Consider the following 72,089-nt stretch of genomic DNA (forward strand, 5'->3'; position numbering starts at 1 on the left):
TTTTTTCTATCTTTACAGAGATTTCCAGACTTCGGAATACAGAGACCAACCACTTCTGGTCTGAACGTAAGAATATAAAAATATTAACTAAAACTCCAACTAAACTAACTTTGGATTAATAATCAAGTGCCTAACTCCAAGATTGGCCGTTAATTAACAAAAAGCCGTATGTAGTACAGAGAGCTGCTAAAACTACGATAATTATCATTATCGTAGTTTTAGCATAATATATCGTAGTTTTAGCATAATGATAATTATCGTAGCGTAAAACTACGATAATTATCATTATCGTAGTTTAAAATTATCAAGAGGATTAAACCTCTGGCCTTGAAGGCAACCAGCAAACGAGTAAAACTACTATGGCAAGCGGCCTGCTTCTAATAACTCCTTCCTCTGTCTTGCTTGGCAAAAAACCACAACTTAAGTACTTGGCGTTAGCAAGACAAATTTGCATAAATAAGTTAAAGCTTTAAATTCTGGCCGGAAGTAGAAAATAAGAAGTGATAGTAAAGATTTAAAATAAAATAAACGTTAGTAAAACTTAGGATCCTTACAAAAATCTTGTCGTCAGTTGCAGCCGAACATAAAGTTCAAAATATTTACTCCCTTTCTAGCCTTACATAAAAGTCGATCAATGGGCTTATAACACGCGATTTCAGAGTCAAGGGCAAAACGAAGGATTTTGGAATTCCTGTCAGCTTGTAAGATGTGACCATTTAAGGAAATGTGTCGGACTCTAACAATATAGACGTGTTTTTGTTATAAACAACCCAGTAATAGAGTTAAGAGTATTAAAACTGAACTTGTGATTACCCGGAAAATCCTGAATTTGCAACATTAAATTGCTTATACTGGACTCGTTATTGTCAATGTTTGGACAACTACACCAAAGTAGAATGTCATCAACAAGTAAACCAATTATGAAATCACGAGTAATAACAAATTCCATGAGTATAATACAAAGGTGCTGGCACTAAATAGAATGAAAATTTTTTGCGACAACTACATCCCACCATCTCGGCTAAATTTCTTCTTCCTTTCATAGATGCGTGATGTTTTAAATTTGCATCGTACTTCTTTAATTTCAAGAGTTCATTTCATAGCAGAATTTTGTGCAACTGTCCAACTGTTCCTATACCTACGGGTTCTTCATGGCACTGTTGCTTTGTGGGCTTTTCTGCCTTGTACTTGAAGCTTCCTTGGCCTTGATTTGAGTGGTTTTGACGTCTGCTAAGTACTTGTTCTTCTCTCTGAATCCTTGAACATCGTTTGGAGCCTTTCATGCTCTCTTTGACCTCTCCACCTCGTCTGTAGATTTTCTTTTGGAAATTATATCAAATGTTGGATTTTTGCTCTATTTACTTCCCTGGCCAACATTTTTATTTCTCTAGACGGTTTCTTTAGACATAGTTGTAACTACTGCGGCCACCGTTTAGATAATTTGTTACATAATGGCAAATGAATTGTAAATATATCTCTATGAACGGGCTCTGTAATATTTTCCTGTGATCGAGAAGGGAATCATTTGGTCAGTAACCAACAGTTGACCGTTTACGGAAAAAAATACATTTGAACTCCGAAGTCAAATAGAAATTTACTTAAAATGAATCTGGAACTAGTTTCACGGATGCCCTTCGAATAAATCCTAATTAACCACTTTTAGAAATGGCAAAGTAGCCCAAAATATAAAGGCCAAACTAAATATCCCCGATAAAAAAGTCTAGGACCAAACAGCCGATGACAAAATAACCCATAAATTTAGCGTAAGTCCAAGCCTTCAGAATTTGGTTCTGTGAATAAATTTTAGATTTTTTAGTATCTAAATATATGCCGGCGATATAAAAACGTGCCACGACCTCTCTGCATAAATCAGAAGTTATATGTTGCATGAAAATACATCATAAAGAAAACTTACGTGGACAACACACGACTTTCTAATACGGCCTATTAAATTTTACACATACTTTGCTGTACTACACTTTCCTCGATTTGCTGGAATTAATTTAAATGTTTCCTTGAGGCAAGTTAACAATCAAAACTATTAAATACACTGTTCCACTTTTCTCGAAAGGTGGTCAAAGGTCTTGGCATTTTTTATTTATAATAAACAGAGTAAATTTCACTGGGATAAAAATACAGATACTGCGAGACTGCATAAAAATCTAGACATTTCAGAAGTTTTGAAAACATTTTCCTGATTTCTTAGAATTTTCAATTCAGCCCTGATTTACTACTTGATGAATAGAGTTATTAGCTTTGACTAAAATGATAGAATGCAAAGACAGCTAATATTACTTATTGCAAATGTGTTAAGAACTTTACTCCATTTACAGAAAAAATCACCTAATTTATTAAGTAAAAAAAAACGTTTCAACTTAAAAGAGTGAAGTGATATAAGTTACACATCACGTTTTGGACATATCCTATTTTTACAAAATACCGTTCTAATGAGATAGCTGTTTAAGATTCTGATAAAACGGTTTATTAAATTTTCAAGGAGCCTTAAAATGTATATTTTATTATTCAGTGACAGAGTAAAATATACAGTCACACTTTTAAATTTCTCTTTTTTTTTTTAATTTTGATAAATATTTATGAAAGAGATTTTTATATTTTTATATACATATTTTTGTCTTGAAAAACATCGTAAAGTATTACATCAACGAATGTGAAATGTGTTTATACTCTAACTATAAAATTCTAAAAGAGCTTTGTAAATTTTTATTTCGCGGTTACAGGTATAATTCCGGATTTATGTACTTCTGCACCGAAAATTTTCGTATAGCAGTAACATATTAAGAAAAGGACATTAAAATATTAATTAATTATTATTATACATAAAAGGCTGCAACAAACCAAAGGGGCTTGTTTCTGAAGTTTCCAATTTTTACAACAACTCTAGCTTTTTGCATTGTTAAAGAATTCTTGGAATGAAAGAGATCAATAAATATTGTTGGATCAATATTGTTAAAATAAAGATATATTTTCTTTCTGGAGTGAACTGCTTTCAGAAAGTGTTTTAATTTGCTAATTTAAAGCTTTATAGAAAAGCGATTTGATAATTAGAAACTGTGTTAGGTGGTGAGAGAGAGCCGTAAAACGGCGATTGCTGTGCATAATGCATGGACTGAAAAGTAAAATAATTTTCGTATATTTTTTCTTGATACCAACAGCGATTGTGGTTTTCGTGCCAACGAATGCTTTGGCTCCCAGCGTTTTTAACTATCTTGGATTGAAGGCAAGTTGTATGCTTATATTGTTTTATATGGCAATGTTTTATGTATTTATTTATGCAAATAGAAGTAATAAAACTTATACATATAATTTTAAACACAATGAAAATAGGAATTTTGATGCAACACACAATATTCTGGATATATCAATGTTGCCAACTAAGAAACGTATTAGACGAGAAAACGATATTCTTCTTAGTAACATTTCTACGGAATGTGATGTATATTATCAAGATAGAAAAATCTCACAAGAAATTTCTGCTGTTAAGGAAAATGAAGACAATTTTGGTAAAATACTCCGCGGGAACGAAATGAAAACTGATGAAAGTGCAAAAGTAATTAATGTCGATTCAAATGATAGCATTAGAAGCTTTTTGATAGAAACAAGAGAAACACTTGTAGGCCGATATCCAGAAATTTCGGATGAAAAGCAATCTCGTATCCAATGTAGGATTCCATTGGGGTATAAGGAGATAAGCATGAGCCCAATCTGCATTACTAAAATGAACCAGCAAGATGACATTAATTTAATAGATCTATGGACAGAATGTGATACAACTCTTTTCTCTGCAAACAGTGAAATTCCTCCAAACAGCAAGATTGGATGTTCTGAAAAAAGCGTATTAACAACGATTAAAGAAGACATTACACGTGAAATCTACAATGATCTACCGGACTTTAATGAAAATGTTATCAATGGCGAAGGATTGAAAAGTAATTCATTTCTTGGATCTGACTATACTGAATCGCAAGAAGTCGCTGATATAGATGCTGAAAACTGTGAAGTACCAAATAATCAAGACGCACAAAATGAAACATCCACTGAGAGTGAATCTGATAGCACAGGCGAGAATTCCCTTGAGAAATGTGAGAAGAGCATCAACACAAATAGTGGAGATACACACAATCAAATTTCTAGTAATTTAGCCGATCTATCGACAGATAACGTTAGAATGGATTCCTGTGACACTAGTCATTTTACGACTAATAGTGGAATTGACCCTTTTCGAAGTGGCACAGTAACAATGGAAGAAAACGTCAATCACGTAATTTCCAATATATTGCCAAATTCTGGCGATAATGTCCTTAACAATGAAAAACATGAATACACTGAACGAAACTTAAACGAAAACGACGAACAAAATAAGACGGATCTTTCTGTCGACAAATATCTGGAACAACGAGAAACTCACCTAGCGACAATGAAACGTAAAGGAAATGTGGCAAATGATTATTATGTTTCTTCTCAGAACAGAAGAAATAATGTCATTTTTAAAGCACTAGAAGGACACGAACCTGTACTTATTTCTCTGTATATCACTGGCATTTGTGCTGGATACTGCATTGGAAGCTTGTTGAAGAAATGAAATGACATTTAAACTACCATTTTTATGTACATAAAATACGTCTCATTAATACATTCAAAGAAAAAGAAAACCAAATTAAAGAAAATAAACTTTTTAAAACATACGTATTGACGGAAAGTTTTAACTTTTAATGTAGTTTTCTCAAATATATTAGAATTGTTTTCTCAAAATTAGAAAGAGTTCGGAATAAATGCATTTATTAATACTTGTTCGAGAATGTTATTTACGTATTTGTGTACCTTGCTCAATAGAACATAAAATTACATTTCATTTAAATTTGTCTTTCATAAAAAAGTAGATGCATATAAGGTTTACACTATTTCTCATTAAATTCACAACTTTCTTCTCATTTTACAGAAAGAAACGTTTTGGTCAAGAATAAGTATAAAATATGTGAAATACAAAGTTAGAAATATATGAGGAAAAATGGCTAATATTTTAAGTGCTAATTTAAATAGAATTATGTTATGTTTAGGAAAACGGATTTCAAACTTAGCGGATCTTATTTTCAAATTTCAAACGGATTCAAATTTAAATTTATTTTAATTTTTAAGTTAAACTTATTTAACCCTATTACTCGTATTAAGATTTAAGCGAAGTTTCGATAAATGTGTGCATTAAATACTTAGAAGGTTTTAAATAAACTATTTATTAGAGCTTAAGAAAATGTACAGATTGCGGCTTCAAATTTAATTCTCCGCCATTTGTATGATTTAAATAAAAGAAATATAAATTAAGAAATTTAAATGGAGACATAGTTTGAGACTACACTATAACATTAGCAAAGGCAATGCAAATATGCGTACATTTCGTGCCATTATTTTCAAAAGCACTCGTGTTTTATTATCTGATATTACTTTATCCTGTTCTCCACAACTACATTAAATGATGGAAAAAAATACCGTGTTCATCCAAGACCTTTTTCGCGAATGGTGATCATAGTGGTCCTGTCCAGGCATATTCTTCTCTGCCGTTCCATGTCTGATCCGCACCGATTTTTCGCTATATTTCAGTGTTTCGTGGAGCTATGGAACTATTCTTGATAAAATGTTGTCTTATTCTTCTTCTTCCTACTAACCCTTCTTATCAGAATAAGATCAAATGCATGAGTTCATTCGCCTTCATAACTTCCAATACGAAATTATGTCTCTTCAGCAGATCTTCACGCACCAATGCAGCACCATTAAGGGGACCTTATGCAGTAGCTTGATGGTTTTTTACATTTGACGCAAGTTGGAGATATTTTAGTACTACGGAAATACCTCAGGCAAAGAAAATACCCCGAAAACAACCGAGTAAGAGCTGTTTTGTCCTACCTCTCACAAATGAAACCAAGAACAGTACCAAGACCTGCACTACGATACTGTATAGTAATACTACAAAACTGTGGGAACTTGTCTAGAAGCATTTTTAACGCTAGAACAGCCGAATTTCAGACTAACCGAAAACCGCCATTAGGGGTCAATTTGACCCTCATAAGAAATGTAAGTAGAAACACAGCAAATGATTGAAATGATGCTGAAATGACCACGTAAAAGAGTTTTTAGAGGTTTTTATTTATTTTATATACTTTAGAATTTTTTTTCGTGCAATTAGCGCGAATTAGCACTTATCTTTCAATGTAAGATTACAAAAACAAAAACAAAATCTTTGAAAAACAAACAAAAGATACAAATGCAAAAAGAGGAAAATAGAACATATGCAAAAAATTACAAAAAAACATAAATTGGGAACAAACACGCAATGTTTTCCAAAGTTTGTTATACGTTACCGCAGGTGATACAATATGAACGCTTGACAGTGACAGCAACACATTTACCACAAATTGGTTTCTGGCATCCCTTACAGCTGACAACAGTCTTGTTTTGTCCCTTGCAACTTTAAAATGCACATTTCTTTCCTTTAAGTGTCTGTATTTGAGCAATTGGGGGGCATCTGTTGCGTAGTGCACCAACTCGTAGTTCTTCCACGAGTGCAAGAATAAATTCTCGACGTGAAATAGAGGTGCCCAAGGATTCTTTGAATATAATCCAAGCACTGAGTTCAGCAATGTCAAGGACTTTGTAAAAAACATGTACAGGCCAGTAGTAGGCAGAGTAATTCGTGCGGCGGAAGTGACATCACAGAAAAAGGGGCGTGGCCTAGACAGCCGCCATATTGGATCACGTGACTGCCATCCACCATTTTGAACCACGTGGTTTTCGTCCGCCATTTTGGAACACGTGGTCTTTCATCCTCCATCTTGAATGACTCCCGCCATGTTGGATTATTTTTTAATCTAATTTTCTTTCTAATTACTTGTTATATTAATTAATGTTTTATTTAATTTAAATTATTTACTGAATTATCTTCGAACAGCCGCAATTTTGAATCACGTGGTCTTATTTTTCTTGCTGGAGAGCGCAGATTCAAAAATCACCAGCCAGGCCCGAACCCGCTATGTCGGGATCTGCAGCCACGCACTTTAACCGCTGAGCCACGGTTTACTTAGCAACGAGGTATAAAAATGGGTACTTGTAAAAAAATGACAAAGCGTTCAACGTGTGTTTCACATCCCTTTTTATTTATTTTTTTCTTTTTCTATGTGTTAATTTATTTTTGTTCATTTGGAGTTTTAATTTTTCTTAATGAATATTTTTAAATTCGAAAATTAATTATTTATTTTCAATACATTTTTCTAAGTGGGTGATTTCATTTCTAATGGGAAGAATGTTTCAAAATCATTTTATTATTTGCAGCGAATGAGTTAAAAACGGTATTTTTTATAACATTATTGGATTTTCTTAAATACATGTTGCTGCTGGCGCCATCTAGTGTACATAACATCTACTAAAGTTAACAGGATGGTTAAAAAAATGAAGATGTAATATATATTTTCTTTCCACGGGAAATCGAACCCGCTGTCCCCGCAAAAATGAATAAAAAGGAATTGAGGGGGACCGCATCCAGTACATTAGGCGATACCCCACAATTCCTTGGTTGAAATGGTTCTTAATTATGTATATAAGGTTTGAAACGCCATCTTTGTTTGAACGCCATTTTACACTTAATCCGCCATTTTGAAAGATTTGCTTTGGGGAGGATGACATCACCCATATCATGTTTGTGCATGACTTTGTTCGAAAATGGCGTCTGCCTTTTCACTCCTCCTTTGGGTAGACATCCGCATAGGCGAACGAATACGTTTCTGTGGACCAATCAGAAAGCTTAAAAATGATATCATGGTCTCTTAGCCTAGTAGAGTAATGGAAATTCACTCGTGTTGTATGCTGCATAAACTTACCTACATTTCTCTGTCTTTGAAATTTTAAGCTGGAATTTACATGCATATAACTTCACTAGATAATATTTTCTGTAACTTTAAACCAATATACACAATGCTCATTCTGTATAGTTTAACTGGAATACTACATTTCTTTCTTTTTTACTACTAAGTTGGAGATACTCCGAACTTTTCCTTCTAGTGTATTGTACTAACTATTAATGACTGTATTAACTTTTTGGCCAACTATACAAAACTTTGTTGATTCCCTTTTACACGTCTTACTTTATTCAAAGGATTAACCAAACTATGTCTGACAAATGTAATTTTTACACTTTCCATTTACACATTTACCCTTATATTTAACTTATAAAACATATTCATGCTGTGTTTCTGATTCCTTTTTCCCATAATAAATACAGACTTACACATGTTTCTTTATTGTAAGACCTACTGACTTTAAATAAATCTTATAAGGAGCAATAAATTTTCATGGTATGAATTTACTCAAACCAATGCATGGAACATTTCTACCCAGTTAAGTTTAGATACATACCAATAGTACTTCATTTCTTCTTATTTTACTCTACAGACATTTATACATATATATTCAGAATACTCCCTTTTATTCAGTAAGATTCATTTATACTACTAACACAAATTTTGCTAACTCTTTGAAATATTTTACAAAAATATCTTGTATTTTCTTGCACACATCCTACTTAAATCACCAAACATACACTGAACCTTAATTTTTCCTTCATGTGAAAACGTCATTCGGATTCTTAATATGATTCCACCATTTACCGCAGAACTTTATAAACACTACTCTATTTGAACTTATCACAGCCTTACTCTCTTAACAAGGTACAGAAGATTGAATTATATTTTAACTACAGAGAAGAATATCCACATTGTAACATATTATTTTAAATTTGAATTATAGTCACATTTTGTGAAGGAGAACTTAAAGTCTATAATACACATGGAATTAATATTCAGCCATGGAAATGAAACTTTATCGCCTTTTTCCCAATTTGGAATATAAAAATTTGTTAACTTGGAATATTTTTTAACTTAACTGAAAAATACCCATATTTCACATTGTCAATAATTTATTTAGCACTGAACTCTTACAGCCTTTCGAGAACGAAATTTAATTTATCATACCTGACAAATGACTCCTACATAGTTATGATACATTACACGAAATATTGAGTAGAATTCCAAATAATGATCTAACATAGTAATTAAAATAAAAGACCTAACACAAATAATTTTAAGATAGAAATTTTAAACTGACATTGCTTAATAATGAACTTTTACAGCTTTTTTGACATTTAACTTCTCATAGATAGTAAATAAAATTACACACAAATAATTATACAAAATAGGTAATAATGACAGAAAGTCCATATAATGATCTACTATAGTCACCAACTTTAAAAAATTTTAACGCATTTTTTATATGTCATAAGAAAGACCACACTTTTTTGAAAAGCATTACTTTAATTAAACATTGGAACCACACAGTCCTGCGCACATTTATGACAATTTTATTTATCATGAGCATGACACATAATAAGTAAATAAAATTTTCCCAAAGTACGAAGCACATTTCTCTTTTAACTGACTGTACTCTTAAGAAAAATGCAGTATGGAATGCTTAGAACACTCAGCGCCACAGTACCTCAATTCCCCACGCATTGACCAAAATATACATGTACGTTAAAATCAGTTAAACAAATTCAAATGCAAGTATTCAAACAGGAATACTTCACAAATTACATGAAAGATAGCTACACAATGAACTTAAGTGATAAATACAGAAAAGCATGTAAGGACCAAGAAAAAGATGTATTCGAGGAGAACTTTTTAAGATAAACTTGCTCTATTTTTACCCATGGGTTACATTTTGCATTTCAGATTAAGGAAACATTCAAGATAATTCCTGTATAACTAAGGATTTTATTCGCACTTGTTAGTAATGTAATTTATTAGAACAGTCGCAGACATATAGCACAAGTATGCCATTTCCGCGGAAAACAATTTTCCCAAGCCGGACTTTAACAGTGAAATATAAAATGGAATAAGAAAATGTCATATTTTCAACAAAATTAGTATTTGTGTATGCAAAAACATGAACTTAGTATTTGAGTATGCAAAAACATGAACAAGAAACGAAAATTTTTTCTGAAAATGTTCCGAATGGAATAAGTCAGTATCATCAAAAAGGCTTTTTCAACGTCTCCACAAAACGCTACCTTAAACTTACGAAAATTTAACATAATGTCTAGTATATTTGGATTTAGATTAGTTCCCGATTCAAGGAAGTCATTTAACGAATTCGTGTCCTCTGTCCTTGAGCTAGCATCGTATACAATTCTTACCTTAGTAGTTTCACTAGGTCGTATCACTGCTCGGTGAAGCATAAAATATCCCAAGTTTGTATCATTATTTGGACATTCCTCCACAATTCCTTCTAATATCTGGTTCCCAATTATATTTTTATATTCCTGAAATATCTCCGGAGTTTTACTTAGTTTATCGTGAAGGTTTGCGAATCGTTTCTTAGCTACCTCAAAATTATTTCCTAGATTATTCGGACTGTATTTCCAGATTAAATTTGCTTCATATCTTCCGTTTTTAAACTGCAAATTTCTTTCAAACTGGTCTACTATTTCGCAGTCAATATCGGAATAATCATCAGAATTATTAATTCCCATATTTTCTAATTCCCAAAAACCTCTTAAATCTTTCAACACAACAGTGTTTGTCATTACCGCTAAATTTTCAGAACAATTTTTGTTTGTTTTATTTTTCTCGATTCCTGCGGCAACCCAACCAAACTCAGAACTGACTACGTACAACCCTTCAGATATTTTAATTCTTTCAGAATAAACTACATTCCAGAATTCATCCCCTCCAATTAATATCTCAACATCTATGTTATTTTTTCTTGCGCAATCGGCGATCTGCAACCCCATATGCTCCATGAAGTCTGCAATTTGTTTACTAGGCACACTGATGGACGCCGAGGAAATAACATCCGAGATCAAACATTCAATTTTTATTTTATTATTTTGTTTTCAATTCTGAATTTCGATTTCAACGACCGGATAGGAATGATTCATTGCCTTCGTCGCACCAATGGTTCTGAATTTGGTTTTAATTTCTTTTGTTTTGGAATGTTTTCAATAGGAAAACGTAACCAGTGTTGCCCATGCCACCACAAATCATTCTTAATTAGTGACTGAGCACTAATTCCTCGAGTTAGTAAATCGGAAGGATTTTGTTTCCTTTCGCAATGGTTCCACAATTTTTTGTTGCATATACTCTGTATTTCTGTAACACGATTGGCGATAAATGGTTTCCAATTATTTGGCGAACCTTTAATCCAAGTAATGGCGATTTCGGAATCACTCCAAAAATAAACATCCTCAATTAAATCACCAAACAATTTTTTCAAATATTTATACATTCGAGCAGCCATGAGTGCTCCCATTAACTCTAAACGAGGAAGCGTGATTGCTCTTAAAGGTGCAACTCTCCATTTCGACATGATAAAGGAAGTTTTAATTTTAGAATCACTCGTACAATATCTGAAATATGAGATGGCCCCTTGAATGAATCACAGTAGAATAATTTGTATCTAAAAATATTGATGTTAAATAAAAGTCATAGAATGCATCATTATATATCAATAGGAACTCATGTTAAATACACCCATCCTCATGAGAAGAGTTCCTGGTAATAATTAACAACTATAATTATCACAATTACAATAAAATGCATAAAATGATGAAAGCAAAATTTTATTTTAAATTAATTTGAATTACACTTGCTGAATTATTTAAAAAAGGTGTATGATTATTATTGAAAGATGAACTCTCCACCGAGTTCAGGTGGGGAGTGTTCTGTAATTTAAAGAAAAAGGCTAGAGGGCGCTGTTGCTCGCTTAGTTGTAAGAGAATAAAATTTGTTCTTCGCACTTAAACTATAAAATTAAATTCAACAGCAATATCACACAAAAAAAAAAAATCAATAAAAAAAAATAAGCCTCACGTTCTTTAAGCCGATGCACCATTGAAATCGAAACACTTGGATCGAACACCTAAAATCTTCACAAAGCCTTAATCTTTGCAGGAAGGACCTCATCCCAGTCAGAACCGGAACACCAGATTTCTTGCATTTTACAAAACATTAAATGATACCTATCAGCAAGGTCAGGAGAATCAAACCTAAAAATACAAAATACAAACATTAGTTAAGTTCCATATTATATAACAATTGTATAGGCCTTTTTAAGGTACCAGTAGGTGTTTTAATTATGCAAGATCTTATTTTACCATCTCTGCCTGGCATTAATTCCAAAATTTTACCTATTGTCCAAAGATTTCTGGGATGTTAATTGATTAGCAGGGCAGAGATAGTAATCGTCTACCAACCAGAAATTGAGAGGGCATTAGTGGAGAAGGTTCATTGGGATCGGTAAACACGTAGGTAATTGGTCTACAATTAATCATTGCCTGGATTTCAAGCTCTTTCACAGTAAGGGATGCTCGACCAATAATTTTGCATAAGCTGGATTTTATAGTTCGTACCATACGCTCCCAAAACCCTCCCCACCATGGACCCCTCTCAATAATAAATTTCTTTGATAATCATGTAATTAATTTCATAATTCAATACTGTAGTACATTTACTCATGCTAAAATCTTCCATTTGGTTGGCTCTACATTTAGACGCAAGTTGATAAATCAGAGTGATTTTGTGTTTTAAAGCTAAAGATTCAGAAATATTACAACTTCAGAAATAATAGAACTCAAAAGAAAAAAAGATTAAAACGACAAGAGAATATACTGCAAGCAAGCGAACGTGATAAATGACTTTTTTGGACTGATTTTCATGAATTCATAGATCGGGTGTAAAATTTTAATGCACTGTATATGAGCTATTTTTCAAATGTATTACGATCACTGTTTTCCAACTTTACATAGACTTTAAGTAAACATTTCATGTTAATTTACCGTTTTTCCTGAGATTTATCTACGTATTAACTAAATTTTTGCATTTTGTTTATAATTATAATACCAAAAGGACACAAGAGAACATTTGTTTCTTGAAAACGCCCATATTTTTACCCAACTGTTATTTCTTTCATATCTTTCAAGTAACCTATTAAACACATAGTCATCTTGTATTGACCAGATAGCCGTTGGTCTTGCCAATGTCTGAGTCACAAAGCTAGAGAATTTAAGTAATATTTTACCAGTACGGAGAACTTCTTACGGCGTTTTTGATGAAAATTGGCCGAATTTAGTAGTTCATTACTGATCTAGGAATCTTTAACTATTTCTATTAAAAACAAGCACACTCAGAAATTATCTTTAAGATTTTTCCATACAGATATATTTGTCTAATTTCCATGCCATTACATTTCCAATAAAATATGATTCATTGCCAGATAGTTAAATGTTCGTTATCACATACGCTCATTACATATGATTTAACAAAAGTACAAACAAATTGGAAGTTAAATTAATATTTCCTGAAATAGTGTAAATTTTCATTCCGGAAAGTTTACATGAGTATTTTCATTTTGAAACCTCTAATGTTTTCTTTTCCTGCATTCAAAGTAAATTTTGAGTATAAAATTTTCAGTTGTCACGGAAGTTATTTGTGGGTGGCTGTGATGTGTTCGTGTTTTCATAAACCGTTTTTGTGAAGTACATTATAGGTAACCTTTAGAACACTTTGAATATTACCATTTTTTACATTACTACCACTGCAATCATTGAATTTTCAAATATTTTCCTATTTATGGTTTACAATGCCTCGTAAAGTCTTGGGAGCAAATTTTTACTAAATGATTTAATCATTGTGTTACACGTTTGGAAGATTTAACTTCAACAACACTATCACGCTAAACCAGAAGTTAAGAAACGAAATGTAATTTTTATCTTAGTATTCTATGGGGATAGATTAATTTTCTCTGACATTGACGTATTCGTAAGTAGATAATAGAGACTTTTAACCCAGCTCATACAGACTTGGAATATTTTCTCTAAGTCACCACGATCACTGACTTGCATTGTCCTAGACTTTTTCTCGTGAAGTCTATTTTCTTTCATAAAAGTTTATATACTAATTTCATTAGAAACATGTCTAAGAAAATACCTCATCTTCATAAGAAACATCAGCGCTTTGATTGAAATTAATAATAAAATAAGAATCATTGTTTTGTAAATATATTTCTTTTTCTATACTCAAAGGTTTCTTCTTTATCATATTCGAAATGAACAATTAACTGTACATAACTAATATATTGTATTGATGAACCAGAGTTATATTTTAACTTATTGCATTACATTTCAAGTGAATGTGTTTTATTTCCGCTTTTTCCAAAGAATTTCGTAGACACATATGTTCAGTAGAGAATATTTTCCTAACTTAAAAGTATTATTACCAAAATAGAAAAATATGCAAAAGTTTCCTAAAAATTTGTATATTTGTTTTTTTACAAACATGGACACGAATGCCCACATTTAATTACTTAATGTGTACTTCCCTAGGTCAGAACTAAAATTTCGAACAAAAATTTTTTAAATAATGTCATATTCCATAAAATTTATGTCTTTGTGATGCCATTGTCTTTTCGCAAACGTTTTGAGAGTAGACGTTTAGACAATTCGAAACTGTTTTCTCTTTGCTATTGGAAACTATTTTATCTTTGCTGTTGGTATATGCCAATGAATTCTCGATACTTTTTTCTCTTGGTTTATCTTCAGCTTATGAGTTATTTAAATACTTAAAAATATATTTGTAGATCTTTAATGTTGACACTTGTGATAGATTTTTTGGACGTTTCTGGAAAATGTATTTTATTCACGTGAATGAAACTGATGTTTTCTTGAAATTTTATTATTCAGAGTATTAGTCAATTATGATAGCATGCCGGATTTGTTCTCTTTATTCAACATTCATATCAACTTCGGTATTCCAAATCCCTCACGCAAAATGTAATTTTTCTGTCAGTAATAGGAAGACGAATGGAATGAATGCAGGTTATGCAGACAGAAGGTAAAAATCTGGAAGTAAAAGAAATTCTCCAAATCTAGACAATTTAGTACAATGTGCAAATATTCATCCTATTCGAAGCTTAATTTTTGAATTACATAGAATATAAAATGTAAATTTAATAAAAGGAGATGTAATGAAGATCAAGTATTCTGCAAAATCTGGATGGTAATTATACAAAATTAGTCATAAAGCAGGTTTTCATAAAAAGTAGTTCCAGCGGAGAAAACACGCCGGCAGTCACCAGAAGCTCTAAGTGAGCATCTGATCTTTGCTCTTACAAAAGCTAAGTAGAATTGTAAATTCTACGTAAGAGCGAAGATCAAATGCCCACTTAGAGATTCAGGAGATTGCTGGCGTGTAGTATTCCAGTTAAACTATATAGAATGAGCATTGTGTATATTGGTTTAAATTTACAGAAAATATTATCTAGTGAAGTTATATGCATGTAAATTCCAGCTTAAAATTTCAAAGACAGAGAAATGTAGGTAAGTTTATGCAGCATACAACACGAGTGAATTTCCATTACTCTACTAGGCTAAGAGACCCTGATATCATTTTTCAGCTTTCTGATTGGTCCACAGAAACGTATTCGTTCGCCTATGCGGATGTCTACCCAAAGGAGGAGTGAAAAGGCAGACGCCATTTTCGAACAAAGTCATGCACAAACATGATATGGGTGATGTCATCCTCCCCAAAGCAAATCTTTCAAAATGGCGGATTCAGAGTAAGATGGCGTTCAAACAAAGATGGCGTTTCAAACCTTATATACATAATTTAGAACCATTTCAACCAAGGAATTGTGGGGTATCGCCTAAAGTACTGGATGCGGTCCCCCTCAATTCCTTTTTATTCATTTTTGCGGGGACAGCGGGTTCGATTTCCCGTGGAAAGAAAATATATATTACTTCTCCATTTTTTTAACCATCCTGTTAACTTTAGTAGATGTTATGTACACTAGATGGCGCCAGCAGCAACATGTATTTAAGAAAATCCAATAATGTTTTAAAAAATACCGTTTTTAACTCATTCGCTGCAAATAATAAAATGATTTTGAAACATTCTTCCCATTAGAAATGAAATCACCCAATTAGAAAAATGTATTGAAAATAAATAATTAATTTTCGAATTTAAAAATATTCATTAAGAAAAATTAAAACTCCAAATGTACAAAAATAAATTAACATATAGAAAGAGAAAAAAATAAATAAAAAGGGATGTGAAACACACGTTGAACACTTTGTCATTTTTTTTACAAGTACCCATTTTTATACCTCGTTGCTAAGTAAACCGTGGCTCAGCGGTTAAAGTGCGTGGCTGCAGATCTCGACATAGCGGGTTCGGGCCTGGCTGGTGATTTTTGAATCTGCGCTCTCCAGCAAAAAAAATAAGACCACGTAATTCAAAATGGCGGCTATTCGAAGATAATTCAATAAATAGTTTAAATTAAATAAAACATTAATTAATTTAACAAGTAATTAGAAAGAAAATTAGATTAAAATATAATCCAACATGGCGGGAGTCATTCAAGATGGAGGATGAAAGACCACGTGTTCCAAAATAGCGGACGTCGACCCGTGATTCAAAATGGTGGATGGCAGTCACGTGATCCAATATGGCGGCTGTTTAGGACACGCCCCTGTTCTGTGACGTCACTTCCGCCGCACGAATTACTCTGCCTACTACTCAGGCCACCTGCGACTTCAACTACTTGTACTATATTTCCTCAGCATCTGATCTGCGACATCAATGCCACATTTTGTACTGTTGTAGTAAGTGACAGTGTTCGGTTTTTCTTTATGCTGTCGTCAACAAACACATTACTGTGCGTCGTGCTCAGAATCACGACATTCGTTTTGCTCTTGCACCTATATACTGTGAGTGTTTTGTCTCCATTTTTCAGTGCAAAAGCTGAATATCGTGCTGAAGAAGTTTCACGAGCAATGGGGGTAATTCTCGCTTATTCAGAAGCATCGTCCCCACAATTGTGGTTTATTTCGCAGAAAGTTCATCTGCAAGTTTCACAGAAGTAAAAAAATTGTCAGTTGTGACATTGAGTCCGGAGTTTAGATGTGGTTGCAGTAATTTGAGAACTACACTTTCTCCAAGTTGTAAATTAGTTGGTCGTTCTTCATCCTTGCCCAGATAAGGATAACCATTCAAAACATATTTGGATTTTACATCAGTTGCTAGCCAGAATTTGATGCCAAACTCGTCCTGTTTATTCGCCATATACTGAATAAATCTACATCTTGGTTTACAAGGCAACAATTGTTCATCAACGGTTATTTCTGATCCAGGAGTATAGCATAAATAACAGTTTTCCATTAGCTTGAACCAGGTTACAGAAGCGAGAGCAAATTTGTTAGTGGCGAGACGATCAGCTCTGGTGCTTCGGACATCTGAGAATCTGAGATACCGAATTATTTCACGGAACTGATTGCGTGACATTGTTTCTTTGAACACAGGTGGTCCTCAATTCTTGTTCCACAAATCATCTGCACAAAGTTTTGAATGGCCTAGTGCTCCTAGTGTCGTTTTTCTTATGAGGGTCAAAATGACCCAAGTTGGCTGTTTTAGGTATATCTGCGATTATTTGTTTAAATAATTAACGTAGAAATATGAAAACTTGGCATTGTATACTTGAAAACATTTTAGAAAAAGTAAAAAAAATATCAGCTTCGAAGCTCAGCTGTATGTTAAAAAGAAAACGCGTAAAATTGGAAAAAAAAGGTCAAAATGACTCCAACGGCGCTTCTGGTGTTAATTAAAGCATGTCTTTTAAAGCATAATTCAAGGCATGACAAAGCTTCAGCATAAACCTGATTCTTAGAAGCCTCTCCGTTTCTAGTCTAGCAGCTATATTATTATATTACAGATTTACATGAGATGATAACCATTGTAGATGGAGGAATGTGGAATGGAAAAAAGTCTTGAGTTTTCGACAACTCTAATACTTCTCTAACCAAGTAGGTATTAGATTACACTTTGGCAGTCCGCATTTCACTAGATATATGTCGATCTAAAACAAAGCCATATAAATAAAGCCCTATAAATAGCATTCAAAAGCCATATCAATAGCTATTATTTCACATCTGAAAACGAAAGACAAATTGTTATTTACGCCCTTGAGAGATATCACGTTCCCGCGAAAGTTTAGGAACATCACCGCTACCAGGCTGTTCATATTCATTATTACTGCCATCTCTATATCTCACAACAGCCTCAACAGGTATTTTATTAGCAATTTTCCAGTCATAAGTATTCAAGATGTAATCAGAATTAATAATCCTGTATGAAAAAACTCACTAGACTATGAGTCCATAAGAGTTGCGATAAGTTTTACAGAATTAAATTCGACACAAGGTGGCCATACTTCGAATTCTTTATCGTTTCTCAGGGGACTGTTCCTTTTAATCTTTGATTTCTTCTCCTATCATTCAAAATGTTAAGCGTATGATGTTCATAACGAAAATTAGAGAGCTTGCTAAAATATATTGTAAAATTAAAGATACTTCTCAGCTTCAAGCATTGTAAATCGGATTGGTAGAGAAAAGGTTCAGCTGTAGTAGTCTTGGGAAGTCGCTTAACAAGGCGTGCTGCAGTCAGTTGTAACGTTTCCAATTTTAAAAAATTGGAAAATTCTTTAAAAATTTATATCTGAGGCTACATGTAGGATTTGAAAAATTCATATTAGGATAATTCATATTAGAGAATCGGTCTAATAGATTTAAGAGGATTAAAACTGAGTGTTGATCACCAGCAAAATCCTGAATATTCAACATTAATTCGTTGATACTGAATTCGATATTGTCAATGTTCGGACCACTGCACCAAAGTTGCATATCGTCAGCAAGTAAGCCAATTATGAAATCACAAGTAATAACAAATTCCAGTCCGGAAATGTATGATGCAATGTTGCTGGGACTAAATACAATGAAAATTTTGTTTCGACAACTAGATTCCGCCATCTGCTCTGAATTTCTTCCTCCTTTCATAGACGCGTGATGTTTTAAATTTTCATCGCACTTCTTCAATTTCAAGAGTTCACTTCATACCAGATTTTCGTGCAACTGTCCAGCTGTGTCAATACCTACGGGTTCTTCATGGCACTATAGCTTTGTGAGGTTTTCACCTTTGGTTGACCTTCCACTTAAGAAATTTAAATGGAGACATAGTTTGAAACTACAATATCACACTCGTTATTTTACGACTAATGGTGGAAATGACTCTTTTCGAAGTGACACAGTAACAATGGAAGAAAACGCCACTCACATAGTTTCCAATATATTGCCTGATTCTGGCGATAATTTCCTTAAGAAAGACAAACATGAATACACTGAACCAAAAGTTAAATGATGACGAAGGACAAAATAAGACGGATCTTTCTGTCGACAAATATCTGCAACAACCAGAAACTGACCTATCGACAACGAAATGTAAAGGGAATGTTCCAAATGATTATTAAGTTACCTCTCTGAACAGAAGAAATAATGTTATTTTTAAAGCAAAAGAAAGACATGCACCTCTAGTTCTTTTTCTGTATATCACTGGCATTTGAATTTTAGGATTTAGAAAATAGGTCTCATTACTGGCATTATTTTCAAATAAATCAAACTGCCACTCATGTTTTATTATCTGAGAATCATTCATTCTCTTCTCCACAACTACATTCCATGTTGGAAAAAATATCGTGTTCATCCTACAACTTTTTCGCGAATGCTGATCCTACTGGTCCTGTCCAGGCATATTCTTCTTTCCCGCCGATTTTCGCTATCTTTCTGTGTTGTGTGGAGCTATGGAACTATTCTTGGGAAACTATTGCGTTATTCTTCTTCTTTCTACTAATCCCTCTTATGTGAACAAGTTCAAATCCCTGAGTTCATTTGCCTTCATAACTTCCAACACAAATTTATGTCTCTTGAGCAGATCTTCACGCACCAATGCAGTACCACTAAAGGGACCTTAGGCAGTAGCTTGCTGATTTTCTACATTTGACGCATCAGGCTAAGAAAATACCTTGAAAACAACCAAGTAAGAGCTATTTTATCCTACCTCTCGCAGGTGAAACCAAGAGCAGTACCAGGACCTGCATTACTATACCATGAGTCTGTCGGAACTTGTCCGGAAGAATTCTTAATTAAAGTATGTCCTTTAAAGCATAGTTCAAGGCATGTCAAACCTTCAGCATAAACCTGGGGCTTGAAAGCCCCTCCGTTTCTAGTCTAAGAGCTATATTGTTATATTACAGATTTACATGAGATGAAAACCACTGTAGATGGAGGAATATGGAATGCGACAAAATCTTGACTTTTCGATACCTCTAAATCATTTCAACTCTCTAATACTTTTCCAACTATGTAGGTATTAGATTACACTTCGGCTGTCTACATTTCCCTAGATAACTGTCGGTCTAAAACACAATCCAGACCCATATTAACAGCTATCAATTCACATCTGAAAACGAAACAGAATTTGTTATTTCCGCCCTTGAGAGATATTACCTGTCCGCGAAAATTTAATAAAATAACCGTTACTAGTCTGTTCATGTTCATTTTTACTGCGATCTGTATACATCCTAACAGCCTCAAAATGTATTCTATTAGCGATTGCAGTTTTAAGTATTCAAGACGTTATTAGGGTTTATTAGTTACGAACCCTGTCTGAAGAAACACACTAGGCAATGAGTCTGTAAGAGATGTGAGAGGTGTTAAAGAATTAAATTCAACCGAAGACTGTCATACATCCAATTTTTTAGAATTTCTCAGGGCACTGTTCTTTTTCATCTTTGATTTCTTCTCCTATCATTCAAAATGTTTGGAGTATGATGTTCTTCACAAAAACTAACGTTTCCAATTTTTGAAAAGTTTTATTCCTGCCTACGTGTAGGATTTGATAACCATATTAGACAATCGGTCTTATAAGACTGATACGTTCTCCTTAGGCTATCAGGACTTGTGTTCCTCTTTACTTGCTTTGGAAACATTAACTGCCTGACTCGGAACAGGGAGCTTACTAAAGGTATGTTCAATAAATTGTGAAGTAGACAATACACACAGGAAGGGTATCGGAAATCCTTTATTTTTTCTATCTTTACAGACATTTCCGGACTTCGGAATACAGAGACCAACCACTTGTGGTCTGAACGTAAGAATATAAAAATATTAACTAAAACTCTAACTAAACTAACTTTGGATTAATAAACAAGTGCCTAACTCCAAGATTGCCCGTTAATTAACAAAAAGCCGTATGTACCCTGCTAAAAATGCCCCGTAGAAACCCATAAAATTTTTTACGGGGAATTGGCCTACGGGTACCCGTACAGCTCTGTGGGTACCCGTAGGCCAAATCCCCGTAAAAACCCACAGACAGAAACCCGTACAACTGTACGGGTACCCGTAGGCCAAATCCCCGTAAAAACCCATAGAAAGAAACCCGTAAGGTTGTGCGGGTACCCGTAGGCCAAATCCCCGTAAAAACCCATAGAAAGAAACCCGTAAGGTTGTGCGGGTACCCGTAGGCCAAATCCCCGTAAAAACCCATAGAAAGAAACCCGTACGGTTGTACGGGTACCCGTAGGCCAAATCCCCGTAAAAACCCATAGAAAGAAACCCGTACGGTTGTACGGGTACCCGTAGGCCAAATACCCGTAAGAACCCATAAAAAGAAACCTGTACATTTCTATGGGTTTTTACGGGTACCCATAGGCCGAATACCCGTAAAAACCCATAGAAAGAAACCTGCACGGCTGTATAGGTACCTGTAGGCGAAATACCCTTGTACCTGTAAACGGAAACCCGTACGACTATGGTTACGAGTAGGCCAAATCTCTGTAGAACTGTAGGCACTATAAACAAAATCCCAGTAAAAAACCCATAGCCAAAAATCAAAACTTTATATGCATATCCATTGGCCAAATTTCCATTAAAAAAATGGATATTCCGTAGGGTATGCCTTGTAAAAACCAGTAAACAAAAGCATGTACACCTATACAGGCACCCATACGCCAAATCCTGTAAAAACCACTACACAAAAATCCACAGACCAATAAAGGTACCTCTTGGAAAAATCGCTGCACAAAACCCATAAACAGAACCAATAGCATTATACCATAGTGGAGTATCCATACATAGAATCGTACATAGAATGGGTATCCATATACAGAATCCCTATAAAAAACAATACACAAAAATAGAACTGTAAATCAAATTTCCATAAAAACATAAACCAGCAGAAGTACATAATTAGCACTGATGAAATGTACAGAACTAAATTGCGGAGAAAGCATGTAAAGTAATTTTAAATAAAACTCAATGCGAATAAATAAAAATTTTAAAATATCTAGAAGCCTACGAGCCCGTCCTTCTTAATGCACGTCAATATCTATAAACATATTACAAAATATTTGTATAAATTCTCTTTACAAAATTTTAAACTACCTTTATATAATTCTGAAATAAAATGAATAGAAAGATAATAACCAAAGTCATCTTTACAAAATTTTAAACTACCTTTATATAATTCTGAAAATAAAATGAATAGAAAGATAATAACCAAAGTCATGATTCACAACCATCGAATGATATATGTACATATATATATATATATATGTAAGAAAAATAAGGAATATGCAAAAGATTAAATTAGCAGCGTAAAATTAATTTTCCTTCTCTATTCTAAAAACAGTAATCTTTCTGCACTGCATCATTTGGAGATTAATTCATGTCATATGACTCTTACATAATTTGATGTTGTAAAAGAAACTAAAACTCAAACAGCCAATACAGTATTTTTACAGTATTAACTATCAAAGACGAGTAAAAATGCATCGAGAACCAAAATTAACTCGGTCTGAATTAAGATTTCACATTTAACGTAACGCATTTGCTTTTTACGCTTTGTATTAGCTGGATTGCAGTCTGTCTGCTCCTTGTTTCTTACTACACATTTATCAAAAATGTTAATTTTTGGAATAGGCATAAATAATGTGCCAACTTGTTTGTGGCTGCAACATATTTGCTGAAAGAAAAGTTTAATTAAATCTACCTCGACTGCCAAATTTCTTATTCTTTGTGGACTGGAGTTTCAACATCTCTAAGCCATCAAAATTCTTGCTGTTCATTACGGATTCAGCTGCTTGTATTCGACTACAGAATCTATTACATATATATATAATATCATTTCATTTGATGGTTGCGAATCATTACTTTGACTGTATATATATTATTGATTTCATTATAAATATATACATATAGTACTGTACCTCACTGCATATATTTGTATTTCAGTTCTTTAATTGGGAAATTAAACAATTGTATTTAATCACATCAGCTTGTTTAACAATTTGATACCTAATGAGAAATGTATTGCCAAAGGATGGTACTTTCTAGCATCTGCTTAAATAAATTACCTACAATGCACTAAACCAAATTAAAAAACAAAACTAGAAGAAACCCAAATTTTCAGGAAGAGAAACATCATTAGCAAGCAAGCAAAAAGAATACGGGACTTGCAAATTAGAAACTTAACATAGAGTTCAAATTTAGCATACTTGCTATCCCCTTAAAGCTCGCTTACCAATGATAGTAACACCCTGCAGCTTATTATGACACACATACACATAGATGTTTTGCGTGGAAGAAAGGATGAATCCAAGAATATAATGTAGTAAAGAAATAATAATATACAAACACTGTGTCGACCCCTTATTACAATACTTTGAATGTTACCTGTATCTCTCAAAAGATAAATGAAACATGAAGATAACATATAATAAACTTAATAGTACCCAAAATACAATAAATTATATTGTAACAAAATGAATTTTAAAAAATTTACAAGTTTCAACAAATACCAATTCTCAACGCACAGTTCGGGAATTAAGAAAATATCTCATAGCGTATAATGTTTTATTCCGTATCTCACTTTTAGTGCTATATAATCTTCCACAGATTTTATATAAATAAAATCTATGATATAATGGGTATTTATAGTATATGTAGTTCTTGATGTAAAAAAGATAAACTTTCGTACTGTAAAAATTCCATCTATGTGAATAAGTATGAATATACTCATATACACATAATTATACTAAATAACTAATTTAATGAAACTAAATTCCTATAGAAAAATGGGGAAAGTGTAGAATCGCCCACTGCTTGGCGTGTTTTTAAGAATTGCACATACTCGGTATCCACGTACACATCGACCTATTTTCACTTAAAAAAAATCTCAGAATTGCACAAAAATGCCATTGTGCACTCCTTTGACTTTATTCATGTACACATCAACCTATTTTCACTTTAAAAGTCAAAAGAAAATTGACAAAAATCCAATTCCTTTTACTTTTGTACAAAGTGCCAAATAAATATGTGGGCGATTCTGCACTTTACCCGAAAAAATATATAAAAATACTATTTCTCTATATATATTAATAATTTATTATTACACAAGGTTTTTCATATATCATCTCAAGGGAGCATAAATTTAATTAAAGCGATGCATTATTGGAATAAATTTGAGTCAGTGTTTTAGGTGCAAGTTATTTAGATTTCTATTGTAGAAAGAATACTTGAAATAATGTATAGAAATATTATTTTGAACCATAAAAATTCTCAATAGTAAAATTTAAAGTACTGAAAAGTTAGCTATTGTTTTTGACAGTAGATTATATAATATAAAAATACCTCATGCTGAGCATTTTCTGAAATTACAATGTTAAATGAAATTGATATAGTGCAGTATTTAGCAATAATAACTTTTTGTAAACAAATGTGGCTATATTCGCTTAATTGTAATGACAGTAATTTTAACTGCATTTGTATAAGGCTGTACAGAAGATTTATTTATATGGGTTTTCATCCGCAGAGAACAACCGGATTCCCTGTGGAAGTGATTTATAAAATAATGTTTAAATATTACTATAACTATATTTGAAAGCAATGCTATAACAGTGCCCTTATAAGACTCATGATCCGAAAAGCTTTGGTTTTAAATGTCTCGTAAAAACTTTCAATTACTTCTGAAAAATTCATACCCACGTATAAATTACTACACCGAAGTCAATTGATTATACAGCAAAACGTTCCTAAAACAATCAACTCCACAATTCGAGATAATGCCAGTTTCCTGTAGCCTGACAAAACTATGAATGGTTTTTTAAGTCCTGTTATTTAATTATTGTCCTGACAAATGTGCCATTGTCAGAGGTGGTCATTTAAGAAAATAACCACTATATGAGGTTTCAACTAAATGTAATTTTTTTTCAAATAAATAATTCACTTTTTATACTCCCAAGACTAGTACATTTAATATTACATAAATCTTATTCACAAATCTATTTCTATTTCAAAAGCAATTTATGAAAAACACATTTGAAATTTTCTTCATCAAACTAATAATAATGAAAATTAAAGTATGCATAAAAATGATTATATGTGTTTTAACAAAATAGCACAAAATATTTAATGTAAAAATGTGGTTCTAGTCTCATACTTGTAAAGAAAAATAGACCAAAAAGAAAAAACAATGTAAGCTACTATGATCATCTAAATTTTCACATAATTTTAGAAGTGGAAAAAAGATTCCTTAAGCTTGTATGTCTTGTCTACCCCATTCAATAAGTAATAAACACATTAAATACTTCAATGTTTATTTCATTAATAAAACTTACCTTTTTTGCTCGCGAAATATAATTAGTACATTTTTTAAAACATAAAAAAAAACATTCTTTTTGCTCGGCCACATCACATTAGTCGAAAAATTCAAAATTGAATCATGCAAGATCACTTTTAAGTAAGGTATGCTCAAATTTATTAGTACATAATATTCAAATGATAAAGCATCTACATGAACAAGCTTTAAAAAAGTATTTCTAAACTGTAATCAAAAAAATAAATTTTCCAAAATACAGTTTCAGTAGAATGCAAAAACTACATTTCTGCATCTGCACACTGAAACAAATTATCAAGTCTGAAATTATCAATTTTCAGTCTTTAAACACATTGTTTTTCAGGATAAAAGTAAAGATGGAAAATCAATTTCACGCTCAGAAACTCCATTTCACAACTAGTCAGTTATCAGCAACGTTCTCTCAAACATTAGACACGATTACACGTGCATGGCTTTAGTGGTATATTCATAGTCAGTGCTGATATTTTATTATTTATTACTAATTTCTAAACAGTAAAACATAGTAGAATTTGTAATACAGTAAATCCTAGTAAATAATATATTGCATTACTACAACCACGAAGAAAATAACACCACCATCACACAACAATAACTAGAGCGGCGCCATATTGCTTGTTTGGGAAACTTCTGAGAGTGGGAGAGGGAGGGGGAATTTTTTTCTCACGTCAGCGTTAACAGGGAGAAAAGTTTTGCGATTGTGAATGAACTTGTTCGCGTGAAAGAGATGTTGGTTGATACCGGTGTTTATTTTTAATATCAGAAATGTAAGTGCTTATGTGTGTGTATTCAGAGAACCAACTCGTAGGAAAAACCACCTCCCTAAGACGACCGCCTCTGAAAAAACCAGTATTTCTGAAAACATAAGTATACTTTGGTATTGAATATTCCCTCTGTAAGGCGACCATTCACAAAGAAAATTCTGCAAGTGTGTCTGGTCGTCTTAGAGAGATTCATTCCGTAGATGCAATCTCCCTAAGACGACCACCTCTAAAAGATAAACGTATCTCTGAGAACGTATCTATTGGTATTGAGCATCACCTCTCTAAGGCGACCACTTGCAAAGATGAATTTTTATTTGCGGATGGTCGCCTTGGAGAGACCTCGTTGTGTGTGGTGTATATGATTACTGTTATTGTTTCCGAAAAAAAAAATAAATAAAAAAAATAGCATATTTAGTAAAAACCCTCTCTAAAACGACCACCTGCGTTTACAGGTTACTGTGGTGGTCTTAAAGAGATCATATTTTCATTCTGTTAATTTTATTGTTTACAAGAAGTATATTAACGTCAGATAAAAAAATAGCACAAACCCATATAAACCAACAGGAGATTTATTATTATATTGATACCAGTAAGAAAACCAGCAAGAGTCAATATAAACCTATACAAACCAGTACAAAGTTCTGCCATTGAATGTTGGTTGTATGGGTGTCAATTGATACCAGTAAGAAAAACCCACAGAGATCAACAGAAACCAGTAAAAGTCAATAGAGACCATCAAAAATTCTATAGGTACCAGTAGAAAGTTTTACTGGTTTCTATGGGTCATTTTGAAACCAGTAAAAAAAACCCACAGAGACCAACAGAAACCAGTAAAAGTCAATAAAAACCCATAAAATCTTATGGGTACCCATAAAAAGTTTTACTGGTTTCTATGGGGCATTTTTAGTAGGGTAGTACAGAGAGCTGCTAAAACTACGATACGTTTAAAATTATCAAGAGGATTAAACCTCTGGCCTTGAAGGCAACCAGCAAACGAGTAAAACTACTATGGCAAGCGGTCTGCTTCTAATAACTCCTTCCTCTCTCTTCCTTGGCAAAAAACTATCTGGCCGCCATGTTGGATCACGTGATCGTCGTCCGCCATTTTGGAACACGTGGTCTTTCATCCTCCATCTTGAATGACTCCCGCCATGTTGGATTCTTTTTTAATGTAATTTTCTTTCTAATTACTTGTTATATTAATTAATGTTTTATTTAATTTAAATTATTTACTGAATTATCTTCGAACAGCCGCCATTTTGAATCACGTGGTCTTATTTTTCTTGCTGGAGAGCGCAGATTCAAAAATCACCAGCCAGGCCCGAACCCGCTATGTCGAGATCTGCAGCCACGCACTTTAACCGCTGAGCCACGGTTTACTTAGCAACGAGGTATAAAAATGGGTACTTGTAAAAAAATGACAAAGCGTTCAACGTGTGTTTCACATCCCTTTTTATTTATTTTTTTCTTTTTCTATGTGTTAATTTATTTTTGTTCATTTGGAGTTTTAATTTTTCTTAATGAATATTTTTAAATTCAAAAATTAATTATTTATTTTCAATACATTTTTCTAAGTGGGTGATTTCATTTCTAATGGGAAGAATGTTTCAAAATCATTTTATTATTTGCAGCGAATGAGTTAAAAACGGTATTTTTTAAAACATTATTGGATTTTCTTAAATACATGTTGCTGCTGGCGCCATCTAGTGTACATAACATCTACTAAAGTTAACAGGATGGTTAAAAAAATGAAGATGTAATATATATTTTCTTTCCACGGGAAATCGAACCCGCTGTCCCCGCAAAAATGAATAAAAAGGAATTGAGGGGGACCGCATCCAGTACATTAGGCGATACCCCACAATTACTTGGTTGAAATGGTTCTTAATTATGTATATAAGGTTTGAAACGCCATCTTTGTTTGAACGCCATTTTACTCTGAATCCGCCATTTTGAAAGATTTGCTTTGGGGAGGATGACATCACCCATATCATGTTTGTGCATGACTTTGTTCGAAAATGGCGTCTGCCTTTTCACTCCTCCTTTGGGTAGACATCCGCATAGGCGAACGAGTACGTTTCTGTGGACCAATCAGAAAGCTTAAAAATGATATCATGGTCTCTTAGCCTAGTAGAGTAATGGAAATTCACTCGTGTTGTATGCTGCATAAACTTACCTACATTTCTCTGTCTTTGAAATTTTAAGCTGGAATTTACATGCATATAACTTCACTAGATAATATTTTCTGTAACTTTAAACCAATATACACAATGCTCATTCTATATAGTTTAACTGGAATACTACATTTCTTTCTTTTTTACTACTAAGTTGGAGATACTCCGAACTTTTCCTTCTAGTGTATTGTACTAACTATTAATGACTGTATTAACTTTTTGGCCAACTATACAAAACTTTGTTGATTCCCTTTTACACGTCTTACTTTTATTCAAAGGATTAACCAAACTATGTCTGACAAATGTAATTTTTACACTTTCCATTTACACATTTACCCTTATTTTTAACTTATAAAACATATTCATGCTGTGTTTCTGATTCCTTTTTCCCATAATAAATACAGACTTACACATGTTTCTTTATTGTAAGACCTACTGACTTTAAATAAATCTTATAAGGAGCAATAAATTTTCATGGTATGAATTTACTCAAACCAATGCATGGAACATTTCTACCCAGTTAAGTTTAGATACATACCAATAGTACTTCATTTCTTCTTATTTTACTCTACAGACATTTATACATATATATTCAGAATACTCCCTTTTATTCAGTAAGATTCATTTATACTACTAACACAAATTTTGCTAACTCTTTGAAATATTTTACAAAAATATCTTGTATTTTCTTGCACACATCCTAATTAAATCACCAAACATACACTGAACCTTAATTTTTCCTTCATGTGAAAACGTCATTCGGATTCTTAATATGATTCCACCATTTACCGCAGAACTTTATAAACACTACTCTATTTGAACTTATCACAGCCTTACTCTCTTAACAAGGTACAGAAGATTGAATTATATTTTAACTACAGAGAAGAATATCCACATTGTAACATATTATTTTAAATTTGAATTATAGTCACATTTTGTGAAGGAGAACTTAAAGTCTATAATACACATGGAATTAATATTCAGCCATGGAAATGAAACTTTATCGCCTTTTTCCCAATTTGGAATATAAAAATTTGTTAACTTGGAATATTTTTTAACTTAACTGAAAAATACCCATATTTCACATTGTCAATAATTTATTTAGCACTGAACTCTTACAGCCTTTCGAGAACGAAATTTAATTTATCATACCTGACAAATGACTCCTACATAGTTATGATACATTACACGAAATATTGAGTAGAATTCCAAATAATGATCTAACATAGTAATTAAAATAAAAGACCTAACACAAATAATTTTAAGATAGAAATTTTAAACTGACATTGCTTAATAATGAACTTTTACAGCTTTTTTGACATTTAACTTCTCATAGATAGTAAATAAAATTACACACAAATAATTATACAAAATAGGTAATAATGACAGAAAGTCCATATAATGATCTACTATAGTCACCAACTTTAAAAAATTTTAACGCATTTTTTATATGTCATAAGAAAGACCACACTTTTTTGAAAAGCATTACTTTAATTAAACATTGGAACCACACAGTCCTGCGCACATTTATGACAATTTTATTTATCATGAGCATGACACATAATAAGTAAATAAAATTTTCCCAAAGTACGAAGCACATTTCTCTTTTAACTGACTGTACTCTTAAGAAAAATGCAGTATGGAATGCTTAGAACACTCAGCGCCACAGTACCTCAATTCCCCACGCATTGACCAAAATATACATGTACGTTAAAATCAGTTAAACAAATTCAAATGCAAGTATTCAAACAGGAATACTTCACAAATTACATGAAAGATAGCTACACAATGAACTTAAGTGATAAATACAGAAAAGCATGTAAGGACCAAGAAAAAGATGTATTCGAGGAGAACTTTTTAAGATAAACTTGCTCTATTTTTACCCATGGGTTACATTTTGCATTTCAGATTAAGGAAACATTCAAGATAATTCCTGTATAACTAAGGATTTTATTCGCACTTGTTAGTAATGTAATTTATTAGAACAGTCGCAGACATATAGCACAAGTATGCCATTTCCGCGGAAAACAATTTTCCCAAGCCGGACTTTAACAGTGAAATATAAAATGGAATAAGAAAATGTCATATTTTCAACAAAATTAGTATTTGTGTATGCAAAAACATGAACTTAGTATTTGAGTATGCAAAAACATGAACAAGAAACGAAATTTTTTTCTGAAAATGTTCCCAATGGAATAAGTCAGTATCATCAAAAAGGCTTTTTGACGTCTCCACAAAACGCTATCTTAAACTTACGAAATTTTAACATAATGTCTAGTATATTTGGATTTAGATTAGGTCCCGATTCAAGGCAGTCATTTAACGAATTCGCGTCCTCTGTCCTTGAGCTAGCATCGTACACAATTCTTACCTTAGTAGTTTCACTAGGCGGAAGTGACGCCACAGAAAAGGGGCGTGGCCTAGACAGCCGCCATATTGGATCACGTGACTGCCATCCACCATTTTGAACCACGTGGTTTTCGTCCGCCATTTTGGAACACGTGGTCTTTCATCCTCCATCTTGAATGACTCCCGCCATGTTGGATTATTTTTTAATCTAATTTTCTTTCTAATTACTTGTTAAATTAATTAATGTTTTATTTAATTTAAATTATTTATTGAATTATCTTCGAATAGCCGCCATTTTGAATCACCTGGTCTTATTTTTCTTGCTGGAGAGCGCAGATTCAAAAATCACCAGCCAGGCCCGAACCCGCTATGTCGGGATCTGCAGCCACGCACTTTAACCGCTGAGCCACGGTTTACTTAGCAAAGAGGTATAAAAATGGGTACTTGTAAAAAAATGACAAAGCGTTCAACGTGTGTTTCACATCCCTTTTTATTTATTTTTTTCTTTTTCTATGTGTTAATTTATTTTTGTTCATTTGGAGTTTTAATTTTTCTTAATGAATATTTTTAAATTCAAAAATTAATCATTTATTTTCAATACATTTTTCTAAGTGGGTGATTTCATTTCTAATGGGAAGAATGTTTCAAAATCATTTTATTATTTGCAGCGAATGAGTTAAAAACGGTATTTTTTAAAACATTATTGGATTTTCTTAAATACATGTTGCTGCTGGCGCCATCTAGTGTACATAACATCTACTAAAGTTAACAGGATGGTTAAAAAAATGAAGATGTAATATATATTTTCTTTCCACGGGAAATCTAACCCGCTGTCCCCGCAAAAATGAATAAAAGGGAATTGAGGGGGACCGCATCCAGTACTTTAGGCGATACCCCACAATTCCTTGGTTGAAATGGTTCTTAATTATGTATATAAGGTTTGAAACGCCATCTTTGTTTGAACGCCATCTTACTCTGAATCCGCCATTTTGAAAGATTTGCTTTGGGGAGGATGACATCACCCATATCATGTTTGTGCATGACTTTGTTCGAAAATGGCGTCTGCCTTTTCACTCCTCCTTTGGGTAGACATCCGCATAGGCGAACGAATACGTTTCTGTGGACCAATCAGAAAGCTGAAAAATGATATCATGGTCTCTTAGCCTAGTAGAGTAATGGAAATTCACTCGTGTTGTATGCTGCATAAACTTACCTACATTTCTCTGTCTTTGAAATTTTAAGCTGGAATTTACATGCATATAACTTCACTAGATAATATTTTCTGTAACTTTAAACCAATATACACAATGCTCATTCTATATAGTTTAACTGGAATACTACATTTCTTTCTTTTTTACTACTAAGTTGGAGATACTCCGAACTTTTCCTTCTAGTGTATTGTACTAACTATTAATGACTGTATTAACTTTTTGGCCAACTATACAAAACTTTGTTGATTCCCTTTTACACGTCTTACTTTTATTCAAAGGATTAACCAAACTATGTCTGACAAATGTAATTTTTACACTTTCCATTTACACATTTACCCTTATTTTTAACTTATAAAACATATTCATGCTGTGTTTCTGATTCCTTTTTCCCATAATAAATACAGACTTACACATGTTTCTTTATTGTAAGACCTACTGACTTTAAATAAATCTTATAAGGAGCAATAAATTTTCATGGTATGAATTTACTCAAACCAATGCATGGAACATTTCTACCCAGTTAAGTTTAGATACATACCAATAGTACTTCATTTCTTCTTATTTTACTCTACAGACATTTATACATATATATTCAGAATACTCCCTTTTATTCAGTAAGATTCATTTATACTACTAACACAAATTTTGCTAACTCTTTGAAATATTTTACAAAAATATCTTGTATTTTCTTGCACACATCCTAATTAAATCACCAAACATACACTGAACCTTAATTTTTCCTTCATGTGAAAACGTCATTCGGATTCTTAATATGATTCCACCATTTACCGCAGAACTTTATAAACACTACTCTATTTGAACTTATCACAGCCTTACTCTCTTAACAAGGTACAGAAGATTGAATTATATTTTAACTACAGAGAAGAATATCCACATTGTAACATATTATTTTAAATTTGAATTATAGTCACATTTTGTGAAGGAGAACTTAAAGTCTATAATACACATGGAATTAATATTCAGCCATGGAAATGAAACTTTATCGCCTTTTTCCCAATTTGGAATATAAAAATTTGTTAACTTGGAATATTTTTTAACTTAACTGAAAAATACCCATATTTCACATTGTCAATAATTTATTTAGCACTGAACTCTTACAGCCTTTCGAGAACGAAATTTAATTTATCATACCTGACAAATGACTCCTACATAGTTATGATACATTACACGAAATATTGAGTAGAATTCCAAATAATGATCTAACATAGTAATTAAAATAAAAGACCTAACACAAATAATTTTAAGATAGAAATTTTAAACTGACATTGCTTAATAATGAACTTTTACAGCTTTTTTGACATTTAACTTCTCATAGATAGTAAATAAAATTACACACAAATAATTATACAAAATAGGTAATAATGACAGAAAGTCCATATAATGATCTACTATAGTCACCAACTTTAAAAAATTTTAACGCATTTTTTATATGTCATAAGAAAGACCACACTTTTTTGAAAAGCATTACTTTAATTAAACATTGGAACCACACAGTCCTGCGCACATTTATGACAATTTTATTTATCATGAGCATGACACATAATAAGTAAATAAAATTTTCCCAAAGTACGAAGCACATTTCTCTTTTAACTGACTGTACTCTTAAGAAAAATGCAGTATGGAATGCTTAGAACACTCAGCGCCACAGTACCTCAATTCCCCACGCATTGACCAAAATATACATGTACGTTAAAATCAGTTAAACAAATTCAAATGCAAGTATTCAAACAGGAATACTTCACAAATTACATGAAAGATAGCTACACAATGAACTTAAGTGATAAATACAGAAAAGCATGTAAGGACCAAGAAAAAGATGTATTCGAGGAGAACTTTTTAAGATAAACTTGCTCTATTTTTACCCATGGGTTACATTTTGCATTTCAGATTAAGGAAACATTCAAGATAATTCCTGTATAACTAAGGATTTTATTCGCACTTGTTAGTAATGTAATTTATTAGAACAGTCGCAGACATATAGCACAAGTATGCCATTTCCGCGGAAAACAATTTTCCCAAGCCGGACTTTAACAGTGAAATATAAAATGGAATAAGAAAATGTCATATTTTCAACAAAATTAGTATTTGTGTATGCAAAAACATGAACTTAGTATTTGAGTATGCAAAAACATGAACAAGAAACGAAATTTTTTTCTGAAAATGTTCCCAATGGAATAAGTCAGTATCATCAAAAAGGCTTTTTGACGTCTCCACAAAACGCTATCTTAAACTTACGAAATTTTAACATAATGTCTAGTATATTTGGATTTAGATTAGGTCCCGATTCAAGGCAGTCATTTAACGAATTCGCGTCCTCTGTCCTTGAGCTAGCATCGTACACAATTCTTACCTTAGTAGTTTCACTAGGCGGAAGTGACGCCACAGAAAAGGGGCGTGGCCTAGACAGCCGCCATATTGGATCACGTGACTGCCATCCACCATTTTGAACCACGTGGTTTTCGTCCGCCATTTTGGAACACGTGGTCTTTCATCCTCCATCTTGAATGACTCCCGCCATGTTGGATTATTTTTTAATCTAATTTTCTTTCTAATTACTTGTTAAATTAATTAATGTTTTATTTAATTTAAATTATTTATTGAATTATCTTCGAATAGCCGCCATTTTGAATCACCTGGTCTTATTTTTCTTGCTGGAGAGCGCAGATTCAAAAATCACCAGCCAGGCCCGAACCCGCTATGTCGGGATCTGCAGCCACGCACTTTAACCGCTGAGCCACGGTTTACTTAGCAAAGAGGTATAAAAATGGGTACTTGTAAAAAAATGACAAAGCGTTCAACGTGTGTTTCACATCCCTTTTTATTTATTTTTTTCTTTTTCTATGTGTTAATTTATTTTTGTTCATTTGGAGTTTTAATTTTTCTTAATGAATATTTTTAAATTCAAAAATTAATCATTTATTTTCAATACATTTTTCTAAGTGGGTGATTTCATTTCTAATGGGAAGAATGTTTCAAAATCATTTTATTATTTGCAGCGAATGAGTTAAAAACGGTATTTTTTAAAACATTATTGGATTTTCTTAAATACATGTTGCTGCTGGCGCCATCTAGTGTACATAACATCTACTAAAGTTAACAGGATGGTTAAAAAAATGAAGATGTAATATATATTTTCTTTCCACGGGAAATCTAACCCGCTGTCCCCGCAAAAATGAATAAAAGGGAATTGAGGGGGACCGCATCCAGTACTTTAGGCGATACCCCACAATTCCTTGGTTGAAATGGTTCTTAATTATGTATATAAGGTTTGAAACGCCATCTTTGTTTGAACGCCATCTTACTCTGAATCCGCCATTTTGAAAGATTTGCTTTGGGGAGGATGACATCACCCATATCATGTTTGTGCATGACTTTGTTCGAAAATGGCGTCTGCCTTTTCACTCCTCCTTTGGGTAGACATCCGCATAGGCGAACGAATACGTTTCTGTGGACCAATCAGAAAGCTGAAAAATGATATCATGGTCTCTTAGCCTAGTAGAGTAATGGAAATTCACTCGTGTTGTATGCTGCATAAACTTACCTACATTTCTCTGTCTTTGAAATTTTAAGCTGGAATTTACATGCATATAACTTCACTAGATAATATTTTCTGTAACTTTAAACCAATATATACAATGCTCATTCTATATAGTTTAACTGGAATACTACACGCCAGCAATCTCCTGAATCTCTAAGTGGGCATTTGATCTTCGCTCTTACGTAGAATTTACAATTCTACTTAGCTTTTGTAAGAGCAAAGATCAGATGCTCACTTAGAGCTTCTGGAGACTGCCGGCGTGTTTTCTCCGCTGGAACCACTTTTTATGAAAACCTGCTTTATGACTAATTTTGTATAATTACCATCCAGATTTTGCAGAATACTTGATCTTCATTATATCTCCTTTAATTAAATTTACATTTTATATTCTATGTAATTCAAAAATTAAGCTTCGAATAGGATGAATATTTGCACATTGTACTAAATTGTCTACATTTGGAGAATTTCTTTTACTTCCAGATTTTTACCTTCTGTCTGCATAACCTGCATTCATTCCATTCGTCTTCCTATTACTGACAGAAAAATTACATTTTGCGTGAGGGATTTGGAATACCGAAGTTGATATGAATGTTGAATAAAGAGAACAAGTCCGGCATTCTATCATAATTGACTAATACTCTGAATAATAAAATTTCAAGAAAACATCAGTTTCATTCACGTGAATAAAATACATTTTCCAAAAACGTCCAAAAAATCTATCACAAGTGTCAACATTAAAGATCTACAAATATATTTTTAAGTATTTAAATAACTCATAAGCTGAAGATAAACCAAGAGAAAAAAGTATCGAGAATTCATTGGCATATACCAACAGCAAAGATAAAATAGTTTCCAATAGCAAAGAGAAAACAGTTTCGAATTGTCTAAACGTCTACTCTCAAAACGTTTGCTAAAAGACAATGACATCACAAAGACATAAATTTTATGGAATATGACATTATTTAAAAAATTTTTGTTCGAAATTTTAGTTCTGACCTAGGGAAGTACACATTAAGTAATTAAATGTGGGCATTCGTGTCCATGTTTGTAAAAAAACAAATATACAAATTTTTAGGAAACTTTTGCATATTTTTCTATTTTGGTAATAATACTTTTAAGTTAGGAAAATATTCTCTACTGAACATATGTGTCTACGAAATTCTTTGGAAAAAGCGGAAATAAAACACATTCACTTGAAATGTAATGCAATAAGTTAAAATATAACTCTGGTTCATCAATACAATATATTAGTTATGTACAGTTAATTGTTCATTTCGAATATGATAAAGAAGAAACTTTTGAGTATAGAAAAAGAAATATATTTACAAAACAATGATTCTTATTTTATTATTAATTTCAATCAAAGCGCTGATGTTTCTTATGAAGATGAGGTATTTTCTTAGACATGTTTCTAATGAAATTAGTATATAAACTTTTATGAAAGAAAATAGACTTCACGAGAAAAAGTCTAGGACAATGCAAGTCAGTGATCGTGATGACTTAGAGAAAATATTCCAAGTCTGTATGAGCTGGGTTAAAAGTCTCTATTATCTACTTACGAATACGTCAATGTCAGAGAAAATTAATCTATCCCCATAGAATACTAAGATAAAAATTACATTTCGTTTCTTGACTTCTGGTTTAGCGTGATAGTGTTGTTGAAGTTAAATCTTCCAAACGTGTAACACAATGATTAAATCATTTAGTAAAAATTTGCTCCCAAGACTTTACGAGGCATTGTAAACCATAAATAGGAAAATATTTGAAAATTCAATGATTTGCAGTGGTAGTAATGTAAAAAATGGTAATATTCAAAGTGTTCTAAAGGTTACCTATAATGTACTTCACAAAAACGGTTTATGAAAACACGAACACATCACAGCCACCCACAAATAACTTCCGTGACAACTGAAAATTTTATACTCAAAATTTACTTTGAATGCAGGAAAAGAAAACATTAGAGGTTTCAAAATGAAAATACTCATGTAAACTTTCCGGAATGAAAATGTACACTATTTCAGGAAATATTAATTTAACTTCCAATTTGTTTGTACTTTTGTTAAATCATATGTAATGAGCGTATGTGATAACGAACATTTAACTATCTGGCAATGAATCATATTTTATTGGAAATGTAATGGCATGGAAATTAGACAAATATATCTGTATGGAAAAATCTTAAAGATAATTTCTGAGTGTGCTTGTTTTTAATAGAAATAGTTAAAGATTCCTAGATCAGTAATGAACTACTAAATTCGGCCAATTTTCATCAAAAACGCCGTAAGAAGTTCTCCGTACTGGTAAAATATTACTTAAATTCTCTAGCTTTGTGACGCAGACATTGGCAAGACCAACGGCTATCTGGTCAATACAAGATGACTATGTGTTTAATAGGTTACTTCAAAGATATGAAAGAAATAACAGTTGGGTAAAAATATGGGCGTTTTCAAGAAACAAATGTTCTCTTGTGTCCTTTTGGTATTATAATTATAAACAAAATGCAAAAATTTAGTAAATACGTAGATAAATCTCAGGAAAAACGGTAAATTAACATGAAATGTTTACTTAAAGTCTATGTAAAGTTGGAAAACAGTGATCGTAATACATTTGAAAAATAGCTCATATACAGTGCATTAAAATTTTACACCCGATCTATGAATTCATGAAAATCAGTCCAAAAAAGTCATTTATCACGTTCGCTTGCTTGCAGTATATTCTCTTGTCGTTTTAATCTTTTTTTCTTTTGAGTTCTATTATTTCTGAAGTTGTAATATTTCTGAATCTTTAGCTTTAAAACACAAAATCACTCTGATTTATCAACTTGCGTCTAAATGTAGAGCCAACCAAATGGAAGATTTTAGCATGAGTAAATGTACTACAGTATTGAATTATGAAATTAATTACATGATTATCAAAGAAATTTATCATTGAGAGGGGTCCATGGTGGGGAGGGTTTTGGGAGCGTATGGTACGAACTATAAAATCCAGCTTATGCAAAATTATTGGTCGAGCATCCCTTACTGTGAAAGAGCTTGAAATCCAGGCAATGATTAATTGTAGACCAATTACCTACGTGTTTACCGATCCCAATGAACCTTCTCCACTAATGCCCTCTCAATTTCTGGTTGGTAGACGATTACTATCTCTGCCCTGCTAATCAATTAACATCCCAGAAATCTTTGGACAATAGGTAAAATTTTGGAATTAATGCCAGGCAGAGATGGTAAAATAAGATCTTGCATAATTAAAACACCTACTGGTACCTTAAAAAGGCCTATACAATTGTTATATAATATGGAACTTAACTAATGTTTGTATTTTGTATTTTTAGGTTTGATTCTCCTGACCTTGCTGATAGGTATCATTTAATGTTTTGTAAAATTTTATGTGCTTATAATTATGTATGCATGTTTGTTATATTTAACCATTTCTCCAGGATTTATTGTCGAAAGATTAATTGAATATTCTAGAATATATTATTGAAAGATGAACTCTCCACCGAGTTCAGGTGGGGAGTGTTGTGTAATTTAAAGAAAAAGGCTAGAGGGCGCTGTTGCTCGCTTAGTTGTAAGAGAATAAAGTTTGTTCTTCGCACTTAAATTCTACGTAAGAGCGAAGATCAAATGCCCACTTAGAGTTTCAGGAGATTGCTGGCGTGTTTTCTCCGCTGGAACCACTTTTTATGAAAACCTGCTTTATGACTAATTTTGTATAATTACCATCCAGATTTTGCAGAATACTTGATCTTCATTATATCTCCTTTAATTAAATTTACATTTTATATTCTATGTAATTCAAAAATTAAGCTTCGAATAGGATGAATATTTGCACATTGTACTAAATTGTCTACATTTGGAGAATTTCTTTTACTTCCAGATTTTTACCTTCTGTCTGCATAACCTGCATTCATTCCATTCGTCTTCCTATTACTGACAGAAAAATTACATTTTGCGTGAGGGATTTGGAATACCGAAGTTGATATGAATGTTGAATAAAGAGAACAAATCCGGCATTCTATCATAATTGACTAATACTCTGAATAATAAAATTTCAAGAAAACACCAGTTTCATTCACGTGAATAAAATACATTTTCCAAAAACGTCCAAAAAATCTATCACAAGTGTCAACATTAAAGATCTACAAATATATTTTTAAGTATTTAAATAACTCATAAGCTGAAGATAAACCAAGAGAAAAAAGTATCGAGAATTCATTGGCATATACCAACAGCAAAGATAAAATAGTTTCCAATAGCAAAGAGAAAACAGTTTCGAATTGTCTAAACGTCTACTCTCAAAACGTTTGCTAAAAGACAATGACATCACAAAGACATAAATTTTATGGAATATGACATTATTTAAAAAATTTTTGTTCGAAATTTTAGTTCTGACCTAGGGAAGTACACATTAAGTAATTAAATGTGGGCATTCGTGTCCATGTTTGTAAAAAAACAAATATACAAATTTTTAGGAAACTTTTGCATATTTTTCTATTTTGGTAATAATACTTTTAAGTTAGGAAAATATTCTCTACTGAACATATGTGTCTACGAAATTCTTTGGAAAAAGCGGAAATAAAACACATTCACTTGAAATGTAATGCAATAAGTTAAAATATAACTCTGGTTCATCAATACAATATATTAGTTATGTACAGTTAATTGTTCATTTCGAATATGATAAAGAAGAAACTTTTGAGTATAGAAAAAGAAATATATTTACAAAACAATGATTCTTATTTTATTATTAATTTCAATCAAAGCGCTGATGTTTCTTATGAAGATGAGGTATTTTCTTAGACATGTTTCTAATGAAATTAGTATATAAACTTTTATGAAAGAAAATAGACTTCACGAGAAAAAGTCTAGGACAATGCAAGTCAGTGATCGTGATGACTTAGAGAAAATATTCCAAGTCTGTATGAGCTGGGTTAAAAGTCTCTATTATCTACTTACGAATACGTCAATGTCAGAGAAAATTAATCTATCCCCATAGAATACTAAGATAAAAATTACATTTCGTTTCTTAACTCAATCCGGTCGATGTGACGAATGACATACGGATGGAGTTCAACAATGTTCAACTTCTATCCGTATGGCTGCGGATGCGTTATGGTCACGTGGTAAAAAAAAGGAGCAATCAGGTGTTGCCACCAACAATTAATGGCGGCAGAAGTAGCGATGAACGCTGGAAAGAATGTTTTGCTAAAAAATACATTCTAGCTGAATTAACATTATAAGGAGAAATTTGCTTACTGAAAAAGTGAGCAATCAGCTGAATTCAGTTAAAAAAAGATAAGAAAAATAAGATAACTGCAACTACAGTACTTGTTCGCAGATAAAATCAGGCGGCCAAAAATTATAATTCCAAGTCTATGAAATAGCAAAATTTGTCCTGACAATTATTTCCTAGTTCTGCATACTCATTTACCTTTAATGAAAATGAATGTCTGACTATATCAAACTGCTGTAGCAAATTAGATATGATTAAAAGATTTATTTTTTTCTTTTGAAACAGGTAAAAACTAAAAACGTTAATTATAAATTAAATTTGATAGCCTTTTAAATATTCCACTGCATTAAAGAGTATGTTAAATTTGTATTTCCCTTTATAAATATATCTTTTTGACTAACATATATTTGTAAGCACATGAAATATATTTTTAGCAGCCTGTTTAACTTCAATCGGAATGCCACTTTAAAAGATAATGTTTTTTGTAAAAAATGTACTAGAAGCTGAAGAACAAATTCTTGGGAATTTTTCAGACAATAGCACACTGAAATAGGACCAAAAAATTTAGTTTTAAGAATTGATTTACTTGATTATGTATATAAGCCAAAATATGCATATGATTACCGTGTGATGCTAGCTTAGTGGGAAAGCTGACAGTAATAGTGTTTACTTTTGGAGGTCGTGAGTTCAAATACCATACGCTTTTTGCACCCTGTCTGCAACTTTTCCAGCTTTTTGTTTCAATTTGATCTATATTCGTGTTTTATAATTTATTTCTATTATTACATGTGTTAAATATATTGTTTTATTTATGCTCTTATTTATTTAAATTTCCCCCCGTAAAAAAGTTTGAAAATTATATAATACTAATTTAAAGCATACCCTGTACATATATATTTGAATTTAACAAACATTCTCTATTCGTAAAAAGCAAATTTAAAGTTAATTAAATTTAAGTGAAATTTAATGCAAACAAATAAACGATAAATTATTGCTGCGAACTAATCTACAATATCATTTAAATTCTGAGAGCATATGTAAATCAAGTGCAAGTATCAAAATCCATGAATAAATATATATAATTCCAAAAATTTATTAATCCTAAAAAAATTATAAAATTGCATAAGTGAATAATGGGATAGATTATTAGTCCTAAAAATTATAAAAATGCATAAGTGAATAATAGGATAGATTATTAATCCTAAAAAATTATAAAAATGCATAAATGAATAATAGGATAGATTTAATCCTAAAAAATTTATAAAAATACATAAGTGAATAACAGGATAAATAAATTTTTGGAATTATATATTTGTTCATGGATTTTGATACTTGCACTTGATTTACATATGCTCTCAGAATTTAAATGATATTGTATATTAGTTTGCAGCAATAATTAACTTTTAAAATTACACACATACAGTTAAAAGTAGGATAAAGACAACAGCAATTAGAGAAGCAGAGAATAATTTCATTTATTGTGTAACATTTAATTTAATTTACAGTGTACTGTTTAAATGAATTGTGTTAGGCTTAAAAATTACTCCTTTTAAGCTTGATAAATACTTTTTATTCAAACACAAATAAATGCAAAAGTATAAACTAAACTTTTTTAACAAAAGAATCTGAACACTTTGTAAACAACATTAATAAATTTGATCTATAAGGTAAGAATATTTATTACCTTTTTCAAAAACAATTTTTGGGGCATAAAAAGGATCAGATTTAGGAATTATATTAAAGTCTCTAATAAATGAAGAGTTTTTAGTTCCTAATATTGTTTCAATCACTGACATATTTGGCAATTTATGACTGAATGTCAATGAAGCAGTAATATTTTTTAAAACCCACTCTTCTGTTTTAATTTTATTTTGTAAACAATCACCTCTGCAACACAAATTACACTGCCAACCACTAAATGAATATTCATCTCCTATAATCCAATCTTGAACTGCCCAATGATTTTTTTCGAATAATGCTTTTTGATGTACATCTTGAATACATTTATTTGTGAATAATTTCATCACTTTGTAATCACATAATGAAGCAATGAACTGAAATGTAGAACCAAATGGCTTGAAAGGCACTAATTTTAGACTTACTTTATTTTTAATTTGCTTCCAAAAGGTAAATACTAATGGCCTTAGCTTGAAATAGAATGGTTCAGGGTAACCATCATAAAGCTTCAAAAATAACAACACTTCTTTTGATATAAGTGATGATACATGGGTAAACAAAATTATATCATCTGGACGGAAATCTGCTAATCTCTTCCAACCAAAAGACCATAGTTCACTTAGCATTGACATGACCCATTCATGTTTATTACTGTACTTTACAGTCTTATTTAGTTTAAAAGGCATTATTTTACTTTGTAATTCAGCAAGAAATCCTTCTTCAAGCATAGTTAATAATGATGGATTACGGTCCACTTCTTCTATCAATAAAAACAAATCTACCACTGAGAAAAGATTCTGAATATTAATATCTAAAAGATCAAATAAATCTTCAACCACTAAGGAGATGATAATACGTCGAGGATTTTTTCTTCGTCTTATTTCAATACCAGCATTTTTTCCTTCTTGCAAAAAACTAGACTTCCACACTGATGCTGGGATTCCACAATCTAAGCCATACCACTCTTTAATACAAATGCAGTTTTTAAGTTTCCTTGATTCAGTTACATCACTGCCTTCAAGAAAACACCAAATGTTCGTATTAACATCAATATAAAGAGATGCCATATCTTTAACATTAAGCAGAGGAATATGGAATAGAGAAACATTACGTAGTGATGAATGAAGTTTTTTCACTGTATCTTGTTTTGAATGAAACTCAAAATGAGATGAATTATTACTTCTGTAATAAATAATCCAAATAACAATATTAACAGCTACTAAGATTATGAAAATTTTTTTCCCATGTCTTGTTAAAGATGGAAAATGCATTGCACAGGTCTCTTCACTTTCCTAAGAGAAACAACATTCTTTTAGCATGAGACAAAAAAACAGAAGCAGGGAAAAAAAAACAAAAAATTGCGAAGATTATGCAATAAAAACAATTTTACTATATCAATAAAACTAATAATTTTAGAGAAACTCTAAGTTCTACGTTTTGAAGCCATTAAAAGTAATTTTTTACATTCTGAGACCCTAAGAGATTATAAAAACATGCTAAATTAAAAAAAGCAAATACTACAACTGTGCTGAGAGAGTAAAAATCCCTTTATTCTTAAAATGAAGGTATTTATAATTAACTTTTCGTGTATTTTAACCTTAGAAAATTTATATTATTTTTCAAAGTGTACTAAGGATGTGTTGCTCTACCAGCTGTATTCACCAAATGTTGCTCTTTCATATTATAATTTGTTTTGATCCATACAGAGCAAACCTTCTGGTTTGGTACTTATGAGGAAAATAAAAATTAGCTTGATGACCGCATTGTTTCAAAACAAGTAGAAATACTGTTACCAGTATTTGTTTCTTCATAGAATCTGTCCATTACCTGACAGATGGGCTAATAGTGCAGCTTCTGATGGAAAATACTTTGAATTAAATCCTCCTTTCATTCTGAAAATAAATCTCTTTTATTTACTGGAAAAAAAGGCAGAATCATATTTATTTACCTAATATATACAGTACAAAGTCCATAATCTGGAATCATCTATAATCCGGACCTCAAAGCCGCAAACTTTTTTTTGTATGCTTTACGCATGCGCAGCAAGAATGCGCATACATTATGCGCCCTATACTTCAACAGTCATAACACCTTCGTTTTGTACTCTTATTAGGTATAGTGTGTGCTTTACTTTGTGTTTTAGTACTTGAATTCTTCGTATCTGGAACGCGGATTTTTCTCATAAATTTTTAATTTCTCTTTGAATTCAGAAATAGTTTTAGACCCATACAAAATAATTTTGTTACTACTCTGATCTCGTATCCCATTGATTACATAATCAAGAATTGATTAATCATCAACAGAAGCGTGACTGGCTATTTCACGCATGGCAATTAAATATTCGGAAAGGAATTCACCAGGTTTTAAGTGTCGTTAAAGTCCAGACATAGTCTAAATGAACCGCATTTTTTTCTACTTAGCACGATATTACTTGCGTAATCAGAACAGCTTGGCTTAATGATTTGTTTCTCTAACCATTCTGAAATCTGTTTATCAATTTCATGCTTCTCTGCGGCGGCGCAATGAACTGGAAGTTGATCTGTCAGCACTATCCTCACCTTCAGACCAGAAGTTTTTATTTTATTCGGCTTATAATTCCTTACTAAATGTAGTATTTCATTTCGATGTACTCCATCTTTGATATGATTTAAATCAATTTCCTGGTCATTATAAATATCACAAATACACATCAAATAGTTTTCTAGTTGCAATTTTCTAATTTTGACTATGCGTAATGTATGCTTTACGCATGCACGTGTTGAAAGAAATGTTTAATAAAGTAAACAAATATATATTAAGCTTTTTTTTATGTAAAATTTGATAGCCATAATTGCTCTTTATTTTTGTCTCCATTATGCAAGCTTGTTTCAAATTGATCATAATTACTCTTTATTTCATAAATTATGCTTTCATATTTTTAATTGTATAATTTCTGCATGCCATCTTACCAGATTTAAATTGATGATCTATAATTCGGAAAAAAACCCTAATTTGGAATCGCCAAAGGTCCCGACGAGTCCGGATTACGGGCTTTGTACTGTATATATAAGCAAAGTTGAAAAAGAGGCACGGAAAATAAAAGAATCATTTTGCATTGTAAATAACTGTTTGAATGCAGCACATAAATCAACAGGTTATATAAACTTGCTTATTAAGAGAACATGTGCATGAAATTCTTATTTAAAGGAAAATATTTAAAAAAAAAGGATAAAAAATATTTTTAGCACACTTGGAATTGAACATATAAAATTTTATGACAAAGTGAAGGACAGCCCCATCTTTGAAAAACTTTTCCTTTAAGGAAGCTAAACACATAATATTTCTGCCAGTAAGTTTAGGTATATCATTCCACTACTGCAGCTACATAAAATGAAAGTGCAAATTTCATGGAATTTTTTTTTAAAACACTGAAACCTTTTTGTCATTAGAACATGCTGCATAATCTTTTATTTAGTCATCAATTTGAAACAAGCTTGCATAATGGAGACAAAAAACAAAAATTTCAAGTATTTCTTAGATTGAACATGATTATCTAAATTTGTCCATTGATATTTAAAATTGTTAAGGGAAAATTACCTGTTACCAGTATTTTCTTGAATTAATTTAAATATGGAAGACTTACATAACAGCAAATTTTGCACCAATGAGACGTCTAATTGAAGTTTTCAAAAACACTTCATTAAAATCATATAAAAATCTTAAATGATTTAATCTACAGCTACAGCCTTTTCTAAAATACTTAATTTTTTTCAAGCTTTGCATTACTTATAAGTAATGCACTTGAACTCATAAATGATCATTGAACAAACTGTCTGAAGGAACTACATCTAATTTAAATTTTCTTCATAATATAAAGTAAAAGCCAGACTATCGAGCATTCAACCAAATAGAAAGCTCAAGTTGCCGGAATATTATCAAATTTATTATTTCTCTCTCTTTTTTTTTGCATAAAATTCAGCACCTGAGAGATTTGTAGTACTGCTAAAATAGGAATGAGACTAGACTTTGAATCAAATAAAAACTGTTGCCAAAGAGTGCGATTTAGGACCAATAATGGGTAAGTGTGACATAATGCTTTGTATTTATGTAAACCCGATTAATTCTCAACAAGTCCTTTTAAATAATAAAAAAAAAAAAAAAAAAATTAACTGCTATTTGTTTGTTTTTTAAATGCATTTAAAAAATCTCAATTTAGGGCTTGTCTTCAATGGAACAGCACGGAGTAGAGAAAACATACATGCCGAATAATGACGTCATAATTACCGAATAATAATGAGTCATAACGGAAATACCAAATTATTGACATCATCATAAAAGTTTTTTCTCTAATCTGCATCGAGGTAAGAAAGCAGACAACTCGCTCAACTTTTCTTTCGAGTTCATGATTCATGTTGTTGTATTTTCTAAGCTTTGTTATTTCACGAGATTATTTAGTGCTGCCTTTTTTTATCCGGATATTTTGTAGATAAATTAAGAATATTTTAAGTTTCAGCCCTTTTTAACAATTACAGATAAGAAAGACACTCATGATTTTACTGCTTGCAACGTTGAAAAACATAAACAAGTTGCATTGACGGTAATGCAAAAAGTGCAAATTCTGCAAAAGATGGAGATAGGTGCAATTTATAGCAGAATCGTATGGAATTGCGATACGATTGTGTATGATATACAGAAAAATAAAGAAAAGCTGTTGAAATTTTACAGCAACAGTGATTCTAACACTGGAATCCAAAACCGGAAATCTTTGCATGAGGCGAAATCGGCAAACCTCGATGCTGTGTATATATAATATAATCAATTTATATATGTAATAATAATTTAACGCATATAAAAAGTTGTTTCAATAATGTATATAATAATTTAATTAAATGTATCTAATATGCCTTATTTATTTTGCGCTTTTAGTCTGAATATTATGATTTATCTTTTCTGTCCTGAAATCCGCACAACCTCTGGTCCCAAGCTTTGTGGATTTCTGGACTTCTACAGTAATACATTTTGGATTTACCTGGGAATCGAATCATACAAGTGCTCAACAGTGTTCAGAGGAATATTGCACCATTCTTCGCGGAGATACTGTAAAAGTTATGGGAGAGATGCTGGTGGAGGATATCAATTCTAGATCGAGCAATCTAAAACAGACCACAGCAGTTCCATTATTTTGAGGTCAGGGGACTGTGCAGACCATGACAGGTGTTTTACTTCATCCTCATGTTCATCAAACCATGATCGGACAAATCTCGCTGCATGAATAGGAGCATTATCATCCTGAAAAATTCCATCTCCTGCAGGAAAAAAAAAGTTTGTATCATAGCATGGACCTGGTTAACTAAAACTTCTCTATACTTCTCCCCAGTGATCCTTTCTTGCAGTATTACTATTGGGCCAGCAGAAAACCACGACACAGTTGTGCATACCATGACGGATCCACCTCCATACTAAACAGCTGGAAGTAAACAATCACGATTATACACTTGTGCAGGTTTTCTCCAAACATGCAAGTGATGACCGCCTTCTGATCTCCTTTTGGTATGCCAACGGAATCAAGAAGATTCACAAAGTCCGGGATTTTATTAATGAGCATCACATGGACCTCTTCCTCATTCAGGAGACACATCTGGTTGAGGGACTTAGTGCGAACATCGCGAATTATTACTGCTACCGCAATGATAGAGCGAACTGCATCAGTGACACTGTTCGTGCTAGTGGCAGTACTAGCATTTATGTAAAACGCTCTCTAAAACATTCTAGAATTCCCACGCCACCACTGGAGGCTCTAGAAGCGACTATTATTCAAATTCATATTCCAAATTGCCCCCCCATAGTAGTAGCGTCCTGTTATATACCTCCAAGACAGGAACCTGCATTTATCTCTGATCTCAGAAAACTCAGTGGTGCTTCTAATAACCTGATTATCGCAAGAGATTTAAATGCCCGTCATAGAAGTTAGGATTGTGTCACTGCCAACAACTATGGCAATAAACTTCAAATTTGGGCTCAGGACGCCCATATCCAAACTATTGCGCCGAACACACCTACCCACTTTCAGTTTCCTGGGGGTATAGGTGCTCCTTCAATTATACATTTGGCTCTTTTCAAAAATATTCCAGTAGATTACTCGATCGAAGTGATCCCGGAATAGTCCTCTGACCATTATCCGGTTCACCTCACCCTTAAAACAACCAAAATCAATCAAAATTTACTGATGCAAGTCTCCACAAATTGGAACAACATTCGGTTTGTTTTGGAAAATGGTATTTTCCCCCTATCAACATTAACGATAATCAGGACGTTGATTTAGCCATTAACAGGCTCAACCAAACCCTAGGAAGTGCATTTACAGCTGCTTCCAAACCTAAATTCAGGTATAATCATCACAAATTACCTGACTTCATTAAAGAGAAAATTAAAAACAAAAACCGTCTTCGCAGAGATTGGCAGAATACACATCTTGAAAGCTTTCGAGGTCAACTGCGAAGACTCCAGAATGAGATCAAGTCTGATATTAAGAAATACGTAGACGAAAAATACTCAAATAATCTAATAAATAAAGACTTCAAACAATAGCCTTTGGAAAGCTAGCACTCAGCTACGCAAAGCTAAACACGACATTCCCCCCCCCTAATGGGCACGGTCAATGACCGGATGGCATTAACAGACACCGAGAAGGCTGAACGCATAGCGGACAGCCTCCAAACTCAATTTTCACCTAACACCGAACTCATGTTCGATACCTGTGCTGAGCATACGCATGAAGTCCAACACCAAGTTGAAGAGTTTCTCTCCTCAGATACTCACTCTGAGGAACCCATTACTATAGCAATGTCAGAAATTTCTGTTATTATCAGAAATCTCAAACCTGGAAAAGCTCCTGGCGTGGATAGGATTTCTAATCGCATGATTAAAAATTTACCAGTCAAATTCATATTTTACCTAGCAGTTTTGATTACTTCTATGCTAAGGTTAAAATATTTTCCTGACAGCTGGAAGAATGCTTGTGTCATTCCTATACTAAAACCAGGAATGGACTCAAAGGTCCCTCAAAATTATAGACCGATCAGCCTCCTGTCTTCACTTAGTAAAATCTACGAAGCTATACTGCTTAGATTCCTGAATGATTTCTGCCAAAGACGAAATATTATTATTTCTCAACAATTCGGTTTTCGTGCTAAACACTCAACTCAGATCCAGCTACTGAGGGTAGTTGAAATCATTCACACAGGATCTCGCAGTGGAAAGCCCACAGCTATCGTTTATTTAGACGTAGTAAAGGCTTTCGACAGGTGTTGGCATATCGGAATTTTATTCAAGCTACATGCGACTTGGAATTTCGGCAAATTTTGTGCACTTAATGCACTCTTACCTCAATAATCGTTCCTTTTCTGTTAAGGTTAAATTTTCTGTCTTTTCTCCTCGTCCTATCCGGGCCGGCGTACCACAGGGAGGGCTAATTAGTCCTTTTCTCTTCAATTTGTATGTAAATGACATACCACAATCACCTAGTGTCAACCTAGCACTTTATGCAGACGACACAGCCATCATTTCACAGCACTCAACACTGCATCTCACTCTCAATCACCTCCAACAGTATTTGTCAGACTTGGAGTCCTGGCTTATTACCTGGAAAATCAAAATTAATGTCGCCAAAAGTGCCAGCACAGTTTTCTTTTCCAGAAAGAGGAAGTCAACTCCAACCACTCAGGTTGTTTGATGAAAACGTACCCTGAGTGGATTCATATATCTTGGAGTACATCTAGATGCGAAGCTGCTCTGGAATACACACATCAACTATGCCATCTCTAAAGCAAGAAACTCTCGGAACCAGCTAATGTCACTTATCAACAGAACCAGCAACCTCTCTCTCTCAGCAATAAGATTCTCCTCTACAAAAAACACCATCCTTCCTATCCTGACGTACGCAGCCGTTGTCTGGTCCACAGCAGCTAACAGTCATCTAAAGAAAATTCAAGTATTCCAGAGCATCATGCTTAGTATCCTCACTAATGCTCATTATTTCGTCCGTAATGAGGTGCTACATAACAATCTCCAAATTTTACCCCTTGATGCCTTTTTTCAGCAAAATTCGGCCAAGTTTTTCAATAGATTATATCACAGATTGAGTGCATTCACTTCCCGCAAATGAACCAGCAGAACCGAGCTCTGCTAAGCGACCTAGGAGTGTTCTTGATAGAACATTTAATATCTTCCCTACAAAGCTTAAGCGGAGGTGTTTACTTGACTAGGAATTCTCTCTGAATTAAATTTCACTAGCACTTTACGGGCCAAACCCGGCGATCCTTAATTATTTCTACTCACGCGCAGGACCTAATCCGGCCTTGTTCAACTGGCATCGTATATCCATGCTGCTAACATTATTTTGCTCCTCCATTTGCCAAGACGTCTCCTTTTCACAAAACACGGTCCAGACTTGTTTTTTACATGGGGAAATAATCTTAACTTGTAATCTTAACTTTTATCTTATTCAAAAAATTTAATCTTAAATACTTAACTTATCTAATTTATTATTTAATATTTTTACCTTAAATTAACTTATTCCAGCTTAAAGTCTAACTTTAAAACTTATCAGTAACTCTTTTTATCTAAAAAGTTAAGTCCTTGTTAGAAAGAAGTTCTCTCTTCAGCCTTACAGGGACGGTGGACTTTAAAATAACTAAAAGTCAACCAAAATATTGAATTTTTTTTTCATAATATTCCATATACATAACTGCATCGTATGCAAAAAACCGAGTTAAAATATTCCAATTTTTAAAGAAGTTACAAGCATTTAAAATCTGTAAGACTTAAATATTGCCCTTTAAATTTAAGAGAAAATATTAAAAAAAATGTATTTCAACAGTTTTTTACTGATGTTATAATTTATATATCTAGAAATGACAGTATTGACAACTATTAATGAACTGACTTGTAAACAGGAGGAAACAAACTCGTTTTCCCTACTCGTTACAAAAAAGCGTTGTCAACGTCGCTTGAACCAAAGCAAAAAGAGAAGTTTACCTGCTTGGATAAAAACAGAAATAGTGAAAAATATTGTAAAGCATTAAAAGATAATGTAAATGTAACAAATGAAAGTAAAACATATGATGCGAGTGAATTTTAAAGGTTTCATTGGATATAATGCATAAATTGTTTCTACCTCTAATTTTGAATCACATACCAATTTGCGATATGTTTATTTTTCTCATATTTAATATTATGATATTAAAAATAGTTAAATGATACGAAAATGTTATCTATTCATATCTAAAGTTAATTTGTTCTTTCTCATGACCATGTATTAAAGGTAAGTTTGAAGAAAAACTTTAAATTCGGTTTTCTCAAAACAAATTTTTCCGCAGTTTGTATGTCTTGAAAATGCTCCATGTGTCTCATTTTTTTTTTTTTTTTTTTGTTAAAAATGAATGATATTTGGAAGAAACTATCTTGTTATATGTTACAGTAGATCTATGTATGCATTTTTGGATATGAGGTTATTAAGAAGTTTAAACTTGTGATAATGGTTAACAAAAGGTGACATTTTTCCGAAAACCGGGTTTAAGTTCAAAAAAATTCTTTTTAAAAATTTCTGATCCATCATATTCAATAACGGATACACAAAAACTTTTGTTAAGCCTTTATAACTAAAAGGAAAAATTAGGAAAAAATATTGAAAATTAGCGTGCAAGGAGCATTTTAAATCTTTAATTAAAATAATTAATGATTTGTTTAAAATTTTTTTAATTTAAAGTAAATTGAAAGTTTGAACATATATTTTATAAACTGATGTTATAATACATATATGTGTAAAATTTCTTCTTGAAAGCACAAAAACTAAAAAAAACTAATTTTTCAAGTCCACCGTCCCCTTAAGCACTTTGAAAGAACTTCGCTTATCGCTCCCTGCAGAATCAGTTGACTTCGTTCCCCTCAACTTCTCCTTGCGCTCTTATTTCTCCTCTCAATACCAGTTCTTTAGGTAGCTCAACCCCTCTTCCCCCCGCCGACCATACCAAGGCATTAGCGAACATCGTGGCTCTTCGATTTGCCACGAGAACCTTTCCCGGGGCTTGAAGGATTCGTTTCCTGTCCCATGCTCTTTCAACCTGTTTCGATTCCATTTACGCACGCCTCAACTACCTCTTTCTCTTTTAAATTTGCTGCGGCGGGAGGTCTTTGACCCCTACCTAGGCGAAGTTGAAAGCTGAAAGAAGTTTTCGTCCCTTTGTGTGGACTTCTTATTCATCCCTTGTACCTTTAAACCCTTAACGGTTCTCATTCCTTTTACTCTAGCCATGCTTTGTCTTAATTATTCAGTCATTCTTAACAAAGTTGTGGAGGTAATTGCAATTATTTGCAAAGGTACTCCGGAAGCCATCGCCTTGGTCCCTTGGTCCAAACATGCACCCATCCTGTTGTATGGAAAAGTGTGAAAAATGATTCATCTGGCCATATAACTGGCTTTCATTTATCAATCGTCCACGTTTTGTGATTGTGGCACCACTGTAGATGATGTCTATCATTAACATGTGTGACAAGTGGCTTGGGAATTGCTGCTCTGCCGTAAATATTCTGTTTATTAAGGTGCCTCCTAACTGTAATTATTGACACTGGAGAATACAGATGCTGATTGAGTTCTACAGTCACTTTGGCCACAGCTGTTTTCTTTTTTAGACATTACACTCCGCTTCAATACTCGTTGGTCTCTTTCACTCAGCTTCTCCTTCATCTTCTTTTGTGCTTTGCCGAGCTTGTCTTGCCATGCTATGTGTATGCAGTCATGACTTTAGACACTGTACCTCTAGAAATACCTAATAGCTCGGATGTTTCAGTCACATTTGTTCCAGCTAATCAGGCTCCTATAATTTAGCCTCTTTGAAACTCTGTGAGGTCTGGCATTTTACACTTCTGATGAAAATTCAAGATGTATACAACTTCAGTAAAGCTACCTCATACTACTATGATTATTATATTAATTCTATTATTCTTATATTAAAAAGCACTGGTAACTAGGATTATATTTTATTGCTTACGAAATGCATACTTAATTGTTGCTTTTAGTCACAGGTGTTTCCGTTAATTTGATAACCACCTGCATATGTAGGTGTTTAACATATAAGTTGTTAGCAAATAAAATGAACTCTATAATTTTAGACTGGAAATTTTTTCTTCCATTCACTTGGCTTTTCTATTGTGAATTGCAAATTTTATATGCCGAATCATCAAGAATTTTTACATGCACAGAATTTGGCATTTCCCAAGCTTTCTGAACAGTTGAGCTTTCACTGTACTACATTCAGACACTATAATTTTTATGTTATGCTTATACTGTATTCCTTATTATTTTTGAATGACAATTAAATTACCTTTGAATTCTCAAAATTAATTTACTTTTAATTGCAGTAACAGCTCGACCCCAGTTCAAGCAAATAAAATATTTTAAAATTTTAGAAAAATTTTTCCCTGGAAAAATCTAGTAAATGAGAAATTTGTAATAATATTTATAAATGAGAGATTTATAGAGCTTGTAATAAAATGAACACATATACATTGTCACCAAACAGTTTGATTTAGCATTAGTAATGGATAAGCATGACACCACAACACAATCATAAGAAAGTCGCTTTGGTTAACACAAATTTGATTAATTCTTGATAAGCCGGTTCATTTTTTGTAAAGAAGGATTAGCTAACAAGCAGGCTAATTACTTGAATAACAGTAATAAATGCAAGAGCTAACAAAGAAAATAAAAGGTATTGGTAAACATACATATTAGCATTACAAACATCTTTCATTTATGATAATAATATCATAAATTAAATAATTATAAAGCATACAAATTATATTTTTAATAAATTGCATCAATAATAGTCAAGATGTCTGAACTAGACTGGAAAATTTAATAGAGTGCAAAAAAATTATTCCATATCAAAGTGTGTTACAGTGTGCTAGAAAATAGTTTTCATTAATTAAAGCAATTGTGTAAATGTTTGCAGAAATTAATAGTTAAATTTAAAATAAAAAGCTTAGCATGAAATCTATTATAACAACATTACTATGCATTTGGATCACTGACGTATAAATTGTAAATAAATTTAAAATATTACGCTAAGAAGTTTTTCTAAAATTTATCTAGAAGAAAAGAATTAGATAAACAGTACTGCAAATTAATATAATCAATCAGGCCTCTCAATAAATAAAAGCTTATTTTTTTAACCAAAAACTAAAAATTAGGATGCAAAAGTTTGTGTAATATACTTGGAAATACCTGAACATATAATTAGTTAGAAACATACAATTAAATTAATAAAAAGCTAATTAACAGTAACATTAAGCTTAATTTCATCCAATCTAAAACAAGCAATCGATCAGGAGCTCCGTATAACTGAAGTTTTAATCCTATTTTACGTAGATTTGCGTATAAAATAAAAGTTGCACTTGTGAAACAAGTGAATAATGTACTAATAGTCAACAGGAATTAAAACACAGTGGTTAAAAATATAACTTCTTGTCAGAAGGTATGCAAAGTTGCCATGGCTAGAGAAATTGAATGATTATAGAAAACTCATAAAGTTAAGCGCTACATTGTGAAAAGAAAATTCTGGAATAAACATGTTAAGAAAATTAGATTGAGAAATAATCCTTAATTTATTGATATCCATATAAACTCTATGCTTTTGGGAAAATGTTACATAAAATTTGCACCGAGGTATCAATCACCGAAACTGAGTTCATTAATTTTTTTCCTTATTTTTTCTTATTAGAGGGATTTGTAAAAAGATATGCTAAGGTAAAGGTGAAAATTTTTGCAATATTTTTATACAGTAAATAAGTACAAAAAAAAAAAAAAGAAAGAGCTTGGGGGATCACTGGGACTAGAAACTCGGGTCGAACTACCAATGTTTAGTGACTTTTCCACAAGACCTTTTGAAATTAGGCTGAACAATATATTAAAGAAAATTGAAGATACAGCACACGTAAGAACAAAAGTGGGCTGAATTAGAGATTTACATGTTTGGTGAATGAGTTAAACTTACCTGTATGCCATTATGAAATATCAGGAATGTAGCATAAAAGCATGAGTGAAGAAGGCAATGGCAATCTAAATCATTGTAATCTAAATGTACAGGGTGTCCGAAAAGTCTTTCTCTGATTATATAAATTGATAACTCGGGCTAGAAGTAAGATACAAATATGAAACTTGTGTCGAATTGTTTACAAACTATCAAAGTTTTTTTCCTGTTTTAGGTTCGCAGTACGTAAGTAGTGGATGAGGTGCAGTGCCCAAGAAGCCATGTTAACCACAGTCGTTGAATCGATCCCTCCAGTGATGTTGGCTAATGTGTGGACGGAAATTGAATATTGCCTAGATGTGCTACGTGCTACCAAGGTTGCTCATGTGGAAGTTTACTGATGTGTGAAAAAAACTTTGATAGTTTGTAAACAATTAGACACCAGTTTCATATTTGTATCTTACTTCTAGCCTCAGTTATCAACTTATGTAATCAAGGAAAGACTTTTCTGACACCCTGTATATCATTATCAGTATCTGCTATTAATTTCAATACTGCTGAAAAAATTATAAATGAATTATATTATACATCACATGAACTCGTTGCATTATAAATTACAACAGTCAGAAATATTTTTAGCGACCATCTTTGTTAACAAGTAATTTCAAGTAATTAATTTTACAAATAATTCAGCCTGAAAGTAGGTTGGAAAATAAGCTACATGCTGAAGATTAAGCTTTGACAAGGTGTTAGAAACATCTTCTGTTAACTAGAGTTGTGATGCAAGAATTTGTAAAAATTATCATTTAAATATAAATTGGCATAAATACAATACAAAGTATATAAATTCTACATACATGAAAACTTGAGTACAGTGCAACAATATGTGAAAAAGAAATGGATTAAAAGGAATTGAAAATCCCAGGATATGAATATAAGGGAGTTTATTTATTTATTTATTTATTTTGTTAATTATGAAAATTCTGCCGATGCTCATAATTATTAATTAAATGTGTATTAGAAATTAAATGTATGCCAAAGTACATCAGGTGGAAAACAGAATAAATATTTAAACGTTTCTAGTATTAAAATATGGAATTTGTAACAAAGTTAAATAACCTTACAATAACTTCAATGACTAAAAATGGAAAGCTTAATACGGGAATATATTGCAATACTATTAGTGTGAATTTAGAACGACTTAAGAAGTCCAATTTTTAGATTTAATAAAGATAATGTTTATAATTAAATTAGAACTGTTTACTTAAATGGTAAATTTGAAAGTTAAAACCATTCTGCTATCTAAGAAGATTTGTTAATATTTATCTAGACAAGAAACTTATTTAAGGTGAGCTACAAATCCGATATTTGATACGTTGATTATGTATCAGTTTTGGATATGTCATTAATCTTTCAATTTTACTATTCAAAACTGATATATATATTATCAGCGACTAAAATCTACAACTTGGAAAGTTTTTAAATCTTACAGAGAATAAAAAAGATCTGGCTCATCATTCCTTTAAGGATCATAAAACTTTAAAATGAGTGTAAAAGAAATTTATTTTTTAGCCCACACCAGACTTTAAATTAATATTTGTTTTACATGCACAATTTTTAAAATATTGAAAAATGAAAATAAAGGCTTGCAGTCTCAATAGAATGTCCCATTAACGGTAATAAACGACTTTTTGTAGCACCGAATCTTCTTGGAAAGAAATGAGGGGGCAGGAAACGTTGCGCAGTTCGTGGATTAGAAAAGAGGGGGACGGGGATTTTCGATGAAATTTGGCGCAGTTTGTACCCTACCCGTTTGGCATTCAAACAAGATTCACATGATTAGCTTAGCCTTTTTTGTATCATTATTATTTTTTATTGTTTATTTACCCTTAAAATAGCAATAATAATTGTTTTTAATATTAAAAATATTATACCAATTGAACCTTCAACTGCAGACATGAGGAATTTGCAACAAAAGGACTAGGCAAGGCTTTTAACATGATAGACATAATGTAAGCAAAACTAGAAAGTATAATAGGAACACTGTGTGATTAAAAAATGTTAGTAGCCATATCCATTCTGATATATCCAGCTATAAGGCCATCTACAATGACAGAAAGTATAAAACTACATAATCTACTCTAGACAGAGATGCTACTTACAACAACAATCAAGATAATACTAAGAGTACTGCAACTACCTTCAACACTGAGAGGAGTACAAGTTGCCACAGAATTTCTCTGCACAACCATCTACCTCCAGCACCAATTCTGTCACAACAGAGCTAAATTAGCCATCACAGGGCATATATTTATTTGGAAATAGTTATTTCACTATGTTCTTTTAGTCGCTGGTTAAATTTTCATAGTTTATAGCTAAGTAAATATTGCTACACAATGTTTCATTTATAAATTCATCTTAATTACAAATTCAGCATATGTGCAATTTGAGTTACATAAAGGTTTATAGAATGCAATACCTAACATACCTTAGGGAGTTCAATGCACATCACGACTGGATATTTATTAGAAAATGCAAAGTTAATCTTTTAAAATTTAAAATGCAAAATTGATTTTTTTGCAATGTTGTAATTTTTATTCAGTAATTATTTGTAAGTGGGTGACAACAGCAGTATTTCTAAGTGAAACTGGTTCATAAAAACATATACAGTAAAAGTATGCTTTTGCATATATCTATAAATTTTTACCATGGCAGCAGAACAAATCATGATCTGATTTAAATGAATGATTAAAGAAGCTCTCAAGTGGCTGCATATTGATCTTCTTCCACAAATTCTTGCAGACGAGCCTCATCAACATCAGTAAGCCGACCAAAGCGCTCTGCTTCTTCAATGTCATAGTTCTTGGTTTTCAGTTTTCGGTACCAAACCTTCACAGTGTCATATGATACAACATTAGTACCTAAAGCTGTACGGCAGATGCTATTTGCACCAACATTAACCACGCATGCGCATTGAGTTGTCAGATCTGTCATTTGAACCCAATCGAAAAGAACGGATTCTACGTACGTGAACTACCTGTAGTGAATCTTTTTTAAAAAAGAGGCGCGTTAATACCTTGGCGCAATTTATCATTTTTTAGCGTTGGCGACTTTCAAAAGTTTTGAAAGGAAAATGGGTTCCTTTTCTTATAAAAAGAAGGAACACATTTCCTTTTATTAAAGTATATATAAAAAAGGGCAGATTTTTATGTTCGCAATATTTATCGTTTTCCTGAACGGTTTGAATATTTTGAATGACTGATTTGGGGGGGGGGGGCAGACAAAATCTTGTTTACATTTTTTGTACTTCTTAGAATACATTTAGCTTCAAAGATGTGTTTTGCGCAATCAAGACTTTAATTCATTCTTCTTTGAAAATTTTCCCCTGAGAAAAGATAATAAAAATTAGACAGAGGATTTCTGTGTAGAAACTGTAGACAGGAAATAAGTTAGTAATAATTCTGTATGCCTGTGTATTTTTTTTATGAAAATACTTGGCATTTTCAAGACACAAAAAGTAGTTAAAAAAACTTTGAAATATTAGTACAAACACATTAATAAATTAAACTGAAATAAATAATGGGATGTAATTTAAAATTTAAAAGACAGAAATAATTTAATGTAAGAGATTTAGATTTAAAAATTTGCACACACAAATGATTTATCAGATTTTATAAGGTTTTATTTCATAAATAACTTCGATTTTGAAATATGGCAATTGAACCTATAAACATGTGTGGATACTGAAAAAGTAATGAATGTATAAGAATATTATAATTTTCAGTAAGTTTTCTTATTGAACTATAAATTCTGACAGTCCATGCTATAGCACTAGGGTCTAAGTTTACATAAAAATTTCTTTGTTAAATAAAAGAATTTAAGTAATTTCTGTAGCTTTTTTGTCAATACATTAAGGATTTTTTAACTAATTACACATCCTTGCTTGCAATTAGAACCATCATTAAATCCCTATTTTATCTAATAATTTCCTGAACATTATCATGTATATAGATTGAACTCATCTTTGTAACTGATAATTACTACTCGCAAATTATTCTCTTGCCGGTGAACTATTAACAACCTTTTCTATTGCTGAGTTAGAGTTAACAGCCTTTGCTCTGGTCACCGCCTGCGTTACGGAAATCGGCATAAAATGCTGGTTTCTGGGCTGACTGTGCGCATGCGCGAACGTAGGTGGTGTGAATAGCCTCTTGGCTATTCGCACCATCGGTGCGATTAGCCACTACGAAACTGTACACATGATTTTGTGACATTCTGTAGCTGACTTTTGCAACAGAACTGGAGGTAAATGATGGTTCTAATCTATTAGCGGGATAGTTCCATTTTAGACCCCGTGTACTTAATAATAATGATACTTTTTTTTACAAATTACATAACACAATGTTCTAAAGGAAATCTCTTTCTTTCAAATGCCAAAAATCGTTTGACAAAAAAAGATTAAACATGTTAATGTTAACTGTTTGTGCAGACGATACTTGTGGTGGCAGGAAACTTTCGTTAAAACCCAATATTAATATAATTTTGTAACTTCAGAAAAGAATACAGAAGATATGATTAAAAATATGTTTACCATTGGGGAAAAAGGAAGTTTTAATATGTTTGAGAATTACTTAGCACATTAGACACTACATAATTTAACGTAGTGTCTAATGTGCTAAGTAATTATTTTAGTTCAGTAAAAGGGCATAAACTATTAAAATGCTATTTTGATTTAACTTTCTGAATTTAATAGAAGAAATTAACAGGTTCACTGTCAACCACAAGAATATTCATAATTGGCAGACTGAATTTGCTTGTCAACTACGAGTATGCATCTCGTAGCTATGTGTATTCTTGGTGCATGCAAACAGATGCACCATATCAACTTTGGCAGCGAATGTGTTAAGCTAAGTTGGGTTAAGATGCTAAGCTAAGTTAAGCCTAAGACTAAGCTAAGTTAAGCCTAAGATGGCATTGAGAGTTAATTTTTATTTATGTATTGTTTATTAGTGAGTAACAATATTTCTGAATGTTCTGCTTCTCCGTTATGCAAAAAGTGTTTTGGTTTTAGGTTCTGTAATGTAATGCTGTAAATAAAATACCTAAAGTAAAAATATACTTTCCACATATATATAATTCTCACCTATTAAAATTACAGAAACATTAAACAATTTTCAAAAAGAAAACCAGTTTAACATCAGCATTTATTTAAGCAAATATTCAAGTGACAAAGAAGCCAGTGTGCTTGCAATTCACTCCTTTAAAAGTTGAACTATTTTTAACTTCACTTCTAAATTGGTACTATTCATATCAAAGTTTTATTAATTACTGAAGTACTACTAAAACATTTCATCATTTTTTTTTTTTTTTTTTAAATATCCAATAGCTTATGTGCAGGATGAAGAATACTACACTTTAACAGTTTCCTTATTAAGTTTTAACCCTCTTAAATCCTATTTTGATACTATTTCAACCTTCCTACTTTTATCCTCTGTTCAAAAATTTACTTTCTGAATAGAAAATGTTGGCTTTCATCAATTAAAAATAATTTAGTTGATGTACCCCTTACTGCTCTCACCTCCCATTTCTTATATTTACCAATCACCTCCTTTTCACAATGTATTCTACAATTACAGAAAACTGGATTTCAGGCACATGCAAAATATGTTTATCTGAAATTTTATTGTTTTTAAAAATATACTGATCATTTTTAGTTTCATTTATCTTTAGAGTAATGGAATTATGGTTCCATGACATAAAAGATGGGAGAATGCAAGAAATGCATAATTAAGATTAATTATACATGCTTTAAAACAAGTACAGTCAAAAGTCGTTAATTCGGACACCCATAATCCGGAATGATCTATAATCTGGACCTCAAAGCTAAAAACTTTCTGCGCATGCGCCGCGTTGGCACATGCGTTTTACGCGTGCGCGTAAGACCTTGACTACTGTGCATATGCATGTGCGCAAGAGCAGAATACGTTTTCGCCTGCGCGTTTAATGTATAACGGACGGTGTAAGCTAAAATTATCTAATTATCTATTTCAGTTAATGTTAATGATTGCGTTTCCTTAATCTTCGAATTGGATCGCGCTTATTATTTTTTGCAGACTGTAAGAGCAATTTTATAAAAGTAAACTTGAACTTTCGATTATGTCAAATAGATTTTCCGATGCTGGAACTTCCAAAGGATCTACAAAACGAAAGTATGTTTCGATGTCCAACAAACAAAAAGTGGAATTGCTGCTAAAAATGGATAAAGACATGAAGAATGTGACAGAGAGGTTAGTGAAAACGAAAAAATTTCGATTGACAAGTTAGTCGGTATTCTCGGCACAGCAATTAACGGGACTTGAACAGCGGAACTTTGTAACTGAACAAGGAATTATGTCTGTTTATAGAATTAAAGAGAAAGTATTATCACATAAAACGAAGCAACTTAAACAACTTACATTGAAAGAAATGTTTAATAAAGTAAATAAATATTAAGCTTTCTTTTTTTTTTTTTTTTTGTAAATTTTGATACCCTTTAGATTGTAATTGTTCTTTATTTCATAAATTACGGTTTCATATTTTTAATTTTAGAATTTCTGCATGCCATCTTACGAAATTTAAACTGATGATCTATAATCCGGAAAAATCGATAATCCGAAATCGCCGAAGTCCCGATGAGTCCGGATTAACGACTTTTGACTGCATTGCAAGTCTTCTCCAAGATGACCTCCCATGGCTCCAAAGGATTTGAATCTTCTGTGGTTGCGACTGTCTTACAGAGATGATCTTCCGAAACAGAACTTTTATGAACATAAACTTTTATTTACGTTTATCACTACCAGTAGTTACTATGAAAGAATAGGCTATAATTTTCTTTCTTATAGTTAATATAATTATGTAATTTCCTTCAAATTTAAATAAATGACTAATTGTTCTAATAGCATTCTGCTCTAGGAGAGATTTTAAGTGCAATATAATATTTTTTTAAAATTAACTATCAGTTTTTTTTTTCAATATATTACCAGCTCCATTCAAATTTAAGTTCTGACTATAGCTTTGGTTTCTTCTCTAAAAAGAACCAGCTGAGCTTTTAAGCAAATTATTTCATAGCTGTTTTCATTTTTCATCAATAGAGGGCACCAATAGCTTGACTCCCACTGGCTTCTTGTTCTTCGTTTGCACTTCTGCAGCTAAAGAAGGGGATTCTATATTCAAACCTTCACAATTAGTCCTGCAAATTTATGAATATTACAGTCTACGTGGTCTTTCATCCTCCATCTTGAATGACTCACCCTCTTCCCACCATGCTCTTATCTGGCCGCCATGTTGGATCACGTGACTGTCGTCCACCATTTTGAACCACGTATTTTTCGTCCGCCATTTTGGAACACGTGGTCTTTCATCCTCCATCTTGAATGACTCCCGCCATGTTGGATTATTTTTTAATCTAATTTTCTTTCTAATTACTTATTAAATTAATTAATGTTTTATTTAATTTAAATTATTTATTGAATTATCTTCGAATAGCCGCCATTTTGAATCACGTAGTTTTATTTTTTGCTGGAGAGCGCAGATTCAAAAATCACCAGCCAGGCCCGAACCCACTATGCTGGGATCTGCAGCCACGCGCTTTAACCGCTGAGCCACGGTTTACTTAGCGATGAGGTATAAAAATGGGTACTTGTAAAAAAAATGACAAAGCGTTCAACGTGTGTTTCACATCCCTTTTATTTATTTTTTTCTTTTTCTATGTGTTAATTTATTTTTGTTCATTTGGAGTTTTAATTTTTCTTAATGAATATTTTTAAATTCGAAAATTAATTATTTATTTTCAATACATTTTTCTAAGTGGGTGATTTCATTTCTAATGGGAAGAATGTTTCAAAATCATTTTATTATTTGCAGCGAATGAGTTAAAAACGGTATTTTTTAAAACATTATTGGATTTTCTTAAATACATGTTGCTGCTGGCGCCATCTAGTGTACATAACATCTACTAAAGTTAACAGGATGGTTAAAAAAAATGAAGAAGTAATATATATTTTCTTTCCACGAGAAATCGAACCCGCTGTCCCCGCAAAAATGAATAAAAAGGAATTGAGGGGGACCGCATCCAGTACTTTAGGCGATACCCCACAATTCCTTGGTTGAAATGGTTCTAAATTATGTATATAAGGTTTGAAACGCCATCTTTGTTTGAACGCCATCTTACTCTGAATCCGCCATTTTGAAAGATTTGCTTTGGGGAGGATGACATCACCCATATCATGTTTGTGCATGACTTTGTTCGAAAATGGCGTCTGCCTTTTCACTCCTCCTTTGGGTAGACATCGGCATAGGCGAACGAATACGTTTCTGTGGACCAATCAGAAAGCTGAAAAATGATATCATGGTCTCTTAGCCTAGTAGAGTAATGGAAATTCACTCGTGTTGTATGCTGCATAAACTTACCTACATTTCTCTGTCTTTGAAATTTTAAGCTGGAATTTACATGCATATAACTTCACTAGATAATATTTTCTGTAACTTTAAACCAATATATACAATGCTCATTCTATATAGTTTAACTGGAATACTACATTTCTTACTTTTTTACTACTAAGTTGGAGATACTCAGAACTTTTCCTTCTAATGTATTGTACTAACTATTAATGACTGTATTAACTTTTTGGCCAACTATACAAAACTTTGTTGATTCCCTTTTACACGTCTTACTTTATTCAAAGGATTAACCAAACTATGTCTGACAAATGTAATTTTTACACTTTCCATTTACACATTTACCCTTATATTTAACTTATAAAACATATTCATGCTGTATTTCTGATTCCTTTTTCCCATAATAAATACAGACTTACACATGTTTCTTTATTGTAAGACCTACTGACTTTAAACAAATCTTATAAGGAGCAATAAATTTTCATGGTATGAAGCCCACTCAAACCAATGCATGGAGCATTTCTACCCAGTTAAGTTTAGATACGTACCAATAGTACTTCTTATTTTACTCTACAGATATTTATACATATATACTATTCAGAACACTCTTTTATTCAGCTCTTACGTAGAATTTACAATTCTACTTAGCTTTTGTAAGAGCAAAGATCAGGTGCTCACTTAGAGCTTCTGGAGACTGCTGGCGTGTTTTCTCCGCTGGAACCACTTTTTATGAAAACCTGCTTTATGACTAATTTTGTATAATTACCATCCAGATTTTGCAGAATACTTGATCTTCATTATATCTCCTTTTATTAAATTTACATTTTATATTCTATGTAATTCAAAGAATAAGCTTCGAATAGGATGAATATTTGCACATTCTACTAAATTGTCTAGATTTGGAGAATTTCTTTTACTTCCAGATTTTTACCTTGTGTCTGCATAACCTGCATTTATTCCATTCGTCTTCCTATTACTGATAGAAAAATTACATTTTGCGTGAGGGATTTGGAATACCGAAAATGATATGAATGTTGAATAAAGAGAACAAATCCGGCATTCTATTATAATTGACTAATACTCTGAATAATAAAGTTTCAAGAAAATAGTAGTAGTAGTAGGCAGAGTAATTCGTGCGGCGGAAGTGACGTCACAGAAAAGGGGCGTGGCCTAGACAGCCGCCATATTGGATCACGTGACTGCCATCCACCATTTTGAACCACGTGGTTTTCGTCCGCCATTTTGGAACACGTGGTCTTTCATCCTCCATCTTGAATGACTCAACCTCTTCCTCCCACCATGCTCTTATCTGGCCGCCATGTTGGATCACGTGATCGTCGTCCGCCATTTTGAATCACGGGTCGACGTCCGCCATTTTGGAACACGTGGACTTTCATCCTCCATCTTGAATGACTCCCGCCATGTTGGATTATTTTTTAATCTAATTTTCTTTCTAATTACTTATTAAATTAATTAATGTTTTATTTAATTTAAATTATTTATTCCATAACGAAATATCCGGTATATCCGTTACCGATCATAGAAGAAATTTTAAGGAACATAAAATCAACCAAATTTATGACGACTTTAGACTTAACGACTGGTTATTTTCAAATAGGGGTGAGGCCTGAGGACGTGCCTAAGACTGCTTTTATAACCAAGTCTGGCACTTATGCATTTTTGCGTATGCCGTTTGGCCTTTCAGGGGCCCCAGCAACATTTCAGCGATGCATGGACATTGTGTTAAGACCTGTTCTTGGAAAGTCCACATTTATCTATTTAGACGATATCATTATTACTAGTGATAATCTAGACCAACATGTACAGGATTTAAGACAGGTGTTTTCTTTATTAAATGAGGCCGGTCTAAAAGTTAATGTCGAAAAGTGCAAATTTGCAGCCCCTGAATTAAAATATTTAGGTTACAAAATATCGCAAAAAGGGATCGAGACAGATGAATCAAAAATAATCGCTGTACAAAAGTATCCGACTCCAAACACGGCAAAGAAGCTCTCTTCTTTTCTAGGACTTTGTTCATATTATAGGTCCTTTATAAAAGATTTTGCGGCTATCGCTGAGCCATTGTTAAAATTAAAAAGGAAAAAGGCAAGATTCTCGTGGACGGCCGAAGCCAATAGTGCTTTCGAAAAATTAAAACAAGCATTAACGCAAGCCCCTGTGTTGAAATTTCCTGAAAAGGATGAAAATTTAGAAATTTCAGCGGATGCTTCGGATTATGCGGTAGGAGCGGTACTTTCGCAAAATCAGCAGCCCGTGGCATTTTTTAGCCGAACTTTAAATCAAACACAAAGAAACTATTCTGCGACCGAGAGAGAGGCACTTGCAGTTCTGTTAGCAGTGCAAAAGTTCCGAGTCTATTTTGGAAAGGCGCCGATAACAGTATACTCTGATCATGCGGCGGTAACTAGATTGTACTCAGGGAAAAATTTATCCCCAAGGTTAATAAGATGGGCACTCAAGCTGCAAGAATATAATCTGGTAATCAAGCATACCCCCGGAAAGGAAAATATCGTAGCAGATGCCCTATCACGAATTAAATTAGATGAACAGGGTAATACCGTAAAAGTTGCAATGCTTACAGCGTGTACAATAAATTCCCGAGAAACTGTAATAACAGAACTGGGTAAGGATCCTGAGTTTGGAAGTATTTATGAGTATTTGAAGGATCCTGAAAATTTTAGCCACCAAGATATTGTGGCGATAAGAAATAGGGCGGCCCATTACGAACTAATAGATGGTCTATTATTTTATACAAAACTACGAATTCCAACAACGAATTTCGACCTGTTATCCCAGCTAGTCTTAGATTAAATATCCTGCAAGAGCTCCATGACAGCCCTTTAGCTTCTCATGCTGGTATTCGAATAACTATCCAACGCGTACGCGAGGCAGTCTACTTTCCTGAACTGCAAAAGTTAACAAGGGCGTATGTCCAGTCCTGCCCAACATGTCAAGCAGTTAATTATATTAATTTCCGCCCGGCCGGGTTTCTAAATAGTATTAAATCCGAATTTCCAAATGAAATAATTGGCATCGATTTATTGGGCCCTTTCCCAAAAAGTCAGTTAAATAAAAGTCGCTATCTCCTTGTTATGGTTGATCATTTTAGTAAATGGACCGAAATTGTTCCCTTAAAACGAGCCTCCGCGAAATTAGTTACCGATTCTATTTTAAATAAATATATTTTAAAATACGGGGCGCCCCTAAAAGTTATATCGGATAATGATCCTCAATTTGTAAGTAATATATTTGATGACATGTGCCAAAAACTGGGCATACGTCATTTAAAAATGGTCCCGTATCGGCCGCAATCAAATATAGCGGAACGGGTCAACAGAAATATAGTGAAAATTATCCGTAGTTATGTTAAAAATTTTCATAAAAGCTGGGATAACTATGTCAATGAATTTGCTTTCGCCCTTAGGACCGCAAAACATGATACAACGGGAAAAACTCCTGCTGAGTTATTTCTAGGCAGAAAGATTATAACACCGTTACATAAATTATTTTATGTGCAACAAAGAGCCCCAGAATTTAAAATGGGTAATATAGAAAAACTAATAAAAGAAGCAAAAAAGCATACGGAAGTAGCACAAAGAAAACAGAAGTTGTATTATGATTTGAAACGACGGGGAGTAACTTATAAAGTAGGGGATGAAGTTTTAAAAATTAAGCATTCACTTTCTTCAGCACCAGAAGATAAAACTGCCAAATTTTTTCCACGATTTGAAGGACCATATGTTATAGAAAAAATAACTCACGCTGTTGTATGGTTAAAAGCCAAAAATGGTGAAACCTGTTCCGCAAACATTGATCAAATTAAGCCCTACTTCGATCGTAATAAAATGCAAATCTTTTCAGATCTTTTGCAGGATCCGGCACGGCAGACACCGCAGGTACAAGTTCCAGAGGTGGGAAAACGACAAGTACAAGGGCAAGCCAATGAGAGACAGAAACAAGTGAAAAGAAAATTGCCCCGCGGAAAGATTGAATGTAACAAGAAGCCGTTCCACCGTCCAGAAAACAGAGTTCACGAACACCCCCAGAATGAAGAAGGGAGAAGGACGACGTATGTGAAGAGGACCAGGAGAAATGACGGCAACTATAACCCGGCTTTAAAACGGAAGATCGACTCATCCGACAGAACTCTCCGCAGCAAAAGTCGCCGAACTGCGGAAGGGTTATCAGCGGCGGAGGAAAAAGTACAAGAAAAATTTGAACGGCCAACAACGAGGTCCAAGCAGGATCACGACAGAAGTTTCCCGGTTCCGCCAAGACCAGCTGCCTTCAAACGGCCAAGACCACAAGCAGAGGAGAAAAGGAAGGTGTTCAAGGGTGGCCGAACGGGTGAAAAACGGAAGCTTCCAGAGGAAAGCACTGAAGGGCGAGCCCGTACAAGAAGGAGGATAAACCAAGCTACTATCTGCACTACCTTTAAAGACTGGGCCCAGAAAAGGATGTCCGAATATTACAAAGATAAGTAAAATTTTATGTTACTTTGCAAACTTAAGTTAATCTTTCATTCTTACTGCAAGTGGCAGATTTCAAGAAGTTTTACCTCATGCGAGGTCTACCTTTATCGCCAAAAGGGCGAGAAATGAGTTGTGACCGATTTTCGTATTATGTTTTTAAATTACTCGTGCGTAAAACTAAAGTTGATGTATAATAGCGTTGTGTAAAGACTTAAATATTGTAAAAAGTTATTGTATAAATTTTATTTAAAACATTCTAGCAAGAGAGAAGTTTTAGTCTGAAAGACTTTTTGAAATGAAGTATTATTTCAATGTAGAAAGAATTGGCACTTGCTTTGAAAAGAATAGAAGTTAACAATGTACTACTAATGTATGTTTTCAAATCTTTAAAATTAACGGCATGTTGATATGTTCTGTTATTTTAAATGTTAAGAAATACCGTGATATGGTAAAAGTGAAAGTAATGTTAAAAATTTGTTATTCGTGTGACTGTAAAGATTAAATCATGGCGAATATGTGGTAAAGGTTGAATGATGTAGTTAGGCTCTCTGACGCTACACTTTAGAGTTAGCCACTTTTAGAATAGTACCTCAGGGTTTAGAGTTGAAAGTAGGGTGTGTTAAGAGGTCTCGTTATGTTGAATTTTAACACGTTAGTGTTTTGATTGTAGGAGGAAGTGTGGCACACGTAGACAGAAACACATTCGTGTTTGGTGTTCTTTTACAACACATGTCAGAGAGCACGGGGAGAGATAATTAAAATAGTCATGAATAAAATAAGAATGTTAAGAGAAGTATATTCTATATGTTATTTGCAATGTCATTGTGTAACATTTCATTAAACTAGTTTTCCTTCCAGATCTCTGGAAGGAACCAGAATTGAAAAAAGCTCCTGTTTAGATGCAGTACAGATGAAAAAAAGATTGTTGTATATCCTGGGAGCTGCTATTGTAACAAATTTCTTTCTTTTAAATTTTCTAGTTTCTAGCGAAGTTGTGTTTGTAAAAGGTTGGCCTCGCGTTAGATTCTAGAGCTAAAAGTTTTCAACAAGGTCGTTTTAGACCTCAGTTTCAAACTAATTAACTCTGGCGGGAAGTATGTAAGGATCTTAAGTTTTACTAACGTTTATTTTATTTTAAATCTTTACTATCGCTTCTTATTTTCTACTTCCGGCCAGAATTATACGCGTTAAGGATTTTATGCAAAGTTTGTCTGGCGAACGCCAAGTATTTAAGTGTGGCCTTTTTGCCAAGCGAAGGGAGGAAGCAGTGAGTTCGAAGCAGGCCGCTTACCTTAGAAGTTACGCAGTTGCTATTTGCCTTCCAGGCCAGAGGTTTTAATCCTCTTGATAAATTAAACGTATTGTAGTGTTCACAGTCTCTGTGCTACATACGCTTCCTGTTATTATAAGGCCAATCTTCCACGTGTATTATTCTAAAGTTAAATTAGAGTTTAGTTTTATTTTTATACTTTTTTACGTTAGACCCCGAGTGGAGGGTCAGTGTATTCCGAAGTACGGAAGTTATTGTATATAGAGAAAAATAAAGGGTTTTGTATACCCTTCGTCTGTATCCTGTCTACTTACCACAATTAGTGAACATAGCTTTAGTAAGCTCTCTGTTCCGAGTCAGGTCCTTGTATGTTCCCGAAGAAGGGTAGAAGGAACATTGAACCTGATACACCAACGTAGAATGTCATCAGCAAGTAAACCAATTATGAAATCACGAATAATAACAAATTCCATAAGTATAATACAAAGGTGCTGGCACTAAATAGAATGAAAGTTTTTTGCGACAACTACATCCCACCATCTCGGCTAAAATTCTTCTTCCTTTCATAGATGCGTGATGTTTTAAATTTGCATCGTACTCCTTTAATTTCAAGAGTTCATTTCATAGCAGAACTTTGTGCAACTGTCCAACTGTTCCTATACCTACGGGTTCTTCATGGCACTGGTGCTTTGTGGCCTTTTCGCCTTTCGTTGGCCTTGTACTTGAAGCTTCCTTGGCCTTGATTTGAGTGGTTTTGACGTCTGCTAAGTACTTGCTCTTCTCTCTGAATCCTTGAACCTCGTTTGGAGCCTTTCATGCTCTCTTTGACCTCTCCACCTCGTCTGTAGATTTTCTTTTGGAAATTATATCAAATGTTGGATTTTTGCTCTAATTACTTCCCTGGCCAACATTTTTATTTCTCTAGACGGTTTCTACAGACATAGTTGTAACTACTGCGGCAACCGTTTAGATAATTTGTTACATAATGGCAAATGAATTGTAAATATATCTCTATGAACGGGCTCTGTAATATTTTCCTGTGATCGAGAAGGGAATCATTTGGTCAGTAACCAACTGTTGACCGTTTACGGAAAAAAATACATTTGAACTCCGAAGTCAAATAGAAATTTATTAAAATGAATCTGGAACAAGTTTCGCGGATGCACTTCGAAAAAATCCTAATTAACCACTTTTAGAAATGGCAAATTAGCCCAAAATATAAAGGCCAAACTAAATATCTCCCGATAAAAAAGTCTAGGACCAAACAGCCGATGACAAAATAACCCATAAATTTAGCGTAAGTCCAAGCCTTCAGAATTTGGTTCGGTGAATAAATTTTAGATTGTTTAGTATCTAAACATATGCCGGCGATATAAAAACGTGCCACGACCTCTCTGCATAAATCAGAAGTTATATGTTGCATGAAAATACATCATAAAGAAAACTTACGTGGACAACACACGACTTTCTAATACGGCCTATTAAATTTTACACATACTTTGCTATACTACACTTTCCTCGATTTGCTGGAATTAATTTAAATGTTTCCTTGAGGCAAGTTAACAATCAAAACTATTAAATACATTGTTCCACTTTTCTCGAAAGGTGGTCAAAGGTCTTGGCATTTTTTATTTATAATAAACAGAGTAAATTTCACTGGGATAAAAATACAGATACTGCGAGACTGCATAAAAATCTAGACATTTCAGAAGTTTTGAAAACATTTTCCTGATTTCTTAGAATTTTCAATTCAGCCCTGATTTACTACTTGATGAATAGAGTTATTAGCTTTGGCAAAAATGATAGAATGCAAAGACAGCTAACATTACTTATTGGAAATGTGTTAAGAACTTTATTCCATTTACAGAAAAAAACACCTAATTTATTGAGTAAAAAAAAAAAACGTTTTAACTTAAAAGAGTGAAGTGATATAAGTTACACATCACGTTTTGGACATATCCTATTTTTACAAAATACCGTTCAAATGAGATAGCTGTTTAAGATTCTGATAAAACGGTTTATTAAATTTTCAAGGAGCCTTAAAATGTATATTTTATTATTCAGTGACAGAGTAAAATATACAGTCACACTTTTAAATTTCTCTTTTTTTTTAATTTTGATAAATATTTATGAAAGACATTTTTTATTTGCGTTGTCTTGAAAAACATCGTAAAGTATTACATCAACGAATGTGAAATGTGTTTATACTCTAACTATAAAATTCTAAAAGAGCTTTGTAAATTTTCATTTCGCGGTTACAGGTATAATTCCGGATTTATGTACTTC

At 32.7% G+C, this 72,089-nt stretch overlaps 1 protein-coding gene and 1 long non-coding RNA gene across 6 annotated transcripts; one reads left to right on the plus strand and one right to left on the minus strand.

The window, feature by feature from the left end:
- Positions 1-42,467: 42,467 nt before the first annotated feature.
- Positions 42,468-47,740, minus strand: LOC146996563 (beta-1,4-mannosyl-glycoprotein 4-beta-N-acetylglucosaminyltransferase-like). Of its 4 annotated transcripts, none has more exons than XM_085820991.1 (2): positions 47,606-47,740; positions 42,468-43,889 (listed from the first exon to the last, which is right to left on the minus strand). In XM_085820991.1, exon 2 carries the CDS (start codon positions 43,866-43,868, stop codon positions 42,567-42,569), a length of 1,302 nt encoding a protein of 433 aa, XP_085677117.1. In that variant the 5' UTR covers positions 43,869-43,889; positions 47,606-47,740; the 3' UTR covers positions 42,468-42,566. The 4 variants fall into 4 exon arrangements, with proteins under 4 accessions (XP_085677117.1, XP_085677116.1, XP_085677115.1 ...); XM_085820990.1 differs by lacking the exon at positions 47,606-47,740 and adding an exon at positions 46,220-46,642; XM_085820989.1 differs by lacking the exon at positions 47,606-47,740 and adding an exon at positions 46,174-46,642.
- LOC146996564 (uncharacterized) lies at positions 46,654-56,191 on the plus strand. Of its 2 annotated transcripts, none has more exons than XR_015042225.1 (2): positions 46,654-46,937; positions 55,840-56,191. It is a non-coding gene; the product is annotated as an uncharacterized LOC146996564 (long non-coding RNA). The 2 variants fall into 2 exon arrangements; XR_015042226.1 differs by lacking the exon at positions 46,654-46,937 and adding an exon at positions 47,768-47,898.
- Positions 56,192-72,089: the final 15,898 nt, after the last annotated feature.

This window comes from Stegodyphus dumicola, chromosome 7 (genome assembly GCF_044657685.1).
Source record: "Stegodyphus dumicola isolate Sdum_Otavi_A_Nest chromosome 7, ASM4465768v1".
In the NCBI taxonomy this organism is placed as follows: domain Eukaryota; kingdom Metazoa; phylum Arthropoda; class Arachnida; order Araneae; family Eresidae; genus Stegodyphus; species Stegodyphus dumicola.